The sequence below is a fragment of the Lepidochelys kempii genome, chromosome 3 (assembly GCF_965140285.1).
Source record: "Lepidochelys kempii isolate rLepKem1 chromosome 3, rLepKem1.hap1, whole genome shotgun sequence".
NCBI lineage: Eukaryota > Metazoa > Chordata > Testudines > Cheloniidae > Lepidochelys > Lepidochelys kempii.
In genome coordinates this window covers 175310557-175373282 of record NC_136382.1, presented here as the reverse complement: position 1 = coordinate 175373282, position 62726 = coordinate 175310557, and the positions used below count along the sequence as shown (strand labels likewise).

The window sequence follows — 62726 nt, the reverse complement described above, 5'->3', positions numbered from 1 at the left end:
GGACCCAGCACTGCAGCCAAGGTTGCTAGCCAGAAGGCCTAGATCTCTCACAAGATCCCCTCCTACTAGGCAAGGGACTCTGGACTCGTAGCGCCGCTCTCTGTACCACCAATACCGACAGCATTCTGGCCATAGGTCGCCTAGATGCCAAACACCCTCTCCCAGAAGGTCTCCTTGTCATTGGTCTCTATCCCAGAGGGCTTGTTCGGGATCTCGGTGTCTTTCGTGCTCGCCCCAGTACCGTTCCTCCAACAGGCAGTGCTACTTCCCGTCCACCCGTTGATTGCCTACTAGGGTTGGTAGGCAGACCCAGGCCACAATAGTCCCGCTGTGGTCACCAGAGGGACAGTGGTCAGGGTCAGACTGTGATTTTAGCCCATCGCCTAGACAGGGCAACTCCCCTCCGATGCGGGAAAGTAAAGTGGCTCCAGCCAAGGTGCCGATGCAGCAGGGGCCTCGACACCCACCTCCCCCCCACCCTCTATTGGCCATACTGGAACCCGGGGGGGGCGGGGTGCTGGTAATGCTGGTTCAGTACTCCCAGCCCTCCCTGGCTGCATAGGACAAACCAACCAAGGTACAGCCATTGCCACAATCGGAACAAGGTACCAAGGAGGAAGCAGAGCCCATGCACCATACCTCAGCACCCAGAGAACCCTCCCCTGACAAGGGAGGAGATGACGCCATCCCTCAGGTGACACAGTCATCCTCTTCATCCCCGGATGAGGCAGTGGCTGAACCCTCCCACACCAGCAGTCCCCTGGTCGATTTTAAGGAGCACCAGGCCCTCCTAAAACGAGTGGCTGAAAATCTTGATCTGCAGATTTAGGTCACTGAGGAGGCAGATGACCTCTTCAATGTCATCTCGACCACCGCACTGACAAAAATTGCATTGCCCGTCCACCCAGGGGGTGCTCAAAATAGCCAAATCGGTGTGGCAAACCCCCTCATCTATTCTGCCAATCTCAAGGAAAGCAGAAAAGAAATACTATGTCCCTGCAAAGGTCTTTGAGTATCTGTATACTCATCCCCCCGTGGCATCATTGGTCGTGTCTGTGGTGAACAAAAGGGACATGCAGGGCCACCCCAGCGGAATGCCAAAAAATAAGGAGGCCAAAAGACTCTACTTATTCAGCAGGAAAGTTTATTCGACGGCCAGCTTCAAGTTATATGGAACGTTATAACATTAATATGTGGGACTCACTTAATAAGTTCACCGAGGCCCTCCCACAGGATCGTGCCAGGAGTTCGCCACATTGGTGAGCGAAGGCACGGTGGTGGCCCAGGGAGTGTTTCAGATGTCCTGGGATGGGACAGACTCGGCTGCCAGGGTGATCCTGTTGGCAGTGGCCATGAGACGTAGCTCCTGATTGCAGACTTCTGGCCTGTCCCAGGAGATGCAGCCCACAATCCAGGACTTGCCATTGAGGGTTCAGGACTCTTTTATGAGCTAATTGACTCTAGCTTCCATGGGCTCAAGTCAGGGAGGCCAGAAGCAGTCATTTTGAGGGTGTGCTCGAGGATGGTGCCCAAGCCAATGTACTGGATCCAAACCTTCCTTTCCTCAACCACCTCCACCCCTTTTGGTTGGCCTGGTCCCATGTCACCTCAGACCACTGGGTGCTAGATACGGTTTCTTTGGGTTACACCCTGCAGTTTATAGCCAACCATCCCTCCCACCCACCTTCCTCGTCCCTCTTCAGGGATCCTTCTCAGAGAAACTCCTTGTTCAGGAGGTTGAAAACCTTCTGCACCTGGGGGCAGTAGAAAAGATTCCTCGGAACATGGAAGAAAGAGGATTCTACTTCCGCTACTTCCTAATTCCGAAGGCAAAAAGGGGTCTCAGACCCATCCTAGACCTGCGTCGCCTCAACAAGTCTCTCAAGGAGTTAAAGTTTTTTGCATGGTCTCCCTGACCTCCATCATCCCCTCCCTGGATCCGGGAGACTGGTATGCCACCCTTGATTTAAAAGATGCATACTTCCATATTTCCGTCTTCCTCTGCTTCATATTGGGCCAGTGCCATTTCCAGTTCATGGTGATGCCTTTGGTCTCTCGTCAGCCCTGAGAGTATTCACAAAGTGTATAGCCCCAGTGGCCGCTTACCTGAGATGTCGGGGGGGTCCAAATATACCCATACCTCGATGACTGGTTGATAAGGGGCCAGTCTCCACATCAGGTGCGGAGACATCTCTACCTGGTTTGTTCCACTTGTTGCGACCTGGGGTTCATAATAAATGAGAAAAAGTCAACCATAACCCCAGTACAACTAATAGAATTAATCGGCGCGGTCCTCAATTCCACTCGGGCCTGGGCCCTCCTCCCTGAGACTCATTCCCAGCCATGGCAGACCTCATCACAGACTGGTGGGCCCACCCGCTCACCACCATCCACACATACCTGAGACTGTTGGGTCACATGGCAGCATGTACTGATATGGTTAGGCATGCATGACTCCGCCTCAGACCTCTTCAGGCATGGCTGGTGTCAGTCTGTGTCCCCAACTGGCACAGCATGGACCGGGTGGTCAGGATTCCGGACAGCGAACTGTCCCTCGTCTGGTGTCAAGATCCCACATCAGTGTTGGAAGGAGTTCCCTTTGTGATGTCTCAGACCTGGGCTAGGAAGCCCACCTGGGCACTCTTGGAACTCAAGGTTGTTGGTCCAGTTGCAATCATTCCCTGCATATCAATGTCATGGAACTCAGAGTGGTTCGGCTTGCCTGCCAAGCCTTTCAACCTCATATACAATACAGGTTATGGGTCCTGATGGACAACACAGCTACAGTCTTCTATATCAACAGGCAGGCCGGAGCCAGGTCATCTGGCCTTTATTTGTAAACTAACCTGGTGTCTGAAGTAGATCACCACCTGACCAAAGAGTACATCAATCCAGGGAAAACCATGTGGGGGGAAGGTATGCATTTTTATGGCTATTCAACACTGTATTATCATGCTCAATAGCAATCACATGTCCCACACACACACACCCCTTATCTTCATTGACAAAACCATCTGCATCCTAGGGACCTGCTTGGAATTCCCATTGCTACTGGATATCCAAATAGTTACAGCTGCTAAAGTCACTTTCCACCTTTGAGCACTGATCACACAGGTTGATGAGAGCATGCTTTGTCAAGGAGTGCCCCAACCCATTGAATACTGGATTAAGTTCAAGGTCCTGAAAATTATCTTCAGAGCATTCAGTGAGTTGTATGTAGTCTTATCATTGGGGCCAGCTCTTTAATAATAGCCAGAGCCCTCTACCCATTCATGTAAAGGAAAGGGGAAAAGGGAAACAATCTACGTTTAGATTTCCGCACTGGAGTTTAGTATTTGTCAGGTGCTAATACACACATTGATGAGGACAACATAGATAGAAACAAGCCGTGCTGATGCTTATTCTATTAGCGCAACAAATAAAATCACTGAACCCATGTTTGCAAACAAAACCATCAAAGTTGACTAATTTAGTGTTTACTCTTCCTTTGTTCTCTGATTCAGCTTGAGTGGTTTTTCTTTATTTTATCCAGATTCTATTTTCCTATATCGTCCTAAAAAAATAGCTTTCTCTTTGTATTCTGGTGAGGAAGAGACTTTCAGCCTCTGTAGAGACCTGCCTAACAAGAATAAGTATTTTACCCCTAGCTTTTCTTCCTGGCTTAATGTCTGGAAATAGGATTGTACAATTATCTTCAAAATCAATTTCCTTCTTAAGTTTTGTGACTTTCAGGTTTCTGACATCAGTGTAATATGATTTTCCACCGTCTTTGTGATCCAAAAAAGAATTCTATCCCTGTTTTTTTTCCCCCCAATAAAAATCAGGTACTCTTTCATAGTGAGGTCCAAGCTGTGAGATAAAATCCCACCACCTCTGATGTTCACTCTTATACAGAGTTTCCAGCCTTTAAACTTTCCTTGCTGTTACTGATTTCACTTAAAAGCTGCACTCTACAGTCCTTGAGTGGGAGGGTTAAATAAAAGACTTCAGGGCTCACTAAATCTCTTACCTCTTAGCCAGGAGTTGTAGATTCCACATAAGACTCCAACTCATTGTTTGATCTTAGCTGCCAATCTACCTTCAGCGTCCCTCTTCAGTCAAAGATTGCTGAAATTTGCATTCTTCTTCCTTCAGTATGAAGAGCCACAAGAAGAACTTCTAAACATTTCCCATGCTTCAGAAGTTAGAAGAGAGAAATACTTTGGCCAAGCAAGATGGCACTTGTAGTCCTGGCTGTGATGATACAAATCAAGAATTTAAAAGAAGCCATTTGTTTTGGTTTTATTCTTTCCCCGAGGCAGATTTAGACAGCTTATATCAATTTTCCAGAAGCTTGTCATCCTCAGGGATGATTTAGTATGCAGTTAAACATAATAAAATCAACAGGAAAACAAATAAAATAGAATTTTCATGAGGAGCACACAGTTGGAGCAGCCAGTCCATATGGCACAGGGACATGACAATTTCTTTCAGGCTTTGTATTTTACGTGGGGCACATGTACTAAAAAATATTATCCAATGAATGCAAATTTGCATGGTGATGTACGGTAAGGTGGGTACAGTAAGGAAAACATTGATACAATGTCTAAAGGGCTTAGGCTGATGAGCATTTGGAAGATAGTAGGTGGTGGAGATGCTCACTCCTATCGGGATTGTTTAGTCTGTTTGAGTGTAGTGCTTTATTTGTGTGTGTGGCTATTTCTCTTGAGTTATTAATTCAGCAAGCCACCCTCCCACACACAAAAATGGTCAAAGTTTTATTTTCTCCTTATGCTACAGATTGCTTTATTGTTCTAGTTGACTGTACATTATTAAATGAAAACTGTTTTAATATGTGATCAGTTAAGCTGGAATTCCTGTCCTGCATTCCATCTGCTATGGGGCACCCTCTTATCTCATCATCAGTCATGTTTCTAGTAAAGACTCTGCCTTTATTTGTGGTTGAGCAGTGGATTTTTTTGGTATGAGACTCACAATGAGGTATATGGAGTAAAGTCATTATTTTATGTTGTTTAAAATCAGCAGAGTAAGTGTGTTTGTGGGTCTTTTTAGAAACTGAATGTGAGTGACATCTTAGGAAAGTATTTTTACCCCCATATTAAATAGTCTGGCAGAAAAAGGAAACCACCATACACTTCAGACCATATATCACACTGTCACTCTGCCCTTGTGTGTGTGTGGAGGGGTAGGTGGTGCTGGAAAGCTGGTCAGACCCTGGAGACAGTGTTACAGTGTTGGTGTATGCTGACTGTGCTAGTAGTGAAGTCCATGGCCCTGATTCTCCATCACGCTTTCACCTTGTGTTGTCGTTTACATCAGTGCAAAGTGGGTATGAGATGGTCACATTTCTCCTTTGCATTGCAGTCGTGTAAATATCCTGCACCTTGTGTGGTCAGTGGAGGAATAGGCCCCTTGTCCTTAGATGGAGGAGCACAGGGAAATACTGATAGAGGGCTTAACTTCTCATTTCCTTGCTTTTGTAATAGGTATAGTGTGAGTAACTAGACTGAACTGATACACAGTGTAATGTTTTTGTGTATGAACTTGCAACTGCCATTTGTAACACAGATGCACCATTTATAGACATAATATTAGATCATGGGCTGCTCCTGGATGCGCAGATTGTAACCGTGGCCAAGAACACTTTTACCCACCTGCGCCTGGTGCGAAAAGTAGGATCTTCTCTCTGAAGCAGGCCTTACCACGGTTATCCAGGTCCCTGTCACCTGGAGACACCGCAGGGTCCTCTGCCAGGGGATATGTACTGAGTCAAGCTGCAGCTAGCGCAGAATGTGGTTACCTGCTTACTATGTGAAGTTTCACACCAGGAGCACATCACACAAGTGAAACCTGGGAAATGGCCTCTCCCTCTGCCATGCTGTGCCATTGAGATCAGCAGAGGCAGTCAAGCTGAAGCCCCCTCAGTACAAACAGGAGCAAATTGCCAGAAGGATGTTCTGAGTGGCCCTTCATGTTGGAGTTGGTTCTACCTTCAGCTGGTCCAAGGTAACCCAAATGTGTTCACCGTCAGGGCATGCTGCAAGGCCTCTATGTATTCCCTGGCCATTGGGCAAGGGGCCGGCTGGCGGAAGTTGTTAACTAGGTCTCCTGTGATGGTGTATTGTTTATATTGTTGGATGCAGATGAGATGGGAGGCCACCCAGGGTGACACTGCTGTGGAAGTTAATTATGGAAGGGTGCCCAGAGCACGGCATGGGCACCTTTTTATGTGTTGTAAGCCTAAATAAATAAATTAAAAGTATTAAAATGGAAAAAATTGTGGCTGACAGCTGGAAATTCTCCTGGAGACGTGCGTGCTACAGCAGCTGTTATCAGAAGTGGAATGGGTTGCTGGAGCCAGAGCGTCCCTCCCTATTCCTTCCTCTTTTCCATGACTGTTGCAATGCTGGCACAGAACAATGGCTCCTCTCTTCAGCCATTGTAGTTGGATGCTGCTCAGAGGAGCCTGAGCTCTCCCTGCGTGTAGACCTGTGCAGGGCCAGCCGCAATCTAGCCCTTCCTGCAGGCCAGAACAAAAGTACCATACCCACCTCTGTTTGGTCGGAGCACCTCTTTCCCTTGCCTAGCAAGTGGTTAGCGGTTTCTCCTTTGATGCGTGCATTAGTGCTTTGTAAATAGTTTTGTTGACAGTAGTTATTTAGTGAAGTAGTTAGTAAGTTAAGGTCCTGGTGAGAACTTTGCCCCAGGCAGGGCATGCCCCAGTCTCCAGGTTTTAAGTCCAGTGTTGACTGTAACAGGCCTATGCCTGTGAGTGGCCCCCATAGCAGCTGGCTGAAGTGCTTGGGAGAATCACATGTAAAAGAGAAGTGTCGCATCTGTAAGAACTTTCATCCGAGAACACAAAAGGAACGTGACATCAGTTTGAGGCCCTCCTCATGGAGGCTGCTCGCTGCCCAGCCTTGGAGCCGTCCTGGCCGGACTTGACTCCCAGTACTTCGGCCTTGATGCGCAGTGCACCTCCGGCACCAGGTTATACCTGGCACCACTCCCCTTGTCTAGTGCCTAAGAAAAAATCGAAGAAGCGTGATCTGGCACCGAGCATGAAAGACCCAAGGGGCAACAGGTAAAAGACCCTGACTGGGCCACCCACATGCCACAGAACAACATGGCGGTGCCCCCCCAAGGGATCCACAATTGACTCCAGGAAGTGGTAGGGGTCCCAGACACTTGGCGGAGCCACCACCTTCGCAGGCCCTCCCAGCACCCAGAGAGCAAAGGCCTCTCCTAGCGCAGCTGGCACCGCATGTTGCAAAGACCCCAGTAAAAGCTCCCTATAAGGGCAAGCCAGCCGTAGCAACCTCCCAGAGAGTGAGCGAATGGCTCTGGTCCCTGGAGACAAGGCAGCACTCTCTGTTGCCACGCCCCAGATCCCCACGTCAACCCAGGTTGTCAGTTTGCCGCTTCAGATCACCTGCACCATGCTCCTGGTCTCCACCCTCTTGATGAGGTTGACCCAGAGGGAGATGCTGGTCACCATATGGCCAGCACCGGTTATCCTCCCGCCAACTGTCTCCTCAAAGTAGGTCGCCAACACCTAGACCGTGCGAACATTCCCCAAAGTGGTACTGATCCCCACGCACCCGGTACTGATGTGCATATTCAAGGCATCATTCTCCTACAGTGATGGTTAGCCGCCAGACTCAGGCATCGACAGCCCCACCGTGTTCACCGGAAGGGGATTTCTCTGGCCTGGGAAGCAAGTTCAGCCCCTCACGGAGGCAGCACCCATGCAACAGGGCACCTGAAGCGGCATCCACCTGTGCGATACCGTCCTGGCAGTAGGGCAAAATGGCCCTACTCGAGTGCCTGAGGCATGCCGTTTATGCTGATGCCTCCTTTCCACCAATCATTGGTCACCGCTTCAGAAAAGCAACAGATGGCACCGGCAGCAGGATTGGTGCGCAAAATGCAATTGGATGCTGGGGTTGAGGAACAAGTGCCCACCCCAAAACCTCCTTCCCCCATGGGGGATGAAGCCCCGGGTCCTTTCCCAGTGGTCCAGTCATCCTCATCTTCTCCAATTGAGGTTGTTGTGGGGTCCTCCCATGTTAGCCCACGGGATAATTTTAAGGAGCACAACGTCCTGTTCTGAAGGATGGCCACAAACTTAACCCTAGAGGTGGCGGTGATGGTGGAACAATCGGGTACCTTGTTTAATGTGCTCTGTGAATCAACCCCCGTATATGTCGTGCTCCCGGTGGCACAATGTGGTCCTAAAGATTGCCAAAGCCCTCTGGCAATCCCACCCACCTGCAAGAGGGCTGAAAACAAGTATTTTGTCCCAGCCAAGGGGTTTGAATACTTGTACACCCACCCTCCCTTGGGGTGGTTGGTTGTTTCAGCAGCCAACAAGGAAGACAGACAGAGGCAATCCAGTTCTACCCCCAAAAATAAAGAAGCCATGAGGCTGGATCTTTTTGAAAGGAAAATTTATTCCACGGCCAGCCTTCAATTCAGGGTTGCAAGCCACCAGGCTCTTTTGGGGAGATATAACTTTAACTTATGGGACTCCCTCAGTAAGTTCAAGAACTCCCTGCCCCGCAACTCGGCCCAAGAACTCAGGGCCCTTCTTGAGGAGGGTACTATAGCGGCATGATGCTCCCTCCAAATGGAGTGGGACGTAGCTGATTCGGCAGCCAGGGTGGTCACTTCAGCAGTGGTCATGAGGCGCAGTTCCTGGCTTCAGCCTGCGGGCCTATCACAGGAGATGCAGTCCTCAATCTAGGGCCTCATGTTTGATGGGGTTGGACTCTTTGCAGAGCAGATGGATGCGAGACTGCATGGGCGGAAGGACACTCAGGCCACCCTCCTCTTTCTGAGTCTGCATATGCCTCAGTTGGCGAGGAAGTAGTGCCAGCCACCCCCTACCGCCAAGGCCTTGGCACCCTCATAGAATCATAGAATATCAGGGTTGGAAGGGACCTCAGGATGACATCTAGTTCAACCCCTTTTCAAAGCAGGATCAATCCCCAATTTTTGCCCCAATCCCTAAATGGCCCCCTCAAGGATTGAACTCATAACCCTGGGTTTAGCAGGCCAATGCTCAAACCACTGAGCTATCCCTCCCCCTGGTCTTCAAGGAGAAGGGATAGGGACGCGAGTTTTAGTCATTGCTGCCCTTCCTCCTCCTGCTCACCTGCCCAACCCAGCCCAGCGAAACATCACGGGGGCCAGAAGCACTTGTTTTGAGGGTGTCCTTGAGAGCGACACCCCAGTCAACCCCCCTGGATACGCCCCATTCTTTCCTCAACCCAGCTTGAGAGGTGTCTTGTTTGAAGAATCTTGTCTCTTTATGAAAAGGAAGTAGGGGGTTGAGGGGTCTTTTGGAAAACCTTGCTCTTCAATTTGAGAATCTTATCTGCATAGTAAACAATATCCTAATGCATTGAGTCCTCATTAAAGAGAACCAGACTGAGACATTGTTGTGTGTCATTTCAGGCTAAGATGCATTTCAATATTTTCATGATATCGAGTCACTTGGCAGATTGGTATATACCAGTGGTGCAGAGTATAGAATAATTAGCCATTCAGGGTTGTTTCTCATAACTTAAAGGAGATCAAAGCTTTGCCATTTATAATAATGTGGGACAAAACGTCCTTAAAGATAGCAAGCTAGCTTTGCATTGGTAATAAATAATTTCAGCATTTCACAGTGCTTCAGATATAGGGGCAGATTATTTAGCTTCTTATCTGACAATAATGTAAACTGTAATCACAGCTGAAAACAATTATTCATTATACCAATCATGGAGCAAAACTAAAAGTATAAATATCATGCCATCTTTGTTCTATTATCATTTCATTTCTGTTTGTAAACAAAGTGTCTTCATATGCCAATCCATTTTTGTATATTTTTGACTGATTGCTGGCAAGGTAAATATTTCTAGAAATGGACATGCAACAAACAGACCATCAGGAGTTCTGAAACTTTTTTTTTTTTGGTGGTTTTAAAAGTAGGATGTTTGTGGTGAGTTCAGTCAACAGATCCTTGTCCTATGATTAAACTATGCGATCTTTGTTCTGTTCAGGGTCTATTCTACTGAGGGTGCAGATTTATTGATTTATATTAATGCAGAATACATAAAAGGGTTAACTTTCTTTCTTTTCTTTGAATGAGTCACTTATTTAGACAGTTAATTACATGAAATTGCACCTTAACATCATCCATTCCTAACTCTCTGGGTGACTTTTCTGAAACTTTTTTTTTAATATTCCCAATAGTTTCAGTGTTGCTTGTAAAATTCCAGCTGTTGCACGCAACCCATAACAGCACCCTAAGGAAGAAAAATTCATCTTACCAGGAAAACCAAAACAAAAAACAGTCCCATGACACACAAATGCATAAGGATGTTTGAGGTTATGCCGTGGCTTTTTCTATATCCTATAGAAACTTCTTTTTAAAGGCACACGTTAGGTAGCAGCACTTTGCTCAAAATAAATGTTCAAATAGCTGTTGTCAAATAGAATAGGAAAATTTTAGTCAGTAAAATGTTATCAGTGGAACAGAGATTGCTCTGCTTCTCATGCCTGGTATACATTGCTTTGTCCAACAAACTTGCCCCAGCAGGCTTTCAATTGTGGTCTCTCTAAAGACCCTCCCAGCTGCAAGAACTGATTGACGGACTCTGTAGGCAGATGCACTTGCCAGACTCCAATAAAGACAGGCCTTGGGAAAATATAAGGCAATTATTGATGGGCAACAATCCACTAATCAGACAATTTCAAAATTAATCCCATATTCCCTTACTGTATTAGCTCTCTTACTTGTTTGTATTTATACAGCAAATTCATGACTTCAGTGAATACTCTCCCCTCCAGCCCAATTATGTCTCTCTGAGGGTATTAAATTAAAAAAGAAGAAATATTGAAAGTGGCTTGCAATTAGTTTCTTTAAAGGGGTGTAGGCACTTTCAGGCTGTGATTCATAATGTAATGTATGATAATAAAAGTAAACAACATTTTTTCATAATCTTAGGAGGACAAGTATTCTTAATATGCCTTGTTATAAAATGGTCCATTTATAATGAGAAGGAAAAAGTGATTTGATTTTGGAGTTTAATTACATTTTCATAAAATTCTTCTCAAGTATCTGACAAGCCCACAGTGTCTCAAAATAACATAAATAATTTTTACTGCATTTCAATCTGTCTTTTCTTTCCACCATTTATTGTGATCACTTTATAAAAATAGAACCACATTCAGTTTGATAATAAACTGACTCTTAGAAAAGGACTGATCTGAAAAGATAAATTTTCCACATAAAATGCAATGTAAAGTAAACGTTGTATTGTGACAGTTTTATTGTAAATAAATGTACCTACAGTATTCTTGCTTTTTTACAGTTAATTTCATATTCCCAAAACGTAGGATTCTGTTTTCTTTTTTTCCTGCAAAATTGCTTCTGCAGATCTCTGATTGCAGACTTTCTTTCATTACCTAAATTGAGAAAAACCAAAGGTAGATACAATGTTAGCAAAATGACACTGCTCACTGTCTTTGGTACTATATTGAAGACTGGCACATGGTAGGAACATAAATAAAACCCTTTCATGGTCATACTACACACTTTTTTCATATAGTAGTGTAGTGTATATAGTGATTGTTATCATCATGTTTTGGGTAGCATTCAAAAGACCAGAGCATATCTAATCGGAGGTGAATCTGTAAATTCAATTTACACATGGATTGGAGAGCAGAGGCCGAAATACCAAAAATTGTAAGCGGTTTAGGGAAAGCATTTCAAGTTCCGGTTAAAGCACTAGCCTAGGACTTTGGAGACCCAGGTTCAAGCTCTTCTCTGCCAAAAACTTCCAGTGTGACCTCGGTCAAGTCACTTAGGGCCAGATTTTTAAAGGACATCAAAGATGTAGATAGGTGCCTCATGGGATTTTCAAAAGCATTTAGGTGCCTAACTCCCATAGTTTGGCACCTTGGCCCTTTGAAAGATCCCACTAGGTGTCTATCTGCATCTTTCGGTGCTTATATACTTATAAAAATCTGGCTCTTACCACCTCTTGTGTGGTGGTATCATCCCCATCTGTAAAACGTAAAAATCTCACGGGGTGTTATGAGAATAAATACATTAAAGACTGGTTTCAGAGTAACAGCCGTGTTAGTCTGTATTCGCAAAAAGAAAAGGAGGACTTGTGGCACCTTAGAGACTAACCAATTTATTAGAGCATAAGCTTTCGTGAGCTACAGCTCACTTCTTCAGTGAGCTGTAGCTCACGAAAGCTTATGCTCTAATAAATTGGTTAGTCTCTAAGGTGCCACAAGTCCTCCTTTTCTTTTTACATTAAAGACTGTGGATAATGTCTACACAGCAAAGAAAATCCTGTGGATAGCCCATGCCAGCTGACTTGGGCGCCCAGAACTCCGGCAGGGGTGCTGGAAAAATTTGTACAGTGAGGGTGCTGAGAGCCATTGAACCCAGTATATGATAGAAATCACTTCAATTCAGGGGGTGTCGCAGCACCCCTAGTTCCAGCACCTATGGCTGTGGGGCGGTTTCATTGCTGTGTCGACTTTCAGGCTTGGGCTTGAATCTGAGCTCTGGGACCGCCCCCCCCGGCCTTGCAGGGTCCTAGAACTTGGGCTGCAGCTTGGGCCCGGACTTCTATGCAGCAATGAAGCAGTGCCATCGAGCACCGTGAACCTGAGTCAGCTGTCATAGGCCAGCTGCAGATTTTTCTTTGCTGTATAGACATACCCTGTGAGGCACTCAGATACTGGGGAACATGTAAGCATCTAACAAAGATAGATCCTGATTTAAATACTGAAAGCACATTTCAAATTCATATAATTATGCATAGGTAGTAGATCTCTGAGTAAAATATGCATATAATTTACATTGTAAGGTAGAAGCACCTAAAGGCCAACCAGATTGGAGTCACATTGTGCTAGGCACAGGCGCCAACTTTCCAAAGTGCCAGCGGGTGCTTGACCCCTGGCACTGTCCCAGGCCCCGCCCCCACTCCACCCCTTCCCCCAAGACCGCACGCCTGCCCTGTCTCTTCCCACCCCTTCTCACCCAGTTCCACCCCCTCCCCTGAGTGTGTTGAGTCCTCATTCCTTCCCCTCCCTCCCAGCTTCCTGGATGCCACGAAACAGCTGTTCATGGCGGGCAGGAGGCGCAGGGAGGGAGGGGCAGGTGCTGATGCACAGGGCCTGCCGGCAGGTGGGAAACACTGGGGGGGGGGGATGGGAGGAGCCGATAGGAGGGCTGTTGGTGCTGAGCACCCACCATTTTTTCCCCATGGTGTTCCTGTCCCAGAGCACCCATGGAGTCGGTGCCTATGGTGCTAGATGCTGTACAAACACATTTAATTAATTTAAATGTACTTTTGCCATTTCCTAAATATTTTTATCAAGACATGTAGAGGAGGAAAGGATATTCTGTACCTACATGTTCCATAGAATCTCTATGGATAGTAATTCCATGCTCTAATAAGAATATAACAGTAGGGATCTATTATCAACCACCTGACCAGGACAGAGATAGTGACGATGCAATACTAAGGGAAATTAGAGAGGCTATCAAAATGAAGAACTCAATAATAGTGGGGGATTTCGCTTATCCCCATATTGCCTGGGTACATGTCACCTCAAGATGAAATGCAGAGACAAAATTTCTCGATACTTTAAATGACTGCTTCTTGGAGCAGCTGGTACAGGAACCCACAAGAGGAGAGGCAAATATCAATCTAGTCCTGCGTGGAGCCCAGGATTGGTCCAAGAAGTAATAAAACAGGACTGCTTGGAAATAGTGACCATAATATAATAACATTTAACATTCCTGTGGTGGGAAGAACACCTCAACAGCCCAACACTGTGGCATTTAATTTCAGAAAGGGGAACTATGCAAAAATGAGGAGGTTAGTTAAACAGAAATTAAAAGGTACAGTGACTAGAGTTTCGGAGTAACAGCCGTGTTAGTCTGTATTCGCAAAAAGAAAAGGAGTACTTGTGGCACCTTAGAGACTAACCAATTTATTTGAGCATAAGCTTTTGTGAGCTACAGCTCACTTCATCGGATGCATACTGTGGAAAATACAGAAGATGTTTGTTTTTATATATACAAATCATGAAAAAATGGGTGTTTATCACTACAAAAGGTTTTCTCTCCCCCACCCCACTCTCCTGCTGGTAATAGCTTATGTAAAGTGATCACTCTCCTTACAATGTGTATGATAATCAAGGTGGGCCATTTCCAGCACAAATCCAGGTTTTCTCATTGTAAGGAGAGTGATCACTTTAGATAAGCTATTACCAACAGGAGAGTGGGTTTGTTGGGGGAGGGGAGGTGGGAGAGAGGTCACTAGATCATTACCTGTTAGGTTCACTCCCTGTGGGGCACCTGGCATTGGCCACTGTCGGTAGACAGGATACTGGGCTGGATGGACCTTTGATCTGACTCAGTATGGCCATTCTTATGTTCTTATGTTCACTTGGATGAAAACCCTAATGTCTTTATTCCTCAAATGGTGTTGATTGTAGGTGGATAATCTAGGGAAAATTGACTATGACTACATATATTAAAGGCTGCAAGTGACTTTCTGGGACCTCTGTGACTTCTGCAGCCTGCCAGTGTGCCTGACCCCAGGGCCGCCAGTCACACTAGCCCCCACACCCCCAGCAGTAGTCATCCCCACCAGTGGCAACTGCGGTGGTCCTGGGCCACTCCCCTCTGGCAGTGGCAGTCCCGGACCATCTCCCCTCCCAGCACCAGCAGGTGCCCCCAGAGCCCGCTGGAACACCCAGGGGTATATAGTACAAATCATGGACAGGTCACTGGGCCATGAATTTTTGTTTATTGCCCGTGACCTATCCATGACTTTTACTAAAAATACCCAAGACTAAATCTCAGCCTTACATATAATACAATCCTGCATATCTGAAGGGTTTCAGGGATGTCCAAAATATTGTGATAATTGGTGAGGGAAATAACCACGGTTTGACTAAATGTGTTTGTAATAATAATATTTAATTTATTTTGCCCCTTCATAAAAATCACAAGATAACAACAACTATTTCTAAACTAAATAACAACTAAACAACTAAATAACTTGTAACAATATAATTTTCAAATTAAAAAAGTGGTAAATGATTCCATAAGGGTATGTACACACAATAGATATTAATAATAATCTCATAATGTGTATGTGCATATATATATATGTTATATGTTCCTTTTTTATTTTGAACAAAACAGAATCTGCATGAACAATATACTGTAACAGGACAGGACAGGTGGCTACAGGAGAGTGATAGGAGGTAGATACATTAGCCCTAGATTAAGCAGGTCCCTTTTCCCTGAGTAAGATAATGGGCTGTTCCAGAACAATCAGGAAGTTGTTGGAACCAATTATGGCAGGCAAGCTAATTAGGACATCAGTCAAGAAGCTATTAGAATCAATTAGGACAGGCAGGCTAATCAGGGCACCTGGTTTAAAAAGGACCTCACTTCAGTTAGTGAGGTGCGTACGAGGAGCTGGGAGCAAGAGGCACACAAGGAGCTGAGAGTGGGAAGGTGTGCAGCTGAAGGACTGAGGAGTACAGGTGTCATCAGGCATCAAGAGGAAGGTCCTGTGGTGAGGACAAAGAAGATGTTGGGAGGAGGCCATGGGGAAGTAGCCCAGGGAGTTGTAGCTGTCACACAGCTGTTACAAGAGACACTGTAGACAGCTACAATCCACATGGCCCTGGGCTGGAACCCAGAGTAGAGGTTGGGCCCGGGTTCCCCCCATCCTCCCAACTCCCTATTTGATACAGGAGGAGTTGACCTGGACTGAGGGTCCTACCAGAGGGGAAGGTCCCTGGCATGTCCCCCGACCCACTAGGTGGGTCAGCAGAGACTGCGGGGATTGTTCTCCTCCCTTTCCCCATGCTGGGCAGTGATGAGGTTAGCTGAGTGAATGGAAGTTTTGAGCCACTAGCAAAAGTGGCCAAACTGAGGGCTGCCATGAATCTCAGAGGTGAGCAAATCTGCCAATAAGCGCAGGACCCACCAAGGCAGAGGAGAAACTTTGTCACAATACATTTCAGATTCTTGTAAATCAGTATTAAATAATTGATTGGTCCACATAGATAACTAAAGTGTGGAAGTAACTAAATCCAAAGTAAATAATCTGTTTCCTGATAATAAATTACTTTAAAATCTGCCCAAGATTCTCCTGATAAGGCTACAGTCACTTATAGAAGGAAACTGATGTAACAGACTTGCACACATTTTTCTGATCTGGTACTACTGACATTGGAAGCTGTAGCATAGACAGGGCTAAGGTGACTCTTTGGTAAAAATGCATAAGTTTTGTCTGTATGACAGCTTCCAGCAGTGGAGCTGTACCAGTGTGGAAAAACTCTTATAGCTTTTCCTAATGTGGACAAGGCCCAGGACTGGACCACTGGCTGAATTGGGGCAATATAATTTTTATTTGATATATTACTAGAGTTATTAACACCAACTAGCTCTTTAAACAAAACAAAACCGATAAATATCAACAACAAAAGTGCAAAATAATTTGACTTTCATTTTAACTGAACTAAATAAAGAGTTGATTACCAGAGGATTAACACCTCCACATGTAACAAAAAATGCATTCTGTCAGTAGGAAGCTCCATAAGGTAACAACCTCCCGCAATTTGGAAATATCTCACTTTAGCACAGGAGGACAGCACATGGACAGTGGGAGTATGGCAAAGAGAAATGTCCTGCAAAAATCCCTCCCGCACTGAAGGACGCAGTTTGGAAAAAATACATCTACACCAAACTGCCCAGAAGACACCTTTAAAAATGCATCAACAAGTGAAATAGGTTTTACATGAAGCAAAGAAATGTATAGAGAAAATAAAATCAAAGCTGAGTACAGTTCTGGTCTAGAGAATCTGCTTTCTTTTTAAGTGAATTTACTGTTCATGAAAGGTACTGGATTGACGTGTCTTAAGGCTAACGTCCTTCTATATAAGAAGAGAATGGTCTGGTACATCTTGAGCAAGTTTCCAAACACTGCCTCTCCAGTCTGCATCAGCCTAACCTGTTTGTCTCTAATTAGGTGCACAGTTCAGTTTCTGTGCCCATTCACCTCCTCATAGCTGTTGAGATAGGGCACCATTTATAGCGCCAGGTCTTTCTTTGTTTGTTTTTAGGTGGGCAACTGTCCACTAGGAAATGGATTCAGATGATGAACTCATTTTACATAGGCCACTGAACTGCCACCAGCTGGTAACCTTCAGTTACAATTGACCTGAACTGAATTAGAACCAGTCATCAAGAAGTGAACATTGGTGTTACCAATCCCCTGAATCATTTGTCTTTTACTCATTATTTCTTAAGCACCAGCAATAAGCTTAGCAAGGCACAATAAACAGAAATAGAAAGAGTCTTCATAGGGATAATGTAAAGAATAAAGTCCCAGCACTCTCAGTTGCAGTGAATAGCTCACATTTTTATACACTTTGAAATGAGAGAGTATGACTCTCTAGTTGAAAGGATGCAGAATCAATGTACTCCCGTCTGGATTATTACATTCAATTTAGGCCATATGAACTCCTGTGCTGAAGGTATACATCTAAGAAAATGGTTGTGAATTGAGCGTGACTTGCATGAAAGAGCAAGTTGCACCTATGCTCTCTCAAAGCATCTGCTTTTAGTTAAGATCACAGTTGGTTTACTAGACAGCATATGAGGCCCCCAGTCTCTCCTCTGTATCACCCAGCACTCAAATGCTTAATATAGTAGCAATTTTATTATGGAGCTGTGCTTGAGATTCCATTGCTGAGGTTGCAACCAGGTTATTTTATAAGCACTGCATTTAATCTGCTCCGCTGTAGCTTCCACTAAGAAGACTGCCTCGAAAATGGCAAGATTTACTCTGAAGCTTATTTCCAAATGTTTAAATTCTTCGACATTTTTAATTGTAGTGTTCCTTGATCCACATCTCTTTCAGCTTTAATGTTAACTATCAGCCTTCCACTTAAAGATAGAGACTTTTTTGTCTTTTAATAATATGAAAAACTCTGGGTAGCTAGTGTGCTGTGATCCTGATTTTTACTCTAATTATAATTGTCTCATTGTTATTTCTCTGTTGTATCCTTCTGTTGTCTCTCTTAATGCTCTGATTGTAAACCTATTGGAGCAGGGATCATCTTTTTGTTGTATGTGAGACTTAGGGCAGGTCTACACTACTGGGCTCAGTTGACCTAAGTTACGCAACTCCAGCTACGTGAATAATGTCACTGGAGTTGACGTATCTTAGGTTGACTTATTGCAGTGTCTACACCGCACTGGGTTGAGGGGAGAAACTCTGCCCTCGACTTACCTTTTGCTTCTCGTTCTGGTGGAGTCAACGGCGTCAATTTAGGAGAGCGATCGGCAGTCAATTTAGGAGGTCTTCACTAGATCCGCCAAGTTGACCCCTCGTGGATCGATTGCCGCAGCGTCGGTCCGTGCTAAGTGGAGACAAGCCCTGAGACTTCTATGTATGTGCATACAGCACCTAGCACATTGGGGGCCTTATAGAATGTAAATTAATAATAATTGGTACATATTTAAATATTTCATAACATAAGACACAATTCATAACTTCTATGAGATTCACACCAATAGAGCCGGTAGAAATTTTCCAAATTTCAATTCTAACAAACATTTTAATTGAAATCTCAACTTTTGACAAAAACACTAAGCAACTCTTCACAATCTGCGAGAAGGACGGTTTGATCAGTTATAAAACTGATGACAAAAAGCTTTATATGATATTTTAATATTTTTTTCTATTTTCTTTACAATTCTATACACCACATTTTTGTGAGAATTCCAACCTCACTCAGGTGCACTTAAATGGAGGGTAAAATTTTCAAAAGCATCTCAGTGATTTAGGAGCAAGAATCCTATTTTTGGTGAGATTTTCAGTGGGAGTTAGGCTTCTAAATACCTGTCACTTTTGAAAATGGGACTTAAGCTTCTAAGTTAGGTAGATGCTTTTGAAAATATTACCCAGGCTCTTTAATATCCAGGTTCTTCAGCCAGAGGTGCCTTGGTTGCTGCTGTACCTTAGGGGCAGATCAGCTGGAAACATTGATGCAGGGACAAATCTGCAGGAAGTGGAACATGCACAGTTGTGGTGCACTGGGCATCCTTGGACTTACAAAGATGATCAAGAACTCAGGAGCAGAGGGAAGATGTGAATCTTGTAGGACTGGGAGAAAGAATCTGGGAAAGGAAGGTAAGTCTGGAAGGAAAAGTAGGATGGAATGGGAGGCACAAAGAGGTGGGAGAGAAATTAGGACTTCTTTGAGCCTTAAGTATCCTCTGTTGTCCTCTTTCTACTTAAAGAGGGAGTCATGGTTTTTACAGCACATGTGTCTTAGCCTGTCTGATGTGACTGTGAATATTTTCATTACTGTTATTCTGCAAAATTCTTGGAGTCAATATTTTCCCATAGATTAATTATTCTTGGAGTAAACTCAAATACTCTTTCCCCTAAAGTATAGACTCATACAAACTTTGAGGTGAACTTTGTTCTCTCCTTTATGTTCAGGGAAGACCCTGGCTTCAGTGGGACCAATATGGTTTCATTTCGTGGAGAATGAGATGGATCTGAGGAATCTCTGTAAAGTGACACCCTAAGTGCTCAAAGCAGAATCTGAAGGGGCTGCCAGTATAGAGGTAGGACACTGGGTCTAAGATTATTCAAGGATCTAGATTGCATAATGGAAGGTAAGTACTGAAGGAGCTCAGAAGCTGCAATACTAGGTGCAAGGTTCTGTGACACTTCTCCCCTGTAGAACCCCCTCGTTTCAAGGTGGCTTGAGCTCAGTATAGAAGCAGAAGGATTTGATTATTTCTACCTATACAAAATAAGTTAAATATCAAACCACTGGAAATTGCTTCATTATTTTAGCAGGTATTCGCTGGTTGGCATTGAATTGAGTTGCATATAAAATCATATCCTACTACCATTAACTTATTAGCTAATTGATTTATTTGAGGCCATCCTTGCCAAATCACATTGGTGAGCCACATTTCATCAAACATGGGAAGTCTTCTAACTGATTCCCTGACAGAAGAACCACCTGCAGACCACGAGCTATTCCCTCTATACAACTAACGGCACAGAGTACCATCACTATACTATATGCTGTGTATAATTATCAACTCAGAAATATCTTTTTAGGTCTTTGTCTCTTGGATGCAGCACAATAAATTCTGCCTGGTTGGTTTTTGATTCATGGGTTTTGCAGTTGTACACTTAGTGCTGAATGCAGTAAAATTCATTTAACTTGGTGTGACATTGTTTAGTAAATTCATGCAAAATGTATCAGTTAAAAAATCACTCACATTACATGCAAATTTTAATAAAATGAAATCCCTTAGCAGTCAAAGGAATTAACTCATATATGATAGGAAATACCAAGGCAGACCTTCCTATTTTTATGAAACTATGAATAATATAAGTATCCAATTGATAAAATTTTATTAAAGCTGACAGCCCTTAAGTGATCTAAGTGGTAAATATTGAAATGAAGTTTCAGCAACACCACAGTACCAAGGGAGGCCTAAGGCAGTAATAAGAATTAAACAATGATTTAATGTTGTTCCTTGGGGGTAAGGATTGTTGTTTTAATGGAGAGCAAAAGCTCACTTCCTTTCTAAATAATTAAACTGTGATTTAAGAAATTGATCTAAGGTAGTTGTAGTGGTTTGTTAAGTCCGAAAGAGATAAATGAAGGCAGAGTATCCCGGGGCAATGGGAAGTGAGGTGAGAGCAGTGAAGAGATAGTTTTGCCGGATGGATTCATGACATTTGTCCCTTGGGAGTGGGAAAGCTGGCAATGAGCATATTTTATCTTTTATTTGTAATGTAAACAGACTTGTGCCGCCTGAGGCTGGGTAATAGCTAATGAGCAGGGGGTTTCCAGGGGGTGCAGATTTTATTAGCACACTTTATAAAAAAAAAATCAGAGAAATTAAAAATGTGGTGTCTTCTAGATAATCTGATAATCAGAGATTCTACAGGGACTCTATCTACCTAAGCACTGTAAGACGAGTGAGTGTATTAACATATTTTGTTCAATTACTGTAGCCAGCTTTATGGCTTGCTCACCTTTCTAGCAGAGAGAGAGAGAGAGAGAGAGAATTTCACATGCTAATTGGGGATTTGGGTGTTTTAAGAATTCAAGGTTTTTTAATGCGTTTCAAATCTGTCACTTGAGCACAGACAGCGGGTTACTTAGCCAGCATTTTTCTCATAATGTATGCCTTTTATCTGATTGTCTGCCTTTCTTAAGGTGACAGATAGAATGGTGATGGGTATAGTACAAAAGAAAGACCGAAAAGAAGAAAAAAATGTGTCTTTGTCTAAATAGATAATTGCTGAGGTAACATATGAAGATAATGGAGAATTTACTTGAGGTTAACCTGGTACTCTTGGTGTAGAAATAAAGCAATAGAAATACAAGCTCTTGCTGATACTCATAACACCTGAGTTTTTTTCAGGAGTTAAAGTCCATTTATGGGCCAAGAAGAGCCAATAATTGTCCAACCTGTCCACTGACAGCACCACACTCCTGACTGAGCACAGTATGATACTAGAAAGATGGGAAGAACATTTTGCCACTCTTCTCAATTGTGAGTTGAGCGCAAATGATCAAATAGTAGACTGAATCGAGCAAAGTCCAGTTCGATTTGAACTTGAAGATCTACCAACTTTGGAGGAGGCTATGAATGCACTTACGGAAATGGCATATGGGAAGACAGCTGGAGCCAACGAAATCCCAGCTGAAGTGCTGAAACACAATGGTCCTATGCTTCACAAAGCTTTGCTAGACCTATTTACTTTCTGTTGGGAAAACAAGATTTTACCCCAGGATTTGAAAGATGCCAAAATTGTGACTATCTACAAGTGCACAGGGGACAGACACGACTGCAATTATCATGGCATTTCACTCCCCTCCATTGCTGGGAGGACCCTTGGTAAGCTGTTGCTGAAAAGGCTTCAGGTTATCCCAGATGATGTACTCCCTGAACCCCAGTGTGATTTTCGTTCATCACACAGCACTGCCGACATATTTACCTTATGCCAGTTACAGGAGAAAGCTGCTGAACAACAAATGCCCTGTACGTTGCCTTTGCTGACTCTCTCAGACACTCTGCTCTCTGGTGTCTTCTTGCAAAGTTTGGCAGCCTAGACAAACTAATCAACCCTATACGCTGCTTCCATGACAACATGCAGGCCCATGTATCAGTGGGTGCTGACTCATCTGATCCCTTTCCTGTAGCTCAGGGAGTTAATCAGGGCTGTGTGCTTGCCTCTCCATTGTTTACTTGGTTTTGGCTGGAGTGCTAGAAGTCACTGCACATACTACCACTGCAGGTGTCGATTGGATGGCGGACCTCTAAACCTCCACTGACTCAAGGCCAAAAGCAAATCCCAGCAAAGTGAAGTAAAGGACCTAGTGTATACCAACGACTCAGCGTTCGTCATCCTTTCCCGGAATGACCGGCAATGTTTACTGAATTCCTTTGCCCATGCTGTATCCCTTTTTGGCCTCTGTATTAATATAAAGAAAACAGAAATCCTGTACCAACCATCTCCTGGCAGAAATCCATCACTTCCATTACCACCAGAAATAAAATTGAACTGCTGCCAATTAAACAATGTCAAGTCCTTCTGCTACCTAGCTAGCATGGTTACTGATGACACCAGCATTGACAGAGACCTTTTAGCACTCTTAAAGTCAGCTGCTTTAGCTTTCGGACAGCTACAAAAAAAGACTATGGACAAGACGGGGGAGTCAGTGTGTCCATAAAATGCCAAGTTTACAGAACTGTTGTGCTGCCTTGTCTTCTGTACTCGCTAGAGACCTGTCCCCTTTATCATCACCATATCCAAAAACTTAACTGTCTGCAAGAACACCACTTATGCAGCATAAAGGGAATCAAATGGCCTGACAAAATCATCAGCAATGAAGTACTAGGGCTGGCAGCCATGCTAAGCATGGAAGCAAGGCTAGTGCGGAGGCAAATGACCTGGGATGGATAACAATCAACTAACAGAGTTCGGTACCACGAATTTGAAAAAGGCCATAGGAAGACAGTCCCAAACTCTGCTACAACGGTTGCATCAAGTGGCACATACAGTCTGCCAGGCTGGACTTAATGACTTGGGAGGATAACGTCCCATGACATGTGAGCTTAGCACTCCGCTACACAGGAAGCAGAATGAGCAACAGAATATCGTCATGCCACTTTGGCCAACAGTAGGAGGGAACATAGAGACCAGTTTGCTGTGGCATGTCTCCTTGAACCCTACTTGTGGAAACTGATTTCCAGTGGTAGACATACTCTAATACAAGTGATAATCATTTTATATATATATAAAAAACCTGGTACAAAATGACATGGGTTCCAAATATTTGGTGGGGAGCTTTCCACTGACCACTTATTTATTTGTATAGTTTATACAATACACCTATCAATCTCTCTACAAACAAAACTATACTACTCCTCTAAATTTACATCAAATCCTGTGAAATATTTAAAATCTTCTTTACTCATTACGACTGTGTTCAATCCACACCCTCAGAAAGAGCCTGAATGTGAATGGACAGGCCTTACTGTGTGCTGAGAATGTCATCACATTTGGGCCACATCATACGTGGGCCACATCATACCAAAGGAGGGAAGTGAATTATAGGATTATAGGTCATTGAGGACACTCTGTCCATCTAAAGCTAGCATACCACAACTAATATTCTTAGGATTATCTCAATATTTGGGGCACAGTCTCTGAGGTAAACTGAGTACAAACCATGAATGGTATAAGTCTTTATAGTGTCAATTTGATTTTTATTTCTTTCAGATGCCAACAATTTCCAACAATAAAAGAAAGGGAACACCAAATGTGTGGAGTTGTAGGACACTTTGGGATTAAAATGACAGAGGTGTCTTGAAACAAGGGATACTTCACAGAAATGTGTCTTTGTGAGTGTTTTACTCCAACCTCTCCTCCAAGATAAAAGGCAGATGGTCATGAGGGTTGGATATCACTGGCTGATATGCATGATGGACCTTTGGCCACCTGTTCCTTTCTCTACTAATTAAATGGCAAAATTGGAGTGCAACTGCATCAATAACTAAGAATATAGAAAATGATTGGCTAGTCTGCACTTCCATGCAAACTTTTTTTATTCAGCTCTATTTTGGAAACATTTTAATTTTAAAAGAATTTCCCATAGCCACCCTGATGTGGGAGCAACCTCATTAATCCCTGCCCCTGATGCTGGCTGAGATAAGGCATGGTGCATGGTTCAGACAATTATTATGATTGCTTATTATTTATTAATGGTAGCCCCCACTGTGTTTTGAGAACTTTCTAAATTCTATTCTGTGCTATATAGGTTCTTATACTGTGCTCATCACCGTAGTAACAGAGTGCCTTCTATTCCTACATTAAGTAATGTGACTGACTACACATCCTATCGTATGTTGTTTGTTCTTGTATCCACCCCTCCTCCCCCAGAGGAGAAGTGTGTGCTGTGGAGTGCTTTGTTTTGGTAGGGCTTTTGTATACACACATGTTGTCATGTTTATTAGAGAAGGCAAGATCAAAAAAGTGTGTCTTATGCATGGAGCAGAAGGTGGTGATGTTTGTGTTGGTCATTCCACAGTTTCAGACCAGCCCCGAGAAAGCTTTGCTTCTCACACAGATAAGATCTATATTTATGGTTGAGGGATTCATTGTGCCAGAGGAGCATAGTTGTCAACCACAGTCTTTATCACAGAGCTCTAGGGGGTCTAGCCCAGGTCTAGGCCCTGGAGCACCTTGAAGATAAAAACTGAAGGCCTTGAACTTGATTTGATATTATGGGAAGCCAGAGTAGAGAACTGAGGACAGGTCCGATGTTCTTATAGTAGCTTGTGTTGCTGAGGACACATGCTGCAGGGTTCTGTACTGGTATGAGTTTCCTCAGGACTGATGGCTTCATGCCCAAGTATATCACATTGCTGTAATCCAGGCCTTGTCTACACTACAGGGAAAAGTCGATCTAAGCTACGCAATTGGAGTTACGTGAATAGCGTGACTCAAGTCAACGTAGCTTAGATCTCTTTTCCACGGGATCCTCACTATGCAATGTTGATGGAAGATGCTCTCCCATCGACTCCCCTTACTCTTCTCGATCTGGTGGAGTACAGGAGTCGACCCGCTAAATCGATCGCCGATGCATCGACTGCTGTGCGTCGATCCCCCGGTAAGTGTAGACAAGCCCAGTCAAGAGGATACAAAGATATGAATAAGTGAGGCCAGATCACATCCACCAGAATGGGATGAAGTGTCCTAGCCAACTGGAGATGATAGAATGTATCATGGACGCTGCTAAGTGAGAGCTCAGCATCAGCAAGGAATCCAAGAGTACTCTTAGACTAGATTTCTAGACTGCATTGCTCTTTTGTGGGGATGTGACTTCAAGCAAAGACAACTCTACTTTACCTGCAAACTCTTCAATATACTTTCCTCTCCCCATCCACATCACCTCTTTTTTACTTGGGCTCATTCTTCATTCATGAGCTGATCCATCTTGGTTGTAGTGGTATGGTTCTGTGTGGTGAGGGATTGGTAGAGATGTGTGTCATCTGTATATTGCTGGCCCTTGAGTCCATACTGGTCACCAACCAGTCGATCCTAGAGGATCTCCCAGTCGATTGAGATCTCTGGCGGCGCAGCAGGGCTGCTGCTAAGGCAGGCTTCCTGCCTGCCCCAGCCCCACACCACGCCAGGAAGCAGCCAGCGCCATCCTGGGGGTGGGGGGGGCAAGGGTCTCCCTCCGCGCGCTGCTCCTGCCTGCAAGCACCACCTTTGCAGCTCCCATTGGCTGGGAATGGGGAGCTGTGGCCAATGGGAGCTGCGGGGGTGGTGCTTGCAGAGAGAGGCAACGTGTGGAGCCACATGCCCCCTGCCCTCCCCCCCAGTGGCCGCAGGGGTGCGTTGGCCCCTTCCGGGAGCAGCTTGGGGCCAGGACAGGCAAGGAGCCTGCCTTAGCAGTAGCCATGCTGCATGACTGACCGGGAGCTGCCGAAGGTAAGTGCTGCCTGGTGGGAGGCTGCACCCCAGCCCTGAGTCCCCTCCCAGAGCCAGCACCCCCTATCCCTCCTGCACCCCAACACTCCATCCCAGCCTGGAGCCCCATCCTGCACCCAAACACCCTCCCAGAGCGTGCACCCCTCACCCCGTCCTGTAGCCCAACCCCCTGCCCCAGGCTCAACCCAGAGCCCCCTCACACACTGTGAACCCCTTGGCCCCAGCCCAGAGACCACACCCCCTCCCAAACCCCAACCCCCTACCCCAGCCTGGTGAAAGTGAGTGAGGGTGGGGGATGGAGTGAGTGGGGTGGGGCTTTGGGGAAGGGGCGGGGTAGATCCTGGTTGCCCTTAAATTCAAAAAGTGATCTTGGGAGTAAAAAGGTTGGAGATCCCTGCTTTAGTGGCTGCATGTCGATGTTGAATAGGACTGGAGAGAGAACTGATCCTTGTGGGACTCCAAAAGTGAGGGTTCTAGTGAGGAGCCAAACACTGAAGGAGTATGGGCCCTGCTCCAAAGAGCTCAAAATCCAAGGACAGGGTATTAGAGAGACAAAGTGGGTGAGGTAGTATCTTTTATTGGACCAACTTCTGTTGATGAGAGAGAAGCTTACACAGACCCGAGGAAGAGCTCCGTGCAAGCTCGAAAGTTTGTTTCTCTCATCAGCAGAAGTTGGTCCAGTAAAAGATACTGTCTCTCCAGTCCAGTCTGGGACGGACCCTAAGATAGAACCAAGCTCCAGGACCTATCTACTGCACCATGCTGCAAATGACTACACAACAAATCTGGTGTATTTCTTGTTTTGACCCACTCCATCTATCTTTTACATCTTTGGCTGGCAGCAGATGGTGCAGAAGGACTGCAAGCCATCCACATCTCATGGCTGCTCGGCAGAAGATGGTACAATAGGACTGCTAGCCATCCTCATCTCTTGCCTGCCCGGCAGAAGATGGTACAATAGGACTGCTAGCAATCCGTATCACCTGCCTGCTCACCATAAGATGGTTCAATAGGACTGACTGCAGGACTAAAGAGAATGACCTGGTCAAGTCACTTCTAATGTAGTCCCTGAACCCATGTCTGGCCAGGAGCACCTCGGACATGACGATGACGGCTACCAGTCCTATTGTACCGTCTGCTGCCACAAGGCAAGGGGTTGCTGCTGCTGTGTAGCAATGCAGTACCGCGTCTGCCAGCACCCAGGAGACATACGGTGACGGTTACCTGAGCGGGCTCCATGCTTGCCGTGGTATGGCGTCTGCACAGGTAACTCAGGAAAAAAGGCACGAAACAATTGTCTGCTGCTGCTGCTTTCACAGAGGGAAGGAGGGAACGGGGGCCTGACGATATGTACCCAGAACCACCCGCGACAATGTTTTAGCCCCATCAGGCATTGGGATCTCAACCCAGAATTCCAATGGACAGCGGAGACTGCGGGAACTGTGGGATAGCTACCCACAGTGCAACACTCCGGAAGTCGACGCTAGCCTCGGTACTGTGGAAGCACTCCGCTGAGTCTATGCACTTAGAGCATTTTCTGTGGGGACACACACACTCGAATATATAAAACCGATTTCTAAAAAAACGACTTCTATAAATTCGACCTAATTTCGTAGTGTAGACATACCCTAAGAGAAACCAAAATCAGGTCCTTGGTCTTCTGCAAAGGGAACAATCCAAGTCATTTCTAGCATCCACCAATGTGTGCAGGGCATTAGAGGACTGATTAAAGGGTTCTGGGATGGCAGTCACTGTGAGGGAAAGGGATTTAAGAAGGGTATTCGAGGAGAATAAATCTCTATAGGAGATGATGTTCATTTAATACACATGCAGACACACACCCTGCTAATAATGTCAGAGGTTGATGAGTTAACTTTAAGAGGAAGGATTGCCTTGTGATTATGGATCTGGATTGGCACTCAGGAGATCTGGGTTCAGCCTTTGGCTCTGCCTCAGACTTCCTGAGTGACTTTGAGCAAGTCACTTAATCTTTCTGTCCCTCAGTTTCCCATGTACAAAATGGGGATAATATTACTTCTTTTCTAATTCCCCTTTTGTGTGTCTTGTCTATTTAGATTATAAACTTTCCAAGGCAGAGACTGCAATAGAGGTCCCAATGTGGGTTGTAATATGCTTTTAAATAATGATAAATGAATGCAAAATGTTTTGTTATTGTATCTTTAAAATGCATCTTGGACACGGTCAGGTTTCTTACAACAGCTCTTCTGTGGCAAACTTTGTTATTTTTCAATTTAAATATAGCAAAATCTTCAGCTGCATGAAATTGCGAAAAAGTCACAGTTCATCATGCTGCAAAGTATGAACAATCATCACACAGGTGAAAAACACATTAAAGAAAAATAAAACTTCAAACAGTTTTTAAGTAGTTCACTTTTATGTTTTAATAGCTCTTTAGGAGCCTGTAAATATAAAGTCAATTGGATTTCAGACTTGTTTCCATAGTTATAGTACACATAGGGAGTATTCAATAAAACAAATCTTTTATTTAGTTCCTGACAGGTAATTAAACTGTGCCTATGCATTTGCTTGTCATCTATGGTAGGAAGTAGTAACAACGTTTTTTAACGGCAGAAGCCATTCACTAATATATCATTACTTAATTTCATCTTCTAGGCTGCAACAGAATTGCTAACTGAAGTCTTTATTTAGTGGAAAGTTTGAATCACATTTGGCATTCTAGACCTGAAATTTCTTTTTTCCTACAACAGTTTGTTCTGAGCTTCAAAGACATTGAGTCCCATTTACACATTTTTCAGAGTAATGTACTATGGGGAAAAGCCAAAGAGAAAGAAAAACAGCAACTGGCAACGGCTAGCTTAAAAAAAGAAAAGCCTGCTAAATCAGCTTTCTTTGAAAACTTGAATATCCTTCCATAAAAAAAAAAGATGTTCTTGACTTTTTCATTCATTTAAAGAGGAGATAGAGAAAGACAGAGATTTTTCATATTTTCTAGCATTTTTGTTTTAAAAATCTCTGGTAGTTTTTGTAATTAGATTTCTATATTTATACAGTTTCATAACTGATTGAATATGATAGTCTCACTAATATGAAATCTAGTACTCTCAGAAAATGGGAACTGGGAATATTAACTCAATGTTAGTGACATCTAACTTTATTGCTCACCTGCTACCTGCATCTGTAGCCATAAGTTCACCAGCTTCCTGCACTTGAGCACTGGGGTGAAATGTGTTGGCTGCCACATGTCGGGTGTCGTGACTGGCCAATGGCAGTGATGCTAGGGAGAAATCCATCAGGTTTGGGAATGGCTGAGCCAACAATCAGCTGTCTTAGAGTGTGTCTGCACTGCAATTAGACACCAGCAGCTGGCCTGTGCCAGCTGACTTGAGCTCATGGGGATCAGGTGGCAGGGCTGTATAATTGCAGTGTAGACTTCTTGGCATGGGGTAGAGAGAGTGGTCTAGAACTCTGCGAGGTGGGAGCATCCCAGAGCTCGGACTGCAGCTTGAGTCCAGAAGTCTATGCTGCAATTAAACAGCCCAGTAGCCTGAGCCCCATGAGCCCAAGTGTAGATACCCTTTGATGCTGGCTAGTTGTGAAAGGTTATTGGACTGAGAAAATGGTGGCCAAGCTAGAAAAGAGGCTCATAGGCTCCCTGTCTGTGCTTGCCTCCCATGTGCATGCAGGAAAAGTCATTTTAAGGAAGTGCTCATAGAGCCTTACATTAAATGGCAATTGTCTGCATAAGGATTATGTTAGACTGTTATCAGCTGTCTGTTAACTTTCCCTTGTGTTGCTGTATCTCCCTGTGTCTATCTTGACCTGTTGGCTGTGATTGGTTATATACATTGGTGATTTTTCTGTCTTGTTCTTGTGTGATTCCAGGTGCCTGTTGTTGTTACTGCATTTGTTTGCACTTTTTGGTGGCTTAATGTATTTTGCCTCTTCAGCCAGTGCTGGCAGGTATCTCTTGTCGATTAAGCAGGGAATTCAGTGGTGAGTCTAGCTGGTAATGTGGAAGTTGGATCTTAAAGTCAATAGTATCTGCATAAGCCCTCACCACTTTCAGCAAACGGAACCCTCAGAAGTTGGGAGATGGCTGACTAGTCTTTGAGAGGAAGGGTTGTGAAATCCTAAATAGATAACCAGATTCCAGTAAAAAGAAAAGGAGGACTTGTGGCACCTTAGAGACTAACACATTTATTTGAGCATAAGCTTTCGTGAGCTACAGCTCACTTCATCGGATGCATTCCAGTAGAATGCTTTTGATAGTATGGAGACTGTAGATGGGGGGCCTCCTGGCTTCAGAGCGTTGTAAAAGGAGGATATTGTCTTCCAGATGGCAGAGTGGGATCCTATGCAGGGGACAGTAATGTCTGCAACGGGGTATTGATATCTAACTGGCAAGGTTTGCTGGGTTAGCATGTTGGTTATCTCAGCTCTGTTTCGTAAAGGAATTAGTTACTACAATTATTTTGCACACAAACGCATTCCTGCCCCTTTCTGAGGGTTGGCACTCAGCACAAGGCTTATGCTGTATGAGTATTAAAATATCATAGCTGTGGTACCGAGTTGTACGCACTTCTGGTATAAGACAACCTCTCATTTCTTCTTTAGTTTTTGGGTCAGAAACACAGTTTCCCCTTTTATTGTCCTTTAAAAATAGGCTCAGAGAAATTATTACTGAAACTGGTGTAATCGCCACAGAATGATAAGATTTGCAGTGTTGCTGATGGGCTGAGCTCGGCCAATAAAAATCTAGAAAGCAGCCTAGGCTGCAGGGATTTATGAGGTCTTGGCATGCTGAGGCGTAACTGTTTCTGTGAATGGCCATTTTATCCAAAAGAAAAATTACAGAGTCATGTTGCACAAGATGTTTGCAAGGGGGGGAAAAAAGTCTTCGTTTCTGGATTTCTCTTGGCTCTGCCTATGGTCAGAGCTAATTACACTGAGCTGTTCATCTGTTTATTATTGTAACATTATATTTAGGGTGCATATAAATACAGTTCCTTTCAGATTAAGCCCAATAACTGCTTTAGAACGGCCTTTTATCTATTGCTGTTACTGTTCTAACCCACTTATTGCATTTGCAGATACTTGAGCAAATTTATGTGTTTTATAAACCTAACAGAATGCCTTGTGCACTGATTGATGGGAAATCAGTTGTTCAGTTGCCAGGCAATGATTGATTCTCCAACACAGCTGTTCCAGCTGTGCTACAGATGCTATTTTTCTCAGATATTATAGCTGGTGTTGTAAGCCATTGAATGTGATCCTTACTTGTAATGATCTCTGCGAAATCAGTTGTTTCAGCATTTAATGACTATTTGGTTACCATCTCCAGGTTTGCTTCACACTGTTAACTAATAAACTTGCCATTAGCAGCTTCCACTTTGAGATCACGTTATCTAGTGTTCACTTCACTTATGTCACAGACTGCAAATTAACTCTTCACAAAATGTTGCACACAGCCAGATGACACCAGTGAGGACACCAGACCTCAGAATGGTTGTCATGTTCTAGCCCTTTATTTTAAGCCTTGCCCGCCCTTGTCTGATTGATTAAATAATAGATAAAAGTGTAACTCAACAGAAAATTTGAAGGCCTGCTTTTGATTTGGGGAAATTGTGTTTGATTGCCTGGCAGTTCTTTCAGATGACCTTCATCTAGTCACAGGTTGTGATTTGGGTATGCTATCTATTTCCAAAGTAACATCAAATATTAAAGTCAAGCAACATCAATAATTCATACTTCTATGGCACTGAGGATCTCAGTGAGACAGAATCATTTGGCTTCACTAAAATTAAAAGCTCTACTCGGCTTAGGAGACAAATAAAAGTTTATGCCTTTTTAATGCTTTTCTTATGACAGGTGCAATTAAACTTAAACTCATGTTTTGTCTAAAGAGCTGTAGCTGGTAAGTGTTTCTGCAAATTGTATATTAGCCTCCTATTCACAGCAAGATAATATGTCCACGTGCTAGACTACAGGGGAGAGTTGGCAGGCTGTTTTTCCCGAAATCAGAAAGACTTCTCAACACTTGATTTAAAAATAAAAAATAAACTAGTGGAGAGACACCAACATTACATCTCGTAGACAATAACTGAAAGGCAGTTTGGTCTGGTGAACAGGGTATTTGACTAGGGATCAGGAACCTCGGTTCTATTCCTTACTTTGCCTCTGATCTGCTGAGTTATGCTGGGTAAGTCACTTCACCTCTCTGGTGTCTCTCTTTCCACCCTTTTTCTGTCTTGTCTATTTAGATTGTAAACTCCTTGGGAAAGAGATCGTCTCTTACTATACGTATCTACAGTGCGTAGTGCATTGCGCCCCAGAAGCCCTGCTGTAATACAAATAGTAGATTATAATATATTAATAAGGCTAATGAACTTTGTTTCAATACCAGACAGCCTCCTAAAGTGTAACATTCTCCTTGATTTTTGCTTTTTAAAAATTATCTTGACATCTCCTTCATTTGGTCTTGTCTCTGATTAAGTTAATTTTTAGAAGGTATAAAATATTAGGAGCCTTGAAACTCTTGTAATCTTCTGTTATGTAAATATTTGTTTGTTTTACACAGTGCCAGGAGATAAGATAAGATTAAGATAAGCGATAAAATTTTGAGCTATACGGAGTTTTCCTCCAGGTCCTGAAGAAGAGCTCTGTATAGCTTGAAAGCTTCTTTTTCTTTCTCACCAACAGAAGTTGGTCCAATAAAAAATATTACCTCACCCAACTTCTCTCTCTAATATCCTGGAATCAACATGGCTACAACTCTGCAAACATGAATTCTAACTGTGATTTTGAGAAAATTGTCTGGGTAAAGACTATGTTCCAAATATCCTTTCAAAACTGAATGAGGCATGGATTGTCTCAGTCTCCTATTTGAGTCAGTGAGTGCTGATCTCTGTCATAGGACAGCAGTGTTGGCCTTTTGTAACTTTGACCCATTTCAGATGACTAGGGTCAAAAAATAAAAATCAGTCTTTTACCAGCACTCGTGTGTGCACACTTGTCAAAAGAAAACTAAATCTTTGGCAATAATGGAGCAAATGAAGCCACCTGAATCCCTTAGTCTGGGCAGGAACCTTGCAGAGAAGTGGAGGAGGTGGCCGTAGTGCTTCCAGATTTTGCTGAAAGTAAACAGTATTGCAATGAAATCAGGGATGGTGAAATTCACCCACTGCTGCATGTAGCAGGCACAGGGGCATCAAAGACCTGCAATATATCCTAGTGGGAGCATGAAGGGGACTGCAAACTGATAGGTAAGTCATTCAAAAATGTCAAGAACACTTGGATCCGTGCAAGAACCTCACTTGGGAAACACACTGGGTATACATCTCCCCTGTGTGTAGCACGGAAGGGGAAGCATAGGAAGGGGACACTGTTAGGCAGTCACTTAGGGTTCTTTGATCCTGCTCCAGGCATCAGTTAGAGCAGCTTCTGGATTCTTCTGGCACAGGAGCTCTCTCCATCAGATTTTCAACACTGAAGAATCTGCTCCAAGGAGAATTCTCCACTGGCCATTTATGAAGTATCATAGAATTGTAGAATATCAGGGTTGGAAGGGACCTCAGGAGGTCATCTAGTCCAACCCCTGGCTCAAAAAGCAGGACCAATCCCCAATTTTTGCCCCGGATCCCTAAATGGCCCCCTCACGGATTGAACTCACAACCCTAGGTTTAGCAGGCCAATGTTTAAACCACTGAGCTATCCCTCCCCCCTCAAAAGAAATCTGGCTTTTTTCTTTAGAAGAGACTAGCAAGCAGGGAAGACCATTGGCCATTATGTTACTGACCTGTGTAATATACTTAGCCATGTGGATATGAACAGTTAACAACTGGATTAATTCTAACCCAAATTACTTGCGGAGTAGCTGATTAGCCTAACCACATCAAAGCAGATTATTGCAAGAAATAGAGTTAACTTTCCTGAGGTCCTTAGTTTCACTCAGTCAGTCCTCAGATAAAGGTCCTGTTGATGTCAACGGGGACTAGCCTTGAATGAGGGCTATCTCTGACTCTTAGTTGTATTTATTTATTTATTTTCTTCTGGGTGGGAAGGTTAGCATTGCTGCTCATTGCGGGTAATTATAAGTGGATGTTTTTGTGATTAATAGATTTTGAAGTCAGAAGGGATCATTATATTTATCTAGTCTGAGTGCCTACATACAGTACAGACCATAAAATTCCACTCCGTAATTCCTGCATGAATCCCAGTGACTTGTAGCTAAACTAGAGCATACCATTTAGAAAGACATCCACTCTTGATTTAAAGACTTCAAGTCAATAATCTACCATAGACCTTGATAAATTGTTCCAATGGTCAATTACTCACACTGTTAAAAATGTGCACCTTATTTCGAGTTTGAATTTGTCTAGTTTACAGCTGGTAGAACTTGTTTTGCCTCTACCAGGTAGATTAAAGACCCCTTTACTGTCTTCTGTCTATGTACATATTCAAAGACCATGATCACGTCAGCTCTTAATCTTCTGTTCAATAAGATAAATAGATTGAGCTCCATAAATATCTGGCTGTGAGACAGGTTTTCCAATTCTTGACTTATTCCTGTAGCTCTTTTCTGAAGACTTTCCAATTTTTCAACATCCTTTTTGAAATGTTGATGCCAGAATGGAACACAGTATCCAGTAATGATCTCACCAGTGTCATATATGGATGTAATATTACATCCCCACTCCTACTCAGTATTTCCCTGCTTATACATCCAAGGATGACGTTAGCCCTCTGTGACTCCAAGGACCCTGTATTCACACCCTAAACACCATTGTAATAACCTTTGTACAAAACGTGTTCTATGAGGTATTATTTGAAAACTAACAACTCACTGATCATTAATATTCTTGTGTGATATGTGTGGATGGTGTGTGTTAAGAGTTATGGATATATGTTGGAATTATGACTAAAATGTATAAACCAGACATATCAGGGGGAGTTGGTGAACGGGTCTGCCTTAGACAAAGGAATGTGTATTTGATTCTCTGAACAGCCCTGTTTTCAGGCAGACAATGATGGTCCATTTTTTACATGTTAGGTAAACAAAGCTATTATGCTAACAAGTGGGGGAAGAAAAAGAGTATGGAGCGTCTTTCACCACCAAACTCTACATCACCTTTCTCACAGCTTGAATGAACTTTACTTTGATGGGTGACCAGCGGAAGAATCCATTGCAAATGTTCACTGGTCTATAAAGACAGGGAGACTGACCCTCAAGTGATAAGCAATCAAATTAACTGCTTGTATACAATATTACTGTATTATAAAAGAATATAGAGTAAGATATTTTCTGGAAGCTAATGACACACTGGGGGGTCAATACCATTGTGAAATGTATGTATTAAAGTATATGAGGAAATATGGGTACTTAATGATTTTATGCTTTAAAGTCTATGGCCAAACAGAGAGAAACAGTTTCCCTTCCAAACAAGAGAGAAGGCAGCTATTTACTTGTCTCCTATGTTAATTAATTGTGGAGGATTCAAAACAACGGACGCACCATTTACATACAGGGGGATGGGAAGCCCACAGGAATGGGAAACAACATGAGGTCATCCTACCTCTGGAAGATATAAGCAAAGACAGAAGTGATCTTTGGCATCCATCACTAGACAGACACAAGGGAAAGCTGAGAAAGATGGGTCCTTCAACCAAGTGGGGGTGCGGGAGAAGGACAAAAGTCTCTGGAACCTAAATATAGGTGAGAAATCTGATTAGGTAGAGATCTTTCACCCAGGAAGGGAAGGGAAGCCAGCCCTTGTGCTTCTGTGGAAAATCCTGACTGAGAGAAAGTCAGCCAGGGCAGGAAAAAAAGGAACACTGTCAGAGAAACCATCTTGAACAAAGCCTGAATCTTGCTCAATGAAGTTTTAGACTTTAGAGACAGGTTTTCACTTTTATTTGCTTGTCACCTTTTCTAACTTTACTCCTTTTACTTGGCATCTCTTAACCTATGTCCTATGGTTAATAAATTTGTTTTGTTTTTTACTATCAACCAACTGAGAGCTGTGTTTAAATGGAAGGATGTACTTATCCAGGTTAAGTTAATAAGATGTGATGTGCTTTTGTGTCTTTAGAGGAACAAACGTAACTTATTATTTCTCTGAACTGTCCAGGGAAGGGCTGGACATTGTAAAGTACACAGTTTTGGGGAAATTTGGGACTAGGAGTATGGTGGGGTCACCTTTCTGATTGCAACCGAGGCTGGTGGAAGCCAGAGTGGGGCTGTAGACAGGCTGCTGGAGTGAGAGTTGCTGAACCAGGGCTGGCTGCATACACACAGACATTCAGGATGTGACATGCATGCTTGTAGACTGGTAAGGAGCATTCCAGGCTGGGAGTTACAGTAGCAAAGCATTTTGAGGCACCCAGGAATTTAAGGCAAGTGGTGATACAACCCTTGACCGTCTGGTCTGGTCTGGACTGCACCCAGAACTCCGTAACACCTCTTAGGTATGTCATCACATGGGAGTTCATATTTAGTTGGCTATCCATCCTGATCTGTAAGTCCTTTTCAGAATCAATGCCTTCCAAGATACAGTCCACTAATCTGTCAATCTAATTTACATTCTTTATTCCTAGAAGAATGACCTTTCATTTGGTTGTATTAAAACTCATTACTCTTATCTTAGTAAGTGCATAGGTGACCTTCCTCACCATTATTTACCACTCTACCCATCATTGTGTCAAATCTATAAGCAAGGACTTTATATTTTCCTCTGGATCACAATGGGTCCAGAAGTCACAACAGAAGGAAACATTATAAATTATGGAATAAATAAAATTTCAATATTTGTGCATCTGCTTTTTAATTTTTAAAAAAGGCTTTCAATTTTTTTAAAGCAAACTACCCAAATGCCAGGACACAAATTTATTTTTGGATAAAATAAGCACAGGACTCAGGCTGCCTCTCCCACGTCTCCTCGGCCTTTTGGGATTTGTAATATCAGAGATGTGTAGTGATTGCTGAGGAAATTGCTCTAAGTGATATTGGAGAAATTCCCCTTCATTTGAGTAATAAAGGTTGCATATGTTTTATGAGAATAGCACCCCTGCTGTACAGAGAGCTACTGTTATCCATCACTTTAAATCAAGAAATCATTTGACACGTTTATTTCCTGAACAGGAAGTGTTCTGTCAGATCAGTTGGAAGCCCTGAAATTTGTACATGAGAAGATGAAAGTAGAAAGAACACACATTGCTGTTTTACTGGGCCAGTTCCATTTTCATAGGGCAGGCCACTCTACCAATGGGATGTTGAAGTGGTATCTCTTTCTTGCCTTTCAAACTATTTTTGAGTGGGTTGTACAGATAAGAAATATATTAAAATGGAGTGAGGGACTTTAGTGTTTCAAAGGACTCTAGATCTACTAAATTATGTTATAAAAGTAGATCCAACGTATAGTTTTCAAATTTTACATAGTTTCAAAATATTTTTTGCTGATAAAAACATCTTTAAAGGGAGAGAAGAGCTTCCATACTATTTTAATCAGGTCATTATACATTATAAAAAAAAGTGTATACGAATCATATGTGAATTATACATGGATAGATGGGCAAAAAACAATCCAAAAGTTTAAGAAGAGTCTTAAGCAGAGACCTATTTAGAATGGTCAATTGCACTTTATTTCACAATAAACATTATGTCTAGATTGCATCTATTTAATGGGCCTCAACCCATATTACTAATTGTGTGTGGAGTAAGGCTAACAAAATATTCCAAGGTTAGGCAGCTTTGGCGTCAATATTAGTAATATAAAATCTACACTGGAGATGTTTAAGCTTTGAATGCCAGCTGCATTTTTATTGGCCGTCTGCAACTTCAAAGGCTTTCCTGCTCTAAGGCTAGACAGGTACCATAGGCTGCCCTGGAATCTGCTTTTGCTGACTTATTGATTCTTAATGTGGCTTTTATTTATAAGCCTGTGGATTTGTTTTCGGTGTAAAATTGGCTTGTATTTTCTTCACTTCAATTGAATGTTTATGACTTACATATTTATTACCAATATTAATAATTTGAGTTTTTGCTGTCTTTGTCTATATTAATTGTTTCAGCTATAAGTGAGATCCATCTGTTTAAATAACAGACTCTTGAAATTGTGTTTTGTTTTAAGAAAAGGAGTACTTGTGGCACCTTAGAGACTAACCAATTTATTTGAGCATGAGCTTTCGTGAGCTACAGCTCACTTCATCGGATGTAGCTCACGAAAGCTCATGCTCAAATAAATTGGTTAGTCTCTAAGGTGCCACAAGTACTCCTTTTCTTTTTGCGAATACAGACTAACACGGCTGTTACTCTGAAACCTGTTTTGTTTTAGTTTCCAATATAAAGCTGATCTGGTTACAAGCAGACTGCATAAAAAGCTTTGCCTAAACTGGATCACAGAAGTATCCCCCTCCCCCAATATTTGAACATTATTCTGAGGTTTCAAGCATTTGAGCCCAGACTTGGCATACACTTAAGTATGTACATAATTTTACACACGTGAGTAGCCCTACTGACATCAATGGAACTGCTCATATGAATGAAGTTATACATATGCCTAAGCGTTTGCAGATTGGTTCCATGGTTTACAAATCTCCATCAAATTCTGAAATTACAGATGAAAGAAAGCCTGATGAGCTTTACCTTTAGTACCTCTGCTTTCTGCCATAGGATGTATATGGTTCCTCATGCCAAGTCACACACCAGTATATGGTCCTTCACACCAGTATGAAGCATTAGACTGAGGCTACTACAATTTTAACCACTTTGTTACTATGGATCATACCTAGTGGAGAGGACAACTCTCCTCATAATAAGGCCAGATGTGTCCTGGCCTTCCATGCATTTGAGTGGACATTCCATAAAAAGAAACTGCTAGAATCTGTGCGTTTTTAAGTAGCAGTAGTGGGGTCTAGGTGCAGCATTCACCTCAGTCCCTGCCAATCAGGAGATCTGATATCCTTTATTCCAAACAGTTGTAGAGTTAACTCTGAAATTATCCGCTGCATTTATGAAATGTCATGCATAGTGCTTGGCCAAAGAGCTGTAAAATAATGAAACATAGCAACATTTCAACTTATTCTGGCTAAGTTCTGATCTCAGTTACATCAGGATAAATCCGGAATAACTCCACTGAACTCTGAGTAAGTGCTCTTGTAACTGAAATCAGAATCTGTCTCCTAAATTCTGCTGATGGTGGACCTGGGGAGAGGGGCAGGGAAGGGGAGAAAAAATGTCTATCAGTTGATCACTAAAGAGGGTGAACCCACTTCATTTTTAAATGGCCACTATAAAGAAACAGCATGCAGTGATCCAGACAAAACTAAGTCCCTGGCCATTACCATCAAGTAGCCTCCAGCTCCTGATTACGACAACCTTGGTATTAACCTGACTGGATGGGACACTGAGCAGGTGGCTGTCAAATACATGAGGAGTCATAAACGGTGCTGGAAGATATTGGAAAGATGTGGACACTTGTATAGCAGCTGCTGCTGCTGTGTTTCAGGCCCTTCAGTGGTCTCTGTAGGGACATCATGACACCAAGCTTGCCCTGAAGCTGTGAATCTGCAGAACCACACTTACACCAGCTGTGTTATAGGCACGTGAAACAGGGGCTGAGGAATGCTGGAGAACACTGGATTGACATTTTTGATTCTCATCATCTTTGTCAGCTGATTCATGTCACATGGCAGGACAAGTTCAGAAATGAGACTGTTCAAAGCCAAACCCAGCAATCGCCTCCATCATCACTGGTTCAGTTTCATCAGCTTTGTTGGTATGGGTATATTATAAGGGAAGACAGCAAATTCAGAAACGTGTGTATCAAGGAATGCTGCCACACAGCCAGCGATCACATGGTCACCAAAAGCTTTGGTGGAGTGGTAAGATTGCCAGCGATGGACATCAAAGGAAGATACAACCAGATCACATTAAGGACAGATCAATCCGAGTGGCACTTGATCTTCAAGGTGGCCACCTCCCTTTGGGATTTGCCATGATGATGACTGTCATGATAAAAATCACCTATACTTATAAAATGTCCTCAGAAGGACATTTGTTGCCAACATTTTATTGTTAAATTGACTTCAATGGGGGCTCAGAATGGGCAAAGAACAATACAGGATCGGGGCTTATGGCCCCAATGGTGCACAGCTCTTGTGGCACTGGGGCCTCAGCATGTAAGCTCTTTGTGGCAGAGACCAACTTTTCCTCTGGGTTTCTTTTGGTTCAGCATCTAACATCAATGGGGCCCCGGATCTGGGGTGGGGCCTCTAGATCCTCTTCTAATGCAACTAATAATAACAAGAGCATGGAAAGTAGGAAATAAATTAAAAATCTAGTTTCCTTGGTTTTGCCTCACTTACTGAAAACTAGTTATCTTCTGTTTATAGTTAGCTTCATTTTCTCATTCCTAAGCCTACAGTCCTGATCCAAAGCCCACTGCAGTCAATGAGAGGCTTTCCAGTGACTTCCTTGTTATATTTGGGTTTCCAGCACTATGAGAGAGTTTTAAATTTTACAAAAAGAAAAGGAGTAACAAATTTATTTGAGCATAAGCTTTCGTGAACTACAGCTCACTTCATCGGAAGTGAGCTGTAGCTCACGAAAGCTTATGCTCAAATTGGTTAGTCTCTAAGGTGCCACAAGTCCTCCTTTTCTTTTTGCGAATACAGACTAACACGGCTGTTACTCTGCAACCTTAAATTTTACAGAAACTATTGTTATTAAAATAAAAAACAAAGACACTGTGGCCCATTGAGCTCATTGTCTTAAGTATGTTTCAGTAGGAATACTTATGAATAAAATTACACATGTGCATAAGTATTTCCAGAATCAGGGCCCAGTTTATGAAAACATTTCTGTTTGTTAAATATTGTGTATTTTTAAAAAGCACATTTTTTGTTTAAACAGCAGGATCGTCTTTCTCCAATTCAGAGTATGAGCACTAATAAAGATACCCTCCCTAGACCATTTGGTATATTCAGTTAGAAATGAACATAGCCCTTAACAAACTAAGGGGGAGTTAACTTTTAGCTAATCCAACAGTTTGATTGCAGAAGTACAGAATACTTACCTGCTTATCAGAATATTTGCTATTCTTAAGTACCTACTTTTAAGATTTTGGAATTAAAATGTGTAGCGAAAGTTTACATGAATAGAGAGAACATCTCCACTTTTCACATAGGTAAATTTTTCTCGTCATAATTATATTTCAGTGCTGTAGCTGGATTATAAAAGGCTGAACATCCTTTCAACCCCAAACCATTTTTAACATTCATTTTAAGCCATGTAAGGAAATTCACAAGCCTTCGGATAAAATCAGTCACAAATCAGTAAGTCAGCATGGCAGAGAGATTTCAGGGCAGTCTACCTGTCTAGGCATTAGAGCAGGAAAAGTCTTTGAAGTTCACAGACTGCCAATAAAAATGCAGCTGGCATTCAAAGTTTAAATGGCTCCAGCATTTAGTTTTTACATTGCTAATGCTTAAGCCAAATTGACAAATCTTCAAATGTTCTCTTGCATACTGTGCCACTTCCACAGTAAAAGTGCACTGCTTGTACGATTGACTCCCATCATCTTCCTTTCATTGTGACTAAAAACTCATTGTGAGGGCACTCAGATAATTCAGGGCTCCTGACAAATGTGAGAGCCTTGCGCAGTGGCTATGATGACAAGATCTTCCAGCAGTTCATGATTCCTGTCTGCCAGATACACAATCAGCTGAAGAATTCCAGAAGCTCTGCCTATCCTCAAGCTAGAGGATTAGCTCATCAAGGATGACATGGAGCACATGCTGACATCTCAGAAGTGGCAACCACTTGAAAAATGTTTTTGGAAGATAAACATATTGGTTATATAAAGTCCTTTCCCCGCCCTGGCTGCTACCAGACTGCTTTATTTCCTCAGCAGTGCTGCGTGGTCCAGAGCAGGGGTTTTCAACCTTTTTCTTTCTGAGGCCCCCCCACATGCTATAAAAACTCCACGGCCCACCTGTGCCACAAGAACTGGTTTTCTGCACGTAAAAGCCAGGGCCGGCATTAAAGGCAGCAAGCCGGGCAATTGCCTTGGGCCCCATGCCACAGCTACATTGCTCAGGCTTTGCATGCAGTCCCGGGGGTTTCAGTGCCATGCGGTGGGGCTTGGGCTTTCTGCCCTGGGCCCCAGCAAGTCTAATGCTGGCCCTGCTTGGCAGCTCCCCTGAAACCTGGTTGTGGCCCCGATTGAGAACCACTGGTCCAGGGAATATGGCAGAGGGCTGGGCATCAGGAAGGAGATGGGTTCTATTCCCAGCTCTGGCCTGCTGTATTGCCTTAGAGAAGCCACTTCACCTTTTGGTGCTTCTGTGTCTTTCTTGTATATTTAGATTGCAAGCTCTTTGGGAGCAGGGAACTCTCTCTTGCCATGAGTTTGTATGGCACCTAGTACAATGAGGCTCTGCTCTTGGTTAGACACTAGTGTAATACAAATAATAGTAATGGCTGAATTATTCATGAATGGTGAAGCACAAGAACCAATAAAATCTTTGTGCCACAGGACACCATCAGGTGCTTTTCATGTGCCATATTTTGACAGAAAATCTGTACAGTAAAACCTGTATGAGAAACTTCCCTCATTCTGAGCAATCGCGTGTGTTGAGAGAGCACCAAAGTATCCCTAAATCTACCAGCCCTAATATATCTTGGGTCAAGGTGCTGAATATGGCCTAGGCTAGGCTTCGTGGGAAATAAAGTGAAACGTTTTATGGCTGGTGGCTTAAAAAAATAATTGCAATTGTTAGTAGCTGCTCAGAGGTTTTGAATGTTAGAAGTAGCCTGGGTGGAGATGGAATACTGAGCAGAGTGCAGGTGAGGTGGTGGTCAAAAGTACATGAGGCTTTGCAGTTTTTCAGATGGGGACCCCTGTGTGTGCATGCAAGTATTGTAGATGGTAACACACTACCAAAATGGTCTGTGAAAAATGTTACTAATTTCCCACCTCCTTTTCATTCAAATTTCAGACCCTTTGAATTTTCCCACCCCATTATAGAGCTGGTCAAAACATGTTGTTAAAAAAATCAGTGAAAATGTGTGCTATTTTTTTTCCTGTTTTTTCATCAATATTTTGAACTTCTTGAAATTTTCCAGCTAGCGCTCCTTCTCAGAGAGACAGAAAGTGTATTGGGAGTTGCGTGTGCTCACCACCTCTCAGAATCAGGCCATAATGAAGTCCATTCCAGATAAACACTCCTACATTTATTTTTGGTGGCCATATTTTACCTCCTATGAGGTTTAAATCCCACCTGGTTATGTATATAATTTTGACTAGTACTGAAAAACAATTTTAAAAAGGCAAGCACTGCTATTTACAAAATAAATGCTTTCCTGTGCTGCCAAAACCTTGCTGTTCAGCATAAATGCCTCAAGCATTCATTGGATTAGGAGTGTAGAAAAGCAAACGTGTTCAAATCTTAAACACATCATAATTTTAAGCATCCACAAGTGTTTAAGAAGTGTTACTGGGAATGAGCGCATACATCCATTCACTAGTTAAATATCTTAACCTGTTTCTTTTCTAAACATATGGGCAGGGGAACAGAACACATTTAAAATGTTAAAGACATTGACATGTTTACAATGTGTTGCAAGAAAGTGTTTAACTTCTTGTGCTCCAAAGCTAAACACTTTGGAATTAGAGGGTTTATTAATTCTGTATTTATTCAGTCTGACTTACTGATGCTTATTGGTCAAAGTTTGAATGGATTCTGAAAAGGCCGGAAGGCACACAAATAAGGAGATAGTTTTGGTTTTGGAACTGTAGGAGTGAAGTTTGTTAGTGGCTTGTAGTGAAATATGTGTTTCCATGAGCAAAGAATTTAAGAAAGATTGGTCTTAAATTTATGAACTGTGCTACCTCTAATTCATGTAAGATTTAACGACGATCATTAGTTCAAATGAGAGTTCAAATTAGAATTCATTGAAAAGGTAGATTTAAGGCACGTGAAATAAATCTTTACAAATAAATCAACTTCTGCATGAAACATGCTAACTAGAGGGCCTCTCGAATCACAAATAGTAAGTATAAGAAATCTGACATAGATGGAGTAGTTCTGTCAATATAACGGACAAGGAGAGAATATACCCACCATTTATTGCCTTAGGTGGGATTTTCAGAAGAGCTCAATGTTGGCATAACTGCTTCATGGGAGCAAAGTTAGTCTAGTGCTGAGCACTCTGGAAAGTATCATCTTATGCAGACAGTTTTACCAGCATTTTGTTTTTACAGGCTAGAGAATGGAGTCTGTGCTGTCTCATCTTTGTTCCTTTGAGAACTAATCATGGGTCAGGTGCCCAAAATTACTTAACATTGATCCCAAACCCCTTTACACTTGACATTTCATACAACCTATTCTCCGATTATCATGAAGCTAAATTTGCGCTTCCGTGACGCTTACTATGGGTCCAGTGCAACTCCATTTAAGTTAGTGGGAAAAAATGAGAGATGAATCCAAGCCCTAACCTGCTATTTGGAAGGTAGCTTATATTGCTGATGCAGGGGAGCTCTCTCATGAATGTTCACACCCAGGGATCTGAGTAACACCACCACTGCAGCAGATCAGAGGGAAACCTACAAAATTGCTAATGTCTGCTCCTAATAGCTTGCTGCTTGATGGCTGCCACCATGCCAGCTAGTTGTATTGTTATATTTTTGTGTCTGGAAGCTCTGTGCACTGAAGGCAGATTATTATTGATTGCAATTTTGCTGTGCTCCACACAACTGGCTGTTGTATTTTTCAGATTTGATGTTTAGCTGCAATAGTCACTAGTTAATGGGAAGTGGATGAGGTTTACATTTTGTTCAGCTGGGTTTGTTCTTTATGGTTTAATTTATCTAATCAGTCCAATGTTTTCTACACAGAGTACTTGCCTGCAGGCAGTCAGCACATTTGTGTTGCATCCTTTGGTATCACCAGGGACTGCCATGGGTTTCTGAGGTGCTTACTGCAATAGAATCTGAGTTTCTTGGCAGCTAAGGGTGTATATGAAATACTGTCTAGGATTCTGGCAATGTTTTCCCTTCATACTCTGTTCAGGTATTTTGTTGGCACATAAGTGACAGCAGGTGCAAATCAATGTAAAGAACCATGTGGCAAATTTCTCGTTCAGTGGCAGGTTTTCAGGAACAAAAGGTGTCTTTGGCTGGCCTAATTAAGATGCTAAACTCATCCATCATGGCCTTGTATCTTTTATGGAAAGGGCCTACGAAATCTGAGTGGGAATCTCAACTTCCAAACAGGTGGGTATGAATATGGAAAGCCAAGAGGCTGATAAATGCATCAATTATGATTAATAATGGCATTGTTCGGAGCTGGGAATAACAAACTAGTTGTCTATCAGCAGCATTAACACCTATGTATGGAGAGTTAATATAGACATGATTGTCTTCAAAATTCATCTGGCTAGTGACATTAAAACACTGCCAGAAGCAGAAGTCTTAATGATGATGAACTTTTTTGTCGTTCCAGATTTTCATGTTTTTCTAAAACTGTGTGTAACTGTGTGAGATATTTTTGCAAGTCAAAGGTGGATTATGTGAGCAGACAGGGGCGTGAACAGGAACACTCTGAAGTGAATTATCCATAGGATGGTGCAGAATCTGCCATGAAATTTCATAGACTCACAAGACCAAATGGGTAGAGTCACAGGGTTGGAGGGGATAAACAGTAGAGCACCTGGATAGTACAGATCAGACTACATAAGGAAAAAGAGAGTGGAGAGGCACTCCCTGAAGCTTTAACATTTGCAAACAACAACAACAAAAGCACAAACCGCTACTATACCATAACCAAGTTACAACAGAAATGCGGGGCTGACAAGAACAGTTATATAATATACTGAACTGGCTGACATTTTTGAATGAAAATATATTTGCCCAAAATTGGAAATGTTCTCTAAAATTTTTCTCCTTTTTCTCCCCAGCAAGACTAGAAATAAAAACAGTTTAGTCATTTTTTTATTTTTAGATTTTTAGTATATCTTTCCCCGTTTCTTCCCCCACTGGCAAAAAGAAAAAATAATGAAGAGAAAGTGGGGAAAAGGCAAAAAAAGGGGGAAATATTTTTTAAAAATTGAGAAAAAGGGAAGGGAAAAAAGGAAAAAATTAAAAAATGAATATTTTTGATGTTTTCTTGACTTTTCAAATAACATAAAAAACCCATTCCTTTCCCAAACCTGAGGAATGGAAGTGATTCTAAGATCTTCTGTTGATTTTATTTTATTTCCATTTGTCAAACGGCTGTAATAATATATTGATCAGTATGCTCTGGGAAAGATCTTACTTGTACAATTGGCCACTGGCATTATTTAGGCATTTGGGAAGCCAAAAAGGTCTGGTATTATTAAAGGTCTAGTATTAAAGTTTCTGGGTGCAATCCTGGCTCCATTGACATCAATGGCATAACTCCCATTGATTAAAAATAGGGTCAGGATTTCATCCTCGATGTTTTATGTTGCTGGTGTGCAGTGTTTAACTCTCCCAAACTTGTGTTCTTTAGTTAATTGCCAGTCTATTTTTCATCTGCAGCTACAACTCAAATGGATATATTATGTTTTTAAAAAGCCAAACAAAACCTCCACACCTTGAGATTCCTTCTTTAAATCTTTCCACTTTTGAGTGGTTCTATAGTGCACTATGCAGGATACAGTGTGTCTTTCTGCTGTTACTAGTTTGGATCCACAACAACCAAAGTATGGCTAATCCGGCCCCCCCTCCCCTGGAAATCAAAGGAACATGTAAGTATAGTTTCATAGAATATAAGGCCAGTTGGGAACATTTGTCTGATCTGCTAAAAATCTCAGGGCCTAATAACATCAGCCATGCTATCAGAGGCTCGTTCACCTGCACATCCACCATCATGTGCCAGCAATGCCCCTCTGCCATGTACATTGGTCAAACTGGACAGTCTCTACATAAAAGAATAAATGGACACAAAGCAGATGTCAAGAATTATAACATTCATAAACCAGTCGGAGAACACTTCAATCTCTCTGGTCACGCGATTACAGACATGAAAGTTGCTATATTACAACAAAAAAACTTCAAAACCAGACTCCAGCGAGAGACTGTTGAATTGGAATTCATTTCCAAATTGGATACAATTAACTTAGGCTTGAATAGAGACTGGGAGAGGCTAAGTCATTATGCAAGGTAGCCTATTTACCTTGCATAATGACTTAGCCATTAACCTATTAACCTATGCAAGGCTCCTGCCTCATACTGAGAATGAGGGGTGATCAGCAGGTTATCTCAAGTGCTTATATACGAATGCACAAAGCCTTGGAAACAAGCAGGGAGAACTGGAGGTCCTGGTGATGTCAAGGAATTATGACTTGATTGGAATAACAGAGACTTGGTGGGATAACTCACATGACTGGAGTACTGTCGTGGATGGTTATAAACTGTTCAGGAAGGACAGGCAGGGCAGAAAAGGTGGGGGAGTAGCACTGTATGTAAGGGAGCAGTATGATTGCTCAGAGCTCCAGTACGAAACTGCAGAAAAACCTGAGTGTCTCTGGATTAAGTTTAGAAGTGTGAGCAACAGGAGTGATGTAGTGGTGGGAGTCTGCTATAGACCACTGGACCAGGGGGATGAGGTGGATGAGGCTTTCTTCCGGCAGTTCACAGAAGCTACTAGATCGCACGCCCTGGTTCTCATGGGTGACTTTAATTTTCCTGATATCTGCTGGGAGAGCAATACAGCGGTGCATAGACAATCCAGGAAGTTTTTGGAAAGCGTAGGGGACAATTTCCTGGTGCAAGTGCTAGAGGAGCCAACTAGTGGGGGAGCTTTTCTTGACCTGCTGCTCACAAACCGGGAAGAATTAGTGGGGGAAGCAAAAGTGGATGGGAATCTGGGAGGCAGTGACCATGAGTTGGTTGAGTTCAGGATCCTGACACAGGGAAGAAAGGTAAGCAGCAGGATACGGACCCTGGACTTCAGGAAAGCAGACTTCGACTCCCTCAGGGAACGGATGGCCAGGATCCCCTGGGGGACTAACATGAAGGGGAAAGGAGTCCAGGAGAGCTGGCTGTATTTCAAGGAATCCCTGTTGAGGTTACAGGGACAAACCATCCCGATGTGTCGAAAGAATAATAAATATGGCAGGCGACCAGCTTGTCTTAACGGTGAAATCCTAGCGGATCTTAAGCATAAAAAAGAAGCTTACAAGAAGTGGAAGGTTGGACATATGACCAGGGAAGAGTATAAAAATATTGCTCAGGCATGTAGGAATGAAATCAGGAGGGCCAAATCGCACCTGGAGCTGCAGCTAGCAAGAGATGTCAAGAGTAACAAGAAGGGTTTCTTCAGGTATGTTGGCAACAAGAAGAAAGCCAAGGAAAGTGTGGGCCCCTTAATGAATGAGGGAGGCAACCTAGTGACAGAGAATGTGGAAAAAGCTAATGTACTCAATGCTTTTTTTGCCTCTGTCTTCATGAACAAGGTCAGCTCCCAGACTGCTGCACTGGGCATCACAACATGGGGAATAGATGGCCAGCCCTCTGTGGAGAAAGAGGTGGTTAGGGACTATTTAGAAAAGCTGGACGTGCACAAGTCCATGGGGCTGGACGAGTTGCATCCGAGAGTGCTAAAGGAATTGGCGGCTGTGATTGCAGAGCCATTGGCCATTATCTTTGAAAACTCGTGGCGAACGGGGGAAGTCCTGGATGACTGGAAAAAGGCTAATGTAGTGCCAATCTTTAAAAAAGGGAAGAAGGAGGATCCTGGGAACTACAGGCCAGTCAGCCTCACCTCAGTCCCCGGAAAAATCATGGAGCAGGTCCTCAAAGAATCAATTCTGAAGCACTTACATGAGAGGAAAGTGATCAGGAACAGTGAGCATGGATTCACCAAGGGAAGGTCATGCCTGACTAATCTAATCGCCTTCTATGATGAGATTACTAGTTCTGTGGATGAAGGGAAAGCAGTGGATGTATTGTTTCTTGACTTTAGCAAAGTTTTTGACATGGTCTCCCACAGTATTCTTGTCAGCAAGTTAAAGAAGTATGGGCTGGATGAATGCACTATAAGGTGGGTAGAAAGTTGGCTAGATTGTCGGGCTCAACGGGTAGTGATCAATGGCTCCATGTCTAGTTGGCAGCCGGTGTCAAGTGGAGTGCCCAGGGGTCGGTCCTGGGGCTGGTTTTGTTCAATATCTTCATAAATGATCTGGAGGATGGTGTGGATTGCACTCTCAGCAAATTTGCGGATATACTAAACTGGGAGGAGTGGTAGATATGCTGGAGGGCAGGGATAGGATACAGAGGGACCTAGACAAATTGGAGGATTGGGCCAAAAGAAATCTGATGAGGTTCAATAAGGATAAGTGCAGGGTCCTGCACTTAGGACGGAAGAACCCAATGCACAGCTACAGACTAGGGACTGAATGGCTAGGCAGCAGTTCTGCGGAAAAGGACCTAGGGGTGACAGTGGATGAGAAGCTGGATATGAGTCAGCAGTGTGCCCTTGTTGCCAAGAAGGCCAATAGCATTTTGGGATGTATAAGTAGGGGCATAGCGAGCAGATCGAGGGACGTGATCGTCCCCCTCTATTCGACATTGGTGAGGCCTCGTCTGGAGTACTGTGTCCAGTTTTGGGCCCCACACTACAAGAAGGATGTGGATAAATTGGAGAGAGTCCAGCGAAGGGCAACAAAAATGATTAGGGGTCTGGAACACATGACTTATGAGGAGAGACTGAGGGAACTGGGATTGTTTAGTCTGCAGAAGAGAAGAATGAGGGGAGGATTTGATAGCTGCTTTCAACTACCTGAAAGCAGGTTGCAAAGAGGATGGATCTAGATTGTTCTCAGTGGTAGCAGATGACAGAACAAGGAGTAATGGTCTCAAGTTGCAGTGGGGGAGGTTTAGGTTGGATATTAGGAAAAACTTTTTCACTAGGAGGGTGGTGAAACACTGGAATGCATTACCTAGGGAGGTGGTAGAATCTCCTTCCTTAGAAGTTTTTAAGGTCAGGCTTGACAAAGCCCTGGCTGGGATGATTTAATTGGGGATTGGTCCTGCTTTGAGCAGGGGGTTGGACTAGATGACCTCCTGAGGTCCCTTCCAACCCTGATATTCTATGATTCTATTTCCCCTTGTTTTTTCCTATTCCCCCCCCCCAAAGACATTCTTGTTAAACCCTGGATTTGTGCTGGAAATGGCCCACCTTGATTATCATACACATTGTAAGGAGAGTGATCACTTTAGATAAGCTATTACCAGCAGGAGAATGGGGTGGGGGGAGAGAAAACCTTTTGTAGTGGTAAACACCCATTTTTTCATGCTTTGTGTGTATAAAAAGATTTTCTGTACTTTCCACAGTATGCATCCGATGAAGTGAGCTGTAGCTCATGAAAGCTTATGCTCAAATAAATTGGTTAGTCTCTAAGGTGCCACAAGTACTCCTTTTCCTTTTGCGAATACAGACTAACACGGCTGTTACTCTGAAACCTGATCTTAAAAGAAGAATTTTAATTAAAGAAAAAGTAAAAGAATCACCTCTGTAAAATCAGGATGGTAAATACCTTACAGGGTAATCCGATTCAAAACATAGAGAATCGCTCTAGGCAAAACCTTAAGTTACAAAAAGACACAAAAACAGGAATATACATTCCATTCAGCACAGCTTATTTACCAGCCATTTAAACAAAACAGAATCTAACGCATATCTAACTAGATTGCTTACTAACAAGTTCTAATACTCCATTCCTGTTCTGTTTCCGGCAAAAGCATTACACAGACAGACAGACCCTTTGTCCCCCCCCCCCCCCCCCCCCGCCTCCAGCTTTGAAAGTAACTTGTCTCCTTATTGGTCATTTTGGTCAGGTGCCAGCAAGGTTATCTTAGCTTCTTAACCCTTTACAGGTGAAAGGGTTTTGCCTCTGGCCAGGAGGGATTTTATAGCTTTGTATACAGAAAGGTAGTTACCCTTCCCTTTATATTTATGACAAGCTCTAAATACTTTTCAGAGTCATTGCATTCCTTCAGTCTATAGGCATGGGCTTCATTCCTTGCTACTTTAGATGTATAACTTTGCATTTGGCTGTATTAAAACACATTTGGTATGAATGGTCCCAGACTGAAGTGGTCAGATTGCTTTCCCTAATCTTTGTCATCTACAGTTTTATCAGTGATTTCATATTTACTTCCAGATTATTGATGAAAATGTTGTGTTGGACCTAGACCAATCCCTGTAGAACCTTTCTAGAAACACATTGGACAATACTCATGGGATATTTGTAGGGGTGATATATTAGAGCACCAGCCTAGGACTTTGGAGACCCCGCTTTGCCACAGACTTGCTGTCTGACCTTGGGCAAGTCACTTAGTCTCTCTGTGTCTACATTTTCCATCTGTAAATGGGAATAACAGCAGTTTCCTACCTCACAGGCAAGTTGAGAAAATAAATACATTGAAGATTGTGAGGTATGCAGCTACTACGGTGATGTGGGGCCATATAAATACATAAGGTAGATGGAGAACCATGATGTCCGAGCTCATGGCTAGTTCTGGCTTACTGACAATTGTCAATGTATAAAAGTGGCTTCTTCACATTGGACAGCATTTTAATTACCTCACAGGATTTCACTGTTGAGAGAATTTCCCCAAGAAGAAATGTCAGGCTTTTTTTCATTCAGTTACCAGATCACTTTGTCCTCAGGGGACATTCCCTGGGTGGTCCTATGTTTGCTGTCATTGCTGTTGCCTGGTCTCTGATAGCTCATAGCACAGGCTGGTTCTAATGTGTGTCTTACTGTTGTGCTGTGCCCAGGTTGTCTCTTGTGCTATGTGTGTGGGGTGTATAAGAGTTTTGTTCCTTCCATGTAATTTTGTTTTTCTTGTCCACATCTGCTTTGCCATATTGCTGGTGCCATCTGTGTTAGGCAGACACTGGCATGCACTTTGCTTTGTTTTCTTTCATGATACCAGTACTGTGTTTTCCCCTAGGTCCCTGACCTCCTTATTTGCTCATAGAAGTGATGGAATATGTTTGTTCAGGCAACTGTGCACACTGCCATTGCCAATGTGCTTGGTCTGATTGCCACTGCTGAGGCTACATCTTAGGGACACCTCCCATATCATGGTGTTGGCTGTCCTCAGTGAAGGCAACCACTCCCATGACAATTTACTTTGTTTGTCAGCACTTGCAGATATGCTGATAGTACTGAGGAGAGCTGGCTTTGTGTGTGTTTCAAGGCCACTTTATTGGCTGGCGGACTGTATCTTGGACGAAGGGTGAGGATATCTACCTTCACTTCCATTACTTGCTTAATTACTCTTGCACCTATATACACCATCTGCTTTTCCCCATATCCCTATTTTGGCTTTATACTCCCCATTTATAGCCCTCTCTGGACTAACTGCCTTTCTATTCGATTTACATCACAGCAGGACACTTCATCATTTCATGTTACATGTTTCTACAGTTACAACATTTATGTGTGATTCAAACTCACCCAAGTATTCAAAGCAACTTTTTTACACCAGCACAGGATTGGGCCCTAAGCATAGCAATACAACAGATTCAATAATTCATGGTGGTTCATTCTTTCAGTAATTCTCTAATGTGAATACCACCTCAGTTAATACAGATGAAAAAAATGTATTAAATGTGTTTATTAGGGAGCAAAACCATGCAGTGCATATATAATCTTTTTCTGCTTTCTTACATGTATTTGGCTTTTTAACTGCTCATCTTGCTTTCAGGCACCTTCACGTAACTTGACTGCCTTAATTACCATATTTACAGTAGAAACTTGATGCTGGACCAATTGCACACTCATTTTTCAAATAAATACAAATGTATTTGTAACGGATTTCCCCTGGAGACTCTTGAAAAACTACTGTGAGTAACAATTCTTACTCTTTCATTAAGTTATTACTTTTTTGGTTGCCTGCAAACTTTTTCTCATTCAAAGTTATCATGTTTTAAACAAATTATTCTCTGTCTTCTGCCTCCATGTGCGCACAAAGCATTCTGTGTTCCATTCTTTCTTCTAAATTAAAATGGTTTTAGACCTTTATTTCTGGATAGCACTTTTATTATTTGAAAGCAATGACCCTAAATTTGAACTTCCAGAATGTAGCAGGACACTTAACCCAGGACATCTCTGAAACTGATGATCAGCTGAATGAAATAGTGTCAAATGAAATGAACGAAACATTGTAGGATGAAGTAAAGACACTACTTGCATCACGGGAGTTCATGCCTTCTTGAAACTACAGGAAAAGCTCCATCAGTGCAAGTGGCAGGTTTTCCTGTCCACACTAGTAGTTATACTGGTACAGCTACACTGATGGTTGTAAGTGGGAAAAAAATCCCCAGTCTAGGCAAAGCCTAATTACATTTATGCAAATGTCTGCATATTATAAATCTACTGGGTTTTTGCCCAAGGATGTTGTCAGGTACAGGATAGAAGTCAAAGACGGAGGCGGGGGAGGGAGGGCGTGGTGAAATTAAGGGGGGAACTAGAGAAAGTAAAGGGATGTGTGGAATTTGAGTGGGAATGGGAGAAGGCAGGAGAGGGAGAAGGATAGGGTGAGCTCTATGGAAGAAAATGGAAGTCAACAGAGGCAGGGAGAGAAACCCAAAGATGGGAATAAGGGAAACTTGAGGCATGAAGGCAGCTGAAAGGCAAAAAGTGAGGCAGCGGGAAACTGGGTGGGAGCCAATGGTGGGAGCAGAGGAAATTGCTGGATTTTGAGAGGAGATGGCTGAGTTCAGAGGGGTGGAACTGATGGGGAAGGACGAGGGATATGCAGTGTTGTTGGAACCCTCATAAGGATAGCAAGGATAGAGGTATCTGTATCATCATTTGTCCCCACCAAGTTCAGGGGCAAAATTACAAGGGGGCTAAGTCAGAATCTGCCAGGATAGGGTGCTATTGTCTTGATGAAAGTGTGCGTCTGAGGTATTAAAAAGCAATGAGGAGCAGAGCAGTGTGAATAACCAATTTTTGGTTTGGTGGCTGAATCAAAAAAATTGGGGAAAAAATCATTTTAGGTTGACTGAAAACAAAAACAATTTTTGATTTTGTTTGGCAAACCAAAAAAGTTGATTTTTTTTTTGTTTTGAGTTGAATGAAACATCTCATGGGACCTGAGACTAAACGTTTCGTTTTGTTTTAGATTATTTCACTTTTTTTAAAAAAAATTGAAGTTAAATTCAAAAATAAAAGTCATTTCAACTCAAAAAATCAAAACATATCATTTTGACTTTCTGGGTTGTTCCCCCCCCCCCAACAACTGGACAAAATTGACAAAAAATGTGAATTTTTTTGCTGGGAAAAGAAGTTTCATCCTAAAACTTTTGCCTCTGCCTAGTGAGTGGTCTATGTGACCTTGCAGGCTGCAGATTGAAACAAACTATAATGTCTGTTTAGGGTTATAATACAGCTATCAGTACAGACACTTACCTGTCAAATGGGACTGTTACCAAAATGAAAACTACTTGCATTTGTGAAGACAGCTAGCATGATGCAAGTAATGAAATGCTTGGGACATGTTACAGCTCAGACCAAGCAATGAATGTTGCCTTTTTCTATTTGTAATTGCTCCAAATCATTAAAACTACCAAGGAGCCAATCTTGAGAGGTGCTGAGTACCTATTGCAAATGTGTTCAGCAGCACCATCAACTCACTTTGAGCTTGGAGTGGAGGGTTCTGAGTACCTGGCAGGATCAGGTCCATAACAGCTAACAAAAGCTGAAATCATATTTTAAAAGAAGAATGAAAAGTACACTTAGATCTTAAGAATAAAATGTTCTTGATTATTTGCACAGAGGCTATTCATCCATTTTAAAAAATGCACTCAGATTTTTCTTATCCATAATATTCCTCTATAATATTTTTATCACTTCTCCACATGAACACTAAGTTTACAAAAAAGTAAAATAATTATTATTTATTATTTGTATTATCATAGCACCTAAGAACCCCCATCATTGATAGATTCATCCCTATCACAGAGAGATCATGGATGGAAAGATCACCATTAATTTTATTAATTAATATATTCTATATATGGATTTCAACACAATCAATTAATACAATTCCAGGGGTGGGATGTTTTTTAATGAAGTGAAAATAAAAAATATTTGTCTAGTATGCAAAATCAACATCTGCCAAGCGGAATGCTGAATGCTCAATATCTAGTTGATCTGAGGTTTTTGTTTAATCTTTTACTGTAAATACATTAAGAAAACCAATGCAATTCTATGACAAAAAACAACTCCCCCCACCCCCAATCATTATTTCAGTGATGCAAGTGAAAAAGCAAGGTTCCATTGAATAGAAACTAATAATCTGACCCCAGGCCTCCTTCCAGATCCCTTTTTCTTTTTGAAAAGCCAGGTGCTCTGACCATATTTTACCTTTTCTGCAGCACTCAGTCCCAGCTAGATTAATTGGTGATCCTGGCTCACCCGAGACGATATGTTGAGTATTTCCTTCTCTGCTGACCGTGTCATCTGGTGTGTTTGTGCAGCCCTGCTGTGGCTTGGTCAGATGCTGCATAAATAAACTCTCTTTCCCTGTTCTCATTTCCCCCTCATCTTTGAATGGAACCTCTAACTTTATTAGAACTCTATAATGGAACTGTACATACCACAGTACAGTTTGTTATTGGATTATAAAGATGCCATTTGACAAATGTCCTCCTTTTAAAATAAACATATTTCCTTTACATTTTCCACACTGGTCCCCAAGAAATCCAGTGCACAGCTATTATTCCAAGAAAATTTTCTAATTCATTGACATAATCTCTTAAGGAATTTAAATCAATTGGTAGAGTAAGTACAGAGACAGTAAAGTAGAAGAAACTAACCATATTTTTAAAACAAAAGAAAACCTTGGGACTGGAAAACAGTTGGTGGCTTGTTGCCATTTTTAAAGGGAAGAATATGGGTCAGTGTTCATGCTTCAGGAGAGATTGGATAGATACTGTATGTTAGGAGGAAGTATGCATATAAAGGATTTTCCATAGTTATAAACTCAGCATAGAAAGCAAAGTTATTTAACCCTACAGCAGTGCAACTTCAGCTGCTTGAGGAAACTCTAAACCACCAACGCTGGTCATACAAGTTGACTTGTCATGTTCTTTCTTTTTAAATGATTAAAAAATACCAAAGAAGGAGAGATTGTCAGCTTATTTAGAGTAAAGTCATTATCTTAGCAATTTTTCCCTCCACTTCAGGCTCCTTCCTGTCTCTGAGCAGGTTTAGTAATGTTTTTAAATTTAAGAAACTGATTGTGACCAATGGCTCCTATGCATTGCAAACTGCTCTCTGTGTATTGCCTTAGAAGGAAACCAGTGTATAGAAAGAGTAAATTTAGCACTGTGGGGAGGGCGTTATTTTGGTAGAAATGGGTTTATTCTGGAAAGTTATTGTTTCTTTGGGTGTCAGCTGATTTTTTTAAAAATGTCAAATCTTTTGTTTCTTCGGTGAATATAAAGATGATGAGGGGGCCAGCTTCATGACACTAGAGATGAAGCCCTCTATCTACAGTACAGGTACAGCCTGAACAACAGAGGCAAGATTCGCCACACTGACCCATCATTTGTTTCAGTCCTCTCTGTCTGTATGATTTTCCATGCAGTCTCAGCTGGCTGTTAGTTTGAGATTCTCTCTTGCATTATGGGAGTAAGAGGAAGATCACTAATGTTGCCTAGAAACTACAGTCCTTAGTCTGATAGATCCCATGACAACTGATACCATGGTGTGAGAGATCCCATGGTGATTTACTTACACTGCAGGTTTTTTGGCTATGATTCAAGTTTCTCCAAGCAATTTACTGAAATTACTTGCCTAGGCTGCCCCCAACTCCTTAAACTTGTTTTCTCTTCTCCCTAAGAATCTTGTTTTTTATAGGACAATCTCATCTACCTCTGCTGAGTTCCTAGCAGCTTCAGAGCCACCTCCTGGGTAGTGATTGATTAGCATGACACATTTTTTCAGTTTGTCCTTATATCCTACTCTCAGCTTTGGTGCACCCTCATTCTGGGTTTGGTGTGAATATGGGTCAGAATTTTGCCTCTTTGCTTCTCCTTTTAGTTCTCTCAGTATTATTTGATGCTATTTTCAGAGATTAAGATCTCCCGCCACTTCTCTGAGCTCCAATAGAATTAAGCTGTCTTGATGGCTTATGACAACCCTGAATTGCTGATTATGTTACTCGTATATTTAGTGATCTCCACTGGTTTCCAGGGGAGAAATGAAGTGATTTAAAGATCCTGGTCCTGAATGTGCACCATTAAAATTGATGGGAGTACTGTCATTGACTTCAGTGTGCACAGGATCAGGTCCCTGATTTTGAACTGTACAACACTGCATGCTGTATTGCATCTGGGAGACAAACTCAGTCCCTCACCTGTGCATTGGACTATTTGGTCCACTTGTATGAAACAAGGGCCTAGTTCAAAGCACATTGGAGTCAAGGGAGTCTATCCATTGACTCCAATGGTCTTTGGATGGGCCTCAAGTGAGTCTCTGTATCTTCACACAGTATTTGGATCTCTATATTTTATTTGCTTACTATGCTTCTGTTTACCGAATACTGTTCCTCTCATCATTCACTGTTCTGAGCTGTTGTCTAAGCTTATGGCTCGTTGTGCTATTTGGTTGCCTTCCTTTATAATCATCTTATTTATTCTCTTATTGAGTGTTTTGGGGAGTAATAAGAATGAGGAGTACTTGTGGCACCTTAGAGACTAACAAATTTATTTGAGCATAAGTTAAAAACCCACTTCATCGGATGCATGCAGTGGAAAATACAGTAGGAAGATATATATATATACACAGAGAACGTGAAAAAATGGGTGTTGCCATACACACTATAACAAGAGTGATCAATTAAGGTGAGTTATTAACAGCAGGAGAAAAAAACCTTTTGTAGTGATAATCAGGATGGCCCATTTCCAACAGTTGACGAGAAGGTGTGAGTAACAGTGCGGGGGGGGGGGGGCAAGAGAATAAGCATGGGGAAATAGTTTTACTTTGTGTAATGACACATCCACTCCCAGTCTTTAGTCAAGCCTAATTTAATGGTGTCCAGTTTGCAAATTAATTCCAATTCAGCAGTCTCTCATTGGAGTCTGTTTTTGAAGTTTTTTTGTTGAAGAATTGCCACTTTTAGGTCTGTAATCGAGTGACCAGAAAGACTGAAGTGTTCTCCGTCTGGTTTTTGAATATTATAATTCTTGACGTATGATTTGTGTCCATTTATTCTTTTACGTAGAGACTGTCTGGTTTGGCCAATGTACATGGCAGAGGGGCATTGCTGACACATGATGGCATATATCACATTGGTAGATGTGCAGGTGAACGAGCCTCTGATAGTGTGGCTGATGTGATTAGGTCCTATGATGGTGTCCCCTGAATAGACACGTGGACAGAGTTGGCAATGAGCTTTGTTGCAAGGATAGGTAGTCCTGGGTTAGTATTTTTGTCCTGTAGTAGGTAACTTCTGGGTACTCTTCTGGCTCTGTCAATCTGTTTCTTCACTTCAGCAGGTGGGATTTGTAGTTGTAAGAATGCTTGATAGAGATCTTGTAGGTGTTTATCCGAGGGGTTGGAGCAAATGCGGTTGTATCTTAGAGCTTGGCTGTAGACAATGGATCGTGTGGTGTGGTCTGGAAGAAAGCTGGAGGCACATAGGTAGGTATAGCGGTCAGTAGGTTTCTGGTATAGGGTGGTGTTTATGTGACCATTGCTTATTAGCACTGTAGTGTCCAGGAAGCGGATCTCTTGTGTGGACTGGTCCAGGCTGAGGTTGATGGTGGGATGGAAATTGTTGAAATCATGGTGGAATTCCTCAAGGGCTTCTTTTCCATGGGTCCAGATAATGATGATGTCATCAATGTAGCGCAAATAGAGTAGGGGCATTAGGGGACGAGAGCTGAGGAAGCGTTGTTCTAAGTCAGCCATAAAAATGTTGGCATAGTATGGGGCCATGCAGGTACCCATAGCAGTGCCGCTGACTTGAAGGTATATATTGTCCCCAAATGTGAAATAGTTATGGGTGAGGACAAAGTCACAAAGTTCAGCCACCAAGTTTGCCATGACATTTCGGGGATACTGTTCCTGTTGGCTTGTAGTCCATCTTTGTGTGGAATGTTGGTGTTGAGGGCTTCTACATCCCTAGTGGCCAGGATGGTGTTTTCAGGAAGATCACCAATGGATTGTGGTTTCCTCAGGAAGTCAGTGGTGTCTCGAAGATAGCTGGGAGCACTGGGAGCGTAGGGCCTGAGTAATGTTATTCACAGATTCTAAGGCCAGAATGGACCATTCTGAAATGGGATAATTGAGTCTGAGCTCCTGCATAAACATAGGCCATAGAACTTCCCCAAAATAATTCCTGTTTAAATGAGAGCATATATTTTAGAAAATCATCTAATCTTTATTTTAAAATGGTCAGTGATGAGAATCTCCCACAACCTTTAGTCAATTGTTCCACTTAAATTGCTGTGAAAGAAATGTCTGTATACCACTGGCGAGAGCTAGCAATACTATGAGCATGTTCTATGCAATCTTGTTCACACAGCTTTGCTTATACTTCTCGATTCAGACCTGCCAAGCACATATCTTTGTTATTTTAGAGTAAAGTAGAAACTAGAGCACCTAATGCTTACAATGGAATGTTTGCTATTTTTAAAGATTAATGTCTATTCCCATCTATTGATGGTACATTTTTAAGCTACATGGCACATGTATTTTCGAATCAGAAAGATTAAATGAGAAAGTCTGTACAGAAAACTATAATAAAACCTTAATTTTTTTCTTCACTGGAAGATCACAGGCTAAACAGGCTGTTTTACTGCTCAGCATCTGATTCAGATTCTTACCACCCTTGGAGGATAACTTTTTAAACTAAAATGTTGTCTTAAAAATAACCCCACTGACTTCATACTGACAGAAACATCCTCTTACATGAACCAGGCTTTTTTGGGAAGGAAAGATCAGAAGTGTTTTTGAAAAGGCTTCCTGGAAGAAGCTAATCAGTATAAAAGGGGGAAGTGGTCAGCAGCATCTGTGTAAAGTTTTGAGGAAAAACTGAAATAATTCAGGCAAGTAATGAATGAGGTATTTTACGGAAACAGGAAAGCACAATATTTTTCTCAGCTGACTTTGAAATATCTTGGGATCAATATTTTACTTTTTCCCTGGGTGATTTAAAGAGAAAATGGGTATAAACTATATTTTTTAAAAATGTCTTTGTATAGTCACTTCAGTTAACTTTACTGATCTTATTCAGAATAAGTGCATCTGTGTTATGTATCCCTTTATTCGTTCTGTGGATGTGGAATCCTATAGCTTTTGGTTTGCCTTTCTCTGTGAACTTTTTTAAATGGTGAGCCATAGCTACTAAAGCAACTGCAATTTTATTAACCATGCAGGCATCTCTGTCATCACAATCCATTCCTATGCTTGAGTTATGGCTGTAAGAGGTCCCCCTTTGATCTCTGCTTGGGGAAGAGAGAGAAGGCAGGAGGGCAAAGAGAAAAAGAAACAGAAAGAGGAGAATAATTTTAAAAAAAGCAGAGTAGAAAGAGTAGAGTGAGAGCTGCCAAGAAAAAGAGAGAGTGAGTGACAGGAAGAAATTAAAGGTGCTGAGATTTATAAATAATGTGATTATTTTGGTCAACTTTTTTGGTAAGTGCAGTGAAATAGGGCCTTGGACCAGGAGTCAGGAAACTTGTGTTCTGTTCCTGCCACTGACCTACTGAGTGACCTTGAGCAAGTCACTTAATCTTTCTGGGTACGTCTACACAGTGAACGGCAGCAAGTTTCTGAGCCTGGGTTGACAGATGTGGGCTTGCAGGACTCATTCTACAATGCTAAAAATAGGTGTGTAGAAGTTGCAGCTTGGGCTGGGGCTCGGGCTCTGAAGCCTAGGGAAGGGGCTTGGCTTCAAAGCCTAAGCTCGAGCCTGAGTCACAACATCTACACAGCTGTTTTTAGTGCAGTAGCACGAGCCCCTCAAACCTGAGTCTGTTGACCCAGGCTTGGAGACTCACTGCTGCGGATTGTGTAGATGTACCCTCTGTTACTGTAATTCCCCTCCCACTTTTTGTCTGTCTTGTCTATCCAGATCAGGGATCTCAAACTCAAATCACCACGAGGGCCACATTAGGACTAGTACATAGGCCTGACGGCCGCATCACTGACACCTTTTCATACAAATATACAAAAGCCCTGCAACCTGTGCCCCGCCCCCGCCCCCGCCCCCACTCCACCCCTTCCATGAGGCCCCACCTCTCCCCACCCCTTCCTGCCCTTATTCCAATCCCTTCCCCAAATCCCTGCCCTGGCCCCACCTTTTCCCCTGAGCACACCACATCCCTGCTCCTCCCCCTCCCTCCTGGAAACTCCTAGGAGCTGCCAAACAGCTGTTTGGTGGTGGGAAGTGCTGGGAGATAGGCGGAAGAGTGGGGACATGGTGTGCTCGGGGGGGCGGAGGCGGAGAGGTGGGGGGTGAGGGGAGCTTTGGTGGGCCGCAGGAAATAACTCTGTGGGCCGCGTGTTTGAGACCTCTGATCTAGATTATAAACTCTTTGGGACAGGGATGTCTCTCATTATGTGTACCTGCAATACCCAGCACACTGTGGCACTGATCTCTAGGCCTCTAGGGACTACCATAATACAAATAATAATAATAATAATAATAGTAATAGTAATATTGGTTGTCCTAATGTCCTGGAAATATTTTTTTTTAAACTCTGGGCATCGTTTCCTAGTCTTGTTTGTAGGATTCTAAAGACACTTCCGCTTTTATTCCATTTTCAGGACCAAAAACATGAATGGTGCAAGTGCTTAATAAGGTATTATCAAAAGCCAATTGCTGTAAATTGAAATATTTTCCGTTGACTTTTGGACCAATTTAGAAATTGCTCCTTTGGAGTTAATCTTTCTATTCCAAACCCAAGAATCCGCATATCTAAGAAAAAATTCTTTACCTTGCTGGAGTGGATAAATTTCATAAATCCTTGTGCCACAAATTCTCTCACAAATTGTCAATAGTCTTGTTTTTTTATCAGTGTAGTTACTAAGCTCACCTCGAATAGGTCACAGGATTTAACTTTGCTGTTTGGAATGTGGTGTGATTTTTACAATCACATCCCATCCTTTTCGTGCAGTAATTGAAAAATACCCAGAGTCATATTTTTATAATAATCATGGAATTATAGATTCCGTTATGCACTTAAGGGGGCATTTCTCCATCATCGCCCCCCCCCCCCCCGCACACACACACTGACAGGCAAAGTGTTTATTCTAGCTTCATAAACTAGAATAGGCAGCTCAGAAGAGAGGTGAAAAACAGCAACAGTTTGTCATAGATAATACAATTTATTTAGTATATTGTCTTTAATATTAGATTATTAGCAAACGTGCAACTGATATCAAACTCAAGGAAACTCTGTACATTAAAACATAGCAGGGGTTTTCAGCCTTATATTAACATACTGAAAACGTCTTATAAAATCCAACCAAAAGAAACAAACAAGACTAAGTTTATAGATAACATACAGACTGAAAATATCTCACAGTTATCCTTTTATTGTGATGAAGATTGTTTGCTGAAAGGGCTCACAGGCTATCTATCTATCTATCTATCT

At 42.4% G+C, this 62726-nt stretch overlaps 1 long non-coding RNA gene across 1 annotated transcript; it reads right to left on the bottom strand.

Annotated features, from left to right (window-relative positions):
- Positions 1 to 11308: 11308 nt before the first annotated feature.
- Positions 11309 to 55606, bottom strand: LOC140908330 (uncharacterized). Its single transcript, XR_012157837.2, has 4 exons — positions 55486 to 55606; positions 54754 to 54817; positions 18339 to 18531; positions 11309 to 11457 (listed from the first exon to the last, which is right to left on the bottom strand). It is a non-coding gene; the product is annotated as an uncharacterized LOC140908330 (long non-coding RNA).
- Positions 55607 to 62726: the final 7120 nt, after the last annotated feature.